Raw genomic sequence first — 60,756 nt, forward strand, 5'->3', positions numbered from 1 at the left:
CCTCAGTCACAGGTAGTCTGATGTATGTTATGGTATGTACTAGACCTAATATTGCTCATTCAGTTGGAGTTGTTAGTCGGTTTGTCTCAAATCCAAGAAAGAAACACTGGGAAGCAGTTAAATGGATTTTGAGATACCTTCGTGGGACTAGCAGTTTTTCACTTTGTTTTGGGGCAGAAAAATCTATTCTTATTGGCTATACAGATTCAGACATGGCAGAAGACATTGACGGGAGAAGATCTATATTTGGTTTTTTATTGACATATGCAGGTGGTGCAGTTTCTTGGCAATCCAGACTTCAGAAATGTGTAGCATTATCTACTACTGAAGCAGAGTTTATTGCAGCTGCAAAGGCGAGCAAGGAGCTTCTATGAATGAAGAGGTTCATGCAGGAACTTCAGTTCAGTCAAGACGAGTATGTGCTTTACTGTGACAGTCAGAGTGCTATTCACCTTAAAAAGAATTCTACTTTTCAAGCAAGGTCAAAGCATATAGACGTAAGGTATCATTGGATATGTGATGTTCTAGAATTGAAGCAGTTTGTTCTTGATAAGATCCATACATATGATAATCCTACAGATATGATGACGAAGTCTCTACCTAAAGAGAAACATGATATGTGTAGAGACTTAGTTGGGATGACTGCCTTTAAGGCAGTATATTAATTTTGTTCATTTTGCAGGTTTATTTCCTTTCTTGAAGCTGGAGGGGGAGTTTGTTGGGTCGGGTCCAGCCTCAAGAGAGGACCCGACCCGGCCCGTCACTTAAGTGATGGGCGGGAGAAAAAGGGGGGCACCCGATGATGCCCCCAATCTTTCGTATGTCTCTCTCTCTTTCTCTCTCTCTCTCTCTCTAGGGTTCCATTTTGGGGGAAAAGAGAGGTGTGGTCTCTCGTGTGCTCTCTCTTGGTAGCTGCACAGCAAGAGGAGAAAAGGAGAAGAGGAAAGGAAAGAAGGAGAAGAGGAAGAGAAGGTTGCGAGCATTTGGCTAGAGCAAGATTCGATTCCAAGGAGGAAGCCAGGCGCATTTCCTCTCAATCCACGGTTTTCGCATTCAATCGATGATATTTCTCTTGTTTTTCTCATATAGCTTTGGTGAGATATTATTGTTGGAGGGTTGGCTTTGTGTAGCTCCTCATGGGACAACTTATATCATTGATTATAGTGGATTGAGTTTGGGTCGTAGTACCCCGTGATTTTTACCCTCATTGTTTTGAGAGGTTTTCCACATAAAAATCTTCTCGTGCATTTGTGATTGCTTGGTCGTTGTTTTGTTGCTTCTTGCATAATCGGATTGGGCTATAGTTTTGTTGCTAAATTCATTCAGTAGATTTGTGTCCTATCCTCGTTTTATCCAAACAATTCGTATATATTCTACTTTTGCAGATGAGTTGGATACAGTTTGTTGTTCCTTTGTCTTCCAAGAGATCGGAACTGACCCAAGATATACACAATAGTCAATAATCGATCTCCAAGTCTTTTGACACGCTGCGCAGTTTGAATCACAGAATGCACATATGTGCATATTGTTTTGTTTGCTCATCATGATGCCTTGTCCCAGGTTCGATTTGAGATGCCGCTTGAAGATGAGGCAGATGAGGTGGTCGCATAAGTCGCTTAGGACATGTATTGTGAATTGTATATCCAAGCATTACGCTGAGATAAACCAATCTTCCTACTAGTCGATGATAGTGAGTAGGGTTTTTGACGGGTTCTCCTTGATCAATATCAAGTCCATGTTTTGTCCCATTGAGAACTCCACCGGTTTGGCTCTTAGAAGCCTGCTTCTTGAATAATATCCAATGCATGTTTCTGTTGCGATAGATAAATTCCTTCACGAGTGAGTAATTTCCATACCCAAAAAATACTTGCTTCCCCAAGTCTTTAATGTGAAATTTTTTACATAGGAATGACTTGAACTTTGTAATATTATAAGCTTCTGCATTTCCTGCAACTAATAAATCGTCAACATACATTAAGACAACAATGGGGAATGGTTCGCCTTAGATTGAGCGAAATCAAATTCTTCAAGAGTTGTTGATAGTTTGTGGAGCCAATTTTATGGAGACTGTTTGAAGCAGTAATGTAACTTAAAGAGTTTGCATATATACTTCTTTGCCATAGAAAAAAGAATTTTTTACATCTTTGGCACAAAATCTAGTATTAATTAGTGTGAAGTATCAACAGAGTTCGAACAGTTACCATTTCTGTGACTAGTGCAAATGTCTCATTGTAGTCGGGGCCTTTCTATTGAGAATAACCCTTGGAAGATAGTCTGTCCTTGTAGCGTCCTATGGATCCATCTAACCTGTACTTTATTTTGTATACCGATTTACACCCAATTGGTTTGGTTCCTTCATGAAGATATGTCAAAATCCAAGTCTTGTTTTCTAGTAGTGCACGTACTTCAGCATCCATTACTTTTGACCATTCTTTACGTTTGATGGCTTCGTAACAAATTTCTGGTTCAGTTTTGTCAATCAAAGATGTGAGAAAAGCCTTGTGTTTAGTACGAAAACGTTGAAAAGATACTGCCTTCGCTAATGGATACAGTACCTTGTTTACATCCTGGTGTGAAACAGTTATTGGATGAGGTTGATGCAATTGAGGAGCAGTTGAACTCCGGTAGTGGGTTTTCTAGTACGTGTGGATCTTCTAATGGACTCAGTTGCCGTTGGGGGTTTGATTTTCCTATTGGAATGCTATCAAGTACTTTAGGTAAATTTTGTGACGAAGTAGGAGCATCAGTAGGTGGAGCGCTAGACTCGGATGGTGTCTCACTCAAATGAGTGTGTTGTAGTCAATTTTGACATGATTCTATAGAGGTGTTTGGATCAGATCTAGGTTTGGTCAATTGGACAAGACCATAGTCTCCTTCCTCATGAGTGCATGGCATATATAGGCAACACACTTTTGTTTTCATCTTCTTTTTTACTTTGAAAAGCAATGTTTATAAAAATGACGTCTCTGGTAGAAAAGGTTTTATGTGTTTCTAAATCATAGACTTTGTAAGGGTTTTGACTATTGGATAGCCAATAAAAACACATTTGCAAGGTCGAGATTGAAATTTATGTTTATATTGATTTGTATTAGTAGCGTAGCACAAACAACCAACAAACCGGACATGTTTAACAAATGTTTTTTTTTTTTTGGGAAAAGACTTTCAAATAGAGTTTCATTTTCGTAAAGTAAGAGGCAACAAACATAGTTTCTTGTTGGAGTCTAGATATAGAACTTTGAAATTATATCATTCCCTTAAATCTTCCCAAGTTCCTCAAGCACAGTGGCGGAGCCAGCGTTGGGCTGGCGTGGGCGCCTGCCCATGCCAGCCCATGATAGCTCCATGTGAAATGGAGCCTCACGACGGTGTTATGCCCATGTTGATGCTGGGTTGCCCATGCCAGAAATGGATCGGGTCCCAGCAGCGATGAGCGATCCAGCTCCACCAAAAACTCAAAACAATCGGCCCGTCCTTTATGCCCAAATTCACCGAAACTCAGAAAGGAAGGCCGAAGGGGAGAAGCGCCGAAGCCACGAAACGGCGAAGGGCAAGGCCGCAAGGGCCACCGGCCAATGCCCAAGGGCGGCAGCAGCCAGCAGCAGGCAGGGCGGCGGCGCCAGGTGTTTCTTCTTCTTTCTTCTTCTTCTTGAATGATTGAATCATTTGTTCTTCAAATGTGTTGGGTTTTTTTCATTTTCCCCCTTTTTTCAAGTTTCAACGTTTTTGCCTCATGCCTCTTGATCTGATTTTTGTACTAAAGAACAGAAGAAGCTCTTGGAAGAATCTGATTTTTGTGCTTTTTCCTCTTCTTCTTGAATCGTTTCTTCTTGGGTTTTCATTTCCCCTCCTCCCCCCCCCCCCTTTTTAAACGCGTTTGCCTCATTGCCTCATATTCTGGTGGATGGAGGAGTTTGACTTCTGTAATCTGTTTGTTCATGGTTGAATCTTGTGGGGTTTGAGGTCTTCTGGCTGCATCTTCATGTTATTGTTATATAACTTATATTCTGTCACGTTGTTGGAAAATATTGGCCATTCTTTTAGTTTTCCCTTCATGTTGAAAAATTTTGACCCACGTTGGGGTCTTTTTCCAAAAAATTAATCCTCGTGAGTCTCCTTTTTCCTGCTGATTTTCTGGTTGAAAGCTTTGTAAAATCTTTTGTTCTATGTCTAACACATAGGTGCTCCATCCTATCTTGTCAAAAAATCTTTTGAAGTTTCACTTTGGTAAAAATACTGTAATTTTAGCTTTTTCTTATAGAATGTGAGATTCATGAGCTACCAGAATCTGCAATTATTGTTCCTCATGTAGCATGCTTGTTAGAGGATAATTTTGGGGTATGCCTTAAGCACAATACAAACAGTTTCATATGCATCTCCATTTCAAACAGTTTGGTATGATTTGTTTGTCTTTTTAAAATAACATATATATATTTTAGTTTGAAATTTTTTTCACATACTACTGTCCCATAGCCAAAAAATTCTGGCTCCGCCACTGCTCAAGCAGTAGTTGCATAAGCAACACTGCTCACAATTTCCTTACTAATTGAATTCATAATCCATGAGGAGAATCATATTAGAACCTAAAGAGGGTGATCTAGATCGTCCTTCTTTGGTTCGGTGATAGAACCATCAATAAAGCCTAATTTATTTTTAGCCGAGAGAGCCATAATCATGGCCCTATTCCAAGTACCATAATTTTCTTCGTTGAGAAGTTGAGACACATGAACATTCTCAGGATTATCATAATGATGACGAATGTAGATGGGATTGAACATCACCAGCGAAATATTTGTTCCACCTCGAGCACGCGCAATAAAACTGACACTACAAGATCAAACGATATTCAGTGACGTTCAAAATGTGCCACTGAACATCTTTTGTGGGGCATAACAAATGCCACAAAAAACACCAATGAATGTCATGACACTATTCTTATTTTATGGCATGGTAACGAAACACCATACATGGACGCATTCTGTGGCGTTTCATTTGTGCCACTGAAGAATTTTCAGTGACGATGGATTTATGCCATAGTAGGCGTTTTTATATAAAGGGAAAGTCATAGGTATTGAACTACTATGGCATACTAAAAACTCCATAGAAAGACATTCAATGGCTATTAAAAAAATGTCAATGTTAACTTTTTGTGGCTAATTTCTTGCATCACTGATGATTCTTTAGTGCCCTTGAGAAAAATTGCTACTAAACATGTTTAATGGTGCATATATGTATGCCATTAATGACATTTTATGACAATTTGCAAACGCCACTAAAGGCTTACTAAAAGCAATATTAAAGATATTTAGTTCATAGTGCATAGAAAATCAAAATAAATACATTAAAAGTGGATATTTTTCCTGGCGATATAAAAATCAATGTCATTAAAATGAGATTTTGACAGATATAAATGTGTAAATACAATAAGAACAACAACATAGTGCATGTTTTTTTTTTTTCAATAACCGAAGGCTGAAGGCATACACGTTTACAACATTGGGCTAACTTGAAACTGGACAAACATTCATATGACAAAAAGATGGAAAATAAGAATAAATAGAAAAGCTTCTTGGCAAGATTTCCACGCACTTCTTGCCATGATCTTTGACAACGACCAGGCTTCATCATCATGGACAGTTTTGCTCCTCCCCCACCACAGTCGCCAACACACTACATGAAAGGATATGAGTCAACATTTTGAAAGCCATTTGTCCCTGATGCTCTTAAACTAGAATTCCGTAGCAACGAGTGAGCCACAATTCAATATAAATAAGAATAGAATTTAGCAAACTGAGAGGATGGGCTGCATTTGAAGACTCGAGAACCATGGCGGGTTTGCAAATTTGCTGGTTTTCTAAAGCAAGCGAGCTTTCCAGCTGTTTTGACTCAATTTGGTGGCACATACCTTGACCATTATTAGTGGACCCGGCTGGAGCTCATGATAGATCTGCCTGTGTACCAGGGAGCATGTTTGCATCGCTGTTCCGGCAGACTGAATGGACTGACGCGTTCCATTTAGTTTAAACGAATGCAAACGCCGGACAAGGAACTGGCAGAACAGAGACAGGGACTTGGGTATAAATTCTTTCTATGCTCTGCAAGTGCAAAGCTGTTGCACGCACACACACACACACCGTGAGGAAACTGCTTTCTACTATAACACAGTACACACACCCCCACCCCACATGGAATAATGAAAGGTTCTCGACTTAATGGCAATTGAATTCGAATTAGTACATCATCTTTCCATGTTACTGGATCAGAAGTTATAAGTTGCAACTACCTACCTCAGAGAGAGAGAGAGAGAGAGAAAGAGAGAGAGAGAGCGAACACAATTTTGACCCAGTTAGGAATCTGGATTCTGAAATTTTGCATTGGCAGATAAGCTTTGGAACTTTTTCGTGACATTTTGGTTTCCACACCACCTGACGAAACCAGTGCAATGATATCTTCTGGATTGTTTTATTTCCTCGCGACAAAACCTTTCTCAAATCCACACACACACTCACATACCATTTGCTCAAAGACTGATCAGTTGATCAGAATGAAAGTCCAACACTCTGCACTCTGCACACCAACTTCAGAAAGTTTCAGGGAGCGGTCTTCCTTGCAGGAATGCCTTGAAAAGCACGAGGGCCCTCTGTGGCTGTGAGAAAGGAGCTTCATGAGAAGCTCCTCTAATGGTGGCAAATGACAGCATATCCCCATAGATTTGTGTCCACCCACCAACCTGCCAAAAGAAGGAAAACGCCAGCTAGAGATATCAAGAATCCCACATTTGGAGCAGAAGACCACAACCCACTATAATTCTTTGTGCTTTTCCATTTTTTCCAGCATTATGCAGCAAACATATTGAGATCAGGAGAAACAGAACAAAAAATTTGCCAACTGGTTTTGGCGGTTCTGAGCTGAAGAGAAGTGGAAAGAACGCTATCCTCACGGAAAATCAACAGAGATGAGGAAGAAAAACAAAACAAAGATTTGCCAACTTGTCAATGCTGTAAATCAAAGAGACGCTTGTTACCTGTTTCCCTTCAAACCAGACTCTGTAAGGAACAGTTGTATTGAGTCCTAAACGAGCAGCTAATCTATGAACCAGAGTTCGGCTTCCCGTCAGAGGAATCACTGAATCCTGGTCTCCACTGCATCAAAATGAAGAAAGATAACAAGGTAAACAGTATGAGACAGCTGCCCGTCATTTTTTTCTTTTTTTTTTTAATCATTTTCTCAGAATCTTGTATGCCTAACACATATCTGGAAAATGACCATACCCACTGTGGTCCCTTGTTAGATACAGGGTTCCAGGCAGATAGTAAAGGTCCTAACCTTCTGCCTTTGTTGGAATAGTTACCCTCCCCAGAAGATGAAACCCGTGATTTGTCAACTGGTAGCGCCAGTACTTGACCATTGCACCAAGTAATGGCCCTTGCCCATTTACACTTATCTGAAGTAGAGCAACAGAATGTCAACAGAGAAAGATATTGTAAATGGAGGATAACCTGTAAACCAGGACTGGGATGCCAGACTTCACGATGGATCCAAGATGTGAGATAGTGGGGATCTCCAAATTAAGCCTGTTGTAATCCAGGACGCTGAAAGAAGTGCAAATTTTTAAAATTTAAAGCTAATTATGAAACAATAAAATAACTATATGTGTTTACCCGTTTCCAGAATCAAACTTCGTCTCGTCATCCCCGCAGGTATATAGCAAATTCATACTTGTTATGATGTTATCACTAGCACTTTTGGTCCTAGGCTTTTAGGGATACTGAAGCAGAAAAGAAATTTTCAATATTTTACATCCTCCCAAGCAAATGGCACTCACTGGGTACAAAACTTTTTACAAGACTTGAAGGATCATAAAAAGGAGTTTTTTTCGTCTGTTACTCTCATTTTGGTCTTTTCATGCTGAAAGAAGCAACAGTCTGGTCACTATTTTTGTGAAATTATGAAAAGAATCTCCCTTGCAGCTTTTGATGTGAAAATCAGGATGTTTACGATTACACTGGAAAGATCAATATCCAGTGCCCTGAATTAGAGGGGAAAATTAATGCAAAGATAAGAGAAAGAATCCCAACCTGCTGCACACTTCCCATTTGGAGACTCCTGCAAGTCGAGCATGTAGAGCACTCTGAACATCCTTCCTATTGAGATAGTTGACAGTTTCATCTTCAACACACACGTCTATCTTCTCTGTAATTTGCTGCAATGGTGAACGGCATCAATCACGATGAATACCAAAGTGAAGGGAAATCAAGGGTGGACAACTCAGTATCTCTGGCTCACCGTGGGCTTCAGAACTAGAGATTGCATCTGAAGAGATGAAATGCAGACGTCAAGAGTGACATCATACTTGTCCACAAATTTGCTCGTCTCCCTCCCCACTATGCTCATAACTCGCGAACAGATTGATGACACATTTCCCCTGTAATACTCGCTAACGTACCGGGAATAACTGCAGCTCTGTGAGAAAATTCTGTATGTAGGATCTGATATCAGTCCGTGAGACCAAAAGAACTCCGCCCTGGAGTTAAAGTCAGTATAGAACTCCAAAAGTGGATTGCCCAACTGCCAACAGAACCAAAAGAAGAAAGACCGACGCAGAAAATTCAGTATTAACCAAGTCCATTCGGCGTGTTACAGTACAGTATAAATGGAAGCTCTTTTCAAGTTTCTTTTTAGAGAAGGGAGAGTCCCTGTTTTGGCAACGGGCTAACAAGTGATTAGGAAGTCAATTATGACAAAAGCAAGCTCCACATTATCAAACTAAAGAATGCCTTCAGAATTTGAAACTCACAGCAATGCCTTTAAGGTTGAACACTTTCTGCTGCTTGTTCGTTCGAATCAGGAGCTTAGCTAGCTGAGGAATATAGTGGCCTGGCAAGAAATACCGAGCAAAGGGTAAGGACAGAAGGAAGAAAATTCACATCTTGAAGGCATTATTCCAATGTGGAGAGATGGCCTACCTGCATAGCTCTCTCCCGTAATAAAGAGTTCTCTGTTCTTGTACTCGGGGAACTTGATGAACCATCGTCGCAGAAATGCTAGATTGTCTCTTGCTGAAACCGAAAAAAAAAACACAATAATTTAGTCAAATGCACGAAATTTTAAATGATAAGATGAATCACTGGCCCAATTTCAGAGACTATCAAACCAACCAATTTCTACATCTATGCGTAAATATGCCTTCTGGTTTCATATTTTCTCATCCTCAGAAATAAAGATTCATATAATTTCCTCCTCCCCACGTATTTGAAAAAGCAAATGTTCTTGAAAATGGAGGTTGCTGTAGATAAGTGACATAGTTCTTGCCTGTTCTCTCATCATCCATGCCGTCATAGTCAGACATATTTCTTGAATATGAAAACCCAACTCCTGCTGGCATCTCCACATACAAGATGTTCGCCTCTGCAAAACGTAAACCAACCATATGCTAATCGAACGAAGAAATATCAAGAGAAGGTAAAAAAGAAATACCAAGCAATACCTGTGTTCCAACTGTACTCGTTTCTCACCAGAATGTTACCACTAGGCCTAAATGGACCATTCTCCGAGAAAGCTCCCACTCCCACAGACGAACACCCAGGCCCTGACCAGCACATAAAAGGGAAGGACAGCCACAAAAGAAATTCAGACCCAAATTGTGAAATCTAACAAGAATTCCAAGGCAAATGATGAAGATCAGACCTCCATTGAACCAGATGACAAGAGGCTTAGAGGAAGGGTCAGTTTCCGCCTCAACAAAGTAGTAAAACAGAGCTCTTTCGCTCTTCCTATCCACTGTAATATATCCAGCGAACTGCTGAAAATTTACTGGCGGTTGTCCCGGCAGTCGTGTCATTCTATCAGAGATTGCAGAAGAATAAACCTCTGCTGCAAAGCTCAGGTGCAACAGAAGAGTCGCAATGGCCATAGTTCTCCATGGTGTAGAACTCATTATTGGCATTGCGACTTGAGGAAGATGGCAGTCCTGTGTGTGTGTGTGTGTGTGTGTGTGAGAGAGAGAGGGGGTGAGGGGAGCGGAGAGAGTGGCAGCCGAAAACTGAAGTCGGACAGCTATTAAATAGGGGAAGTAGTTGAAGTCATTGTTCTTCTTTTTGAGAGAGAGGGGTGGCTGGAAAGTGAAATCTGTAGAGAGAAAAATGAAAGCTATAATAACCCGATAGGCAACTATTCTTGGTGATCTACTGTATTGCAATTTCTTGTGAGCGAGAGAAAGAAAGAGAGATGCATATGGGGGCAGTTAAAGAAGCAAAGACATTCCCTTTCTTCATATATTTAACTTCCATATAAGGATAATTATTTGGCAGCAAGATTTGTCACCTTCGGGACTGAGAAAGAGCCGTTAGAGAGAGAGAGAGAGAGAAAGAGAGGGAGAGCGAGATGGAAAACGACTCAGAATCAAGGATTTTGCAGGTTTGAAAAAGGGGAGGAGATGTCAAGAAAGTGGAGGCTTGAACTGTTCCCCCTCTCGCCTTTTGCTTAGTTTACCTCCCATCTCCCCATTTTTCAATCTCTCTTTTTCTGATTCACACTCTTCCTTCAAAAAATAAACAACAAGTCTCTGACGCATCACACATGATCCGGTGCCTTTTCCGAAGAAGTGCACTCTCCGTCTTTTCCCTAAATCACCTGCACGGTTGCAGCCAGCAAACACTTGCTATTGTTAATTAGGAAAAGGTAGAACAAAAAGTTGGTGGTGGTTCGGAAGCAAACCCTCTCCAATAATTCATTGTCCCAAACTTGTTGACTTCCTGATGACATTGGCTATAAGATTTACTGCTTAAGAAAGTTTGTATTTAAAAATTATTGAGATTAATGGCGTTGGTATCATGCCCTCACTACCTCAAACGCACTAAAAATAGATGGTGAGTAAGGAATTGTAAGGGCAGTCAAGTTTAATGAATTCTGATTGTCTTTTTTCGAACTTTACACACCAAAATCTTGGATGAATTGAAATGCCGCTTGCCCAAGTGTATAAAATTAGGCAGCCTGTTCTTAAAATTTCAAAATTGTGAGTTTGGTCCCTGCATAACTTTTGAAAAATAGGTATTGGCTCCGTGAAAAAGTTTCAAAAATTAATATTCTGTGTGACGTTACAATTTGGCCCTCCGCAGGCAAAATCCTGGCTTCGCCCTTCATTGAGCGCGACCCCGGCCCTGCATGAGATGGTCGTCGCAAAAAAATGCTGGTCTTCTTTGATCTTGGTTCAATAGTTGGTGTGAAATTTTTGGTAAATCGATTATCCATATTAATGTCATCACTTGTTAGCTAGACCAACAGCTGTGTGAATTACCACCGTATACATAACATTATCTCTTTTAATTAGTCCTTATTGCATGCATGGTTCTATACTTCATTTTCTTACCCTGCTTGATGTATCCTTTGGTTGTTGATCTTTCTCAAAGCAGCTTCGTTCTATACCGAGTTTCCAAATCTTCCTGAAAATCTATAATTCGATCCAAACAGCGATTTTCACAAAATTTTGCTTCTAAAACCATTTCCCGTTGTCTTTGGAATCATTAATTTAATTTGTGTCGGTGCATCTGCGATAAATTCAAGCAAAGTACCTAAATATGAAAGCAGAATCAGATCCTGTACTGTTTTCCTTGAAAACTTCACGTCTTTGCTAAAAATTCGATCAAGCGGAGTATATAGACGTTGCAGTCTCCACTTATTCCGTCTTCAGCTCCAAATCGTTCAGTTGGTGATCTGCAGACTGTTAGGTCACTGTTCGCTCCATCAAAAAAACGGTACATTTCACTGCCAACTTCAAGGTAATGATGCAGGAACCAGAGATCATGAACACCATCTTCAGAATCCGATGAAGATGCTCTGCTCTTGGTGATGATATATTGGTCTGCTTAAGACACTCAGCCTTTCAGTGAGTACCCATGTAACCAAATGCATCATTTGTGTGAAAATTGTACGTGTGGAAGGCAAACTGAGACGCTTGCGGCCATTGTCAATGATTAGGTATCGAAAGTAAGTTCAAAACTTGCAACCCTGAAGACGCCATGAAAATGGTACTGACGCTGCCGCTGCTAGAGTATTGCCTGCAAGCACCACCCGAGTCAGAACACGATATAGCTTTTGCTTTTGTGAAAAATGTGTAGAAATGAGTTTTCAGTCATCTTCTGATGCTACCAAGTTGTGAATCTTTTGAGAAAACAGCTAATGGAAGATTTTGGTAGTCAAAGAATCAACTGCTGACAGATTACACTGAAAAAAAAAAAAAAAGCCTCTTGTTTTCTCAGATCAATGAATTGACTCATCATCACACGAGGTTTCACGGAATGGAATTTTATGGTCTTCAGGATTCTGATTCCACACAGAGAGACAGTCCACTAACAATTTTATGCGAATTGTTTTCTTCTTATCCATATTGTCATTCTATTTTTTTCATGTTTTATAATATTGTTGTTTATGAACGATTTGCTTTTTTTTTTCAATAAGAGAAAACAATAAACAAGTTCAGAGAGGAAAGCAAGCTTGTTGAAAATTCTTGTACCTGTATCTAAATTGAAGTTAAATGTATAGAGCGTGAACATGAGAATCGGATTACTCACCGAGAAAACATTATATATATATTCTCTAAAAAACCCGAATCACCATTCAATTTTTTTATATCTGAAGATTGAAAATAAGTGAATAACCTTATATATTCAACGAGTTTATAATGGTGAGTTCCAAAATACTCACTCCGAAAGAGAAAGATCTTCGTTGAATCAAATGGGCTGTTAAAAAAAAAGAAGAACCCTCCATCCTTTCATCATTCACTAGTTTGTAGTTACAATGTTGGTCAGTTCCTCAGAAAGCATGCTCTGCAGACTGCAAAGTTGAGGAAAACAAAAAGAATGGGTTGGGCTGCAGAAGGCATTTCAGAGAAAAGTTCACTACTCCTTTCCCTTTTCTTTTTCTTTTTTTTTTTTCCACCCTCCATTATTTCTGAATTCCGTGGCCCTTCTTCGTTGGGAACCTGACACCAACATGTAGACGTTGTGAATAAAATTGAACGCGACACCAAGTGATAATATAATGTATTCAGCATATATATAATATATTCAATACGAAAAGCCATGGCGAAAACGACCGTTACCCTCTGAAATATTAAAAGCCATGCATGGAAGGTTTGGTATATACTCTACCACTTGTAGGAATTTCTATCTGAATCCAATCTCAATCTGACTTTTAAATTCTGAATCGGACTTCTAAACATACAAACTAATCTGGACAAGATTATGATATCTTAACAACAAGACTTCAAAGTTTATGGATATTGGATATGTAATATTTATTTGAACCTAAATTTTAATTTGTTCAGATGCTAACACTGAACGATTGGATGTTATTTTTGAATTCTGAAATATGATCTGATTCCTAATTTGATGTTCAAATTTTCTCATATCTGGCTTTTTCGCAAAAATTCGGTCATATAAAGTATTTGAATCCAATCCATTGAGTGCAAGCTTTGGCTGGGGCTCAATTGTCACCAAGTAGCTCGCTTGTTTTTGCAAAATCATTTGATGTGGATCCGTATCCATCGGTTGTGGACCAAGACATGCTGGTGTGTTGGCATATCTTCTTTTTTAAAGATGATACGAGATCATTGAGAATCTCAGATCCACAAATTGACCATCCATCCATCTCATGAAACCTCAAATATGATGCTTTGGGCATAAACTGAGGATCTCAAATTCTCTTTGTTACTTAGTGGTAAAATCAGGTATTTGTTTACATTGTGGGCCCTACGAAAAAGAGATCTTAGATCAGATTCAGATTTCAAACACACCCTAATTTGATATGGATGTTATGATATGATTGATATATATATATATATATATCAGTAGTGGAGCTTGGTGTGGGCTACTGCCCACCCTAGTCAACACCAATCCTTGAAAACCTTTATTACGAAGGAGTTGGATTTAGGTCCAGCCAAATGTCACACCCACACCAAACTCATGTTGATGCCCTATAAGTATGAAACCCAACTTAGAGTTGTGCCCCTTTGATAAAATTTTCTGGCTCTGCCGCTGATATATATTGTGAAACTCACTTCCAATATTATATATTATTGATAATGTTAGCCACTGGGTTAGCAATGGGGAGTTTGGTTAAGATCAATAATTAAATGGGTTGGTTAGGGCTGTATCAAAATTTAAGTTTAATTTTGACATATATATATATATATATGTGTGATGGAATATAGAAATTGAAGCAACGTGAACTACTATGAGTGATTACCTGATCAACTCAATTAATTTTTCAAAAAGCATCTCCATTTTGGATGTAAAATCCGGGTCTAGAGCACCATGAACTCAATCGTTTTTCGAATTTTTTTTAATCAATTTCAACTTTTTTTTTATATTTTATCATTTAAGGCATTTTCATTGTTGAATTACCCCAAGAAATGGAACGCCGTTTATAAATTTTAAAATAACGAAAAGACATGTCGATACCCACGCTAATGATCGAACGCACGGAAAAAATCATCTCTCGTCAATCAAATCGCCCAAGCTGCCACACCGAATGGGTCGTATATTTTTAATAAATTATTTACTAAAATAACAAATCAAAATGCGTACATAAAAGTTAATTAAAAATATAATAATATTTTTAATATAATTAGAATCTGACGCACGCCACTTTTTAATACAAAATTCTTAAGGTAAGGAGGTAAAAATATTTTGAGTGAGATAAGTCTCGTCACTTTCTTATCAAGGAAGTTAAATACTACACGAGAAACGTTCCCTAGGAAAGTGATGCAACAAGAGAGAGTACTTTCCCGCGACTGTAGGGAGTCACGTCCAAAAGCCACCGAAAATCTCCCAAGAAATTCCCAACTTTGGTGATTGATTGCCATCCTCTTTTCATGGGACATCACGTAAGAGAATGTGATTCCCATAGATGAGGACAATCTTTAGAAATTGCTCAATTAAAATTAGTTGGGGTCTTTCCGTGGGAATTAAAATGACAACACAAAACAAATTTTTTTCCCACTAATGATCAGGCGTGAAATGATGGCACTGTTTATGACTATCCTTCACCCTTGGATAAGCCTGGGTACAGAGTTGAGTGGCCCTAGAGTACCTACTACTTAGCTTGACTTGAGCTCGAGCTTAGAGAAAAGAAACCTAGACTGGCTTGATAATTTATCGGGCCGACCCGGGTCGGTCTGATAAACTCAGGTGGGCTCGATAATGAGTTTTTAAAATTTTTTTTATTAATTGAAAATACATTTTTATTATTTTCACCAACACCATTTTTGGTGTTATTAGGGATTTCTCATGAGTACTTTTTATCATTTTAATCTCCTAACACATGATCTCTTGTTATGACTTATGAGCCATAACATGCTCCGCCAATGCTATGACCACTTAGGAAGTGAGGCATCACAGGTTGAAATTTTTTGCAACATGAAACAATGCAAGGAGAATTAAATCTTTGTTTTTAACCGAATACATAAACCCAATGGGAGGAATTAACCGGCAAAAAATTTAATCCCAATTGGCCGATTGGAACAAAACATTGCGCATTACTGTTTAGAATAAAGACAAAAATATTAAAATATCATGAAAATATATAGTATGCTAAATCTCAAATTCACTATGTAGTAGCACCAATGGAGCTTCTATTAACCATATGACAATCTTCATAAAAAATTCTCGTGACAATATTCACTTCTATCAATCCAAACAATTCTACCAGTTGATTTTTTTTTTTCCAATTCAATGCTCCACTCTTTTGTGGAAGCTGGTTTAAATATTAGGGAGGGAAGATGGGGTGAAACCTGAGTAAAAACCTTTCTTCAAAATTTCACTTTTGCCATGATTTGAACTAAATTTTTGAAATTTCAAGACAAAATGTTCTCAAACCTATTTTTTTTATTTTCTACCTCTATATAAGTTTCGAAGCTCAATCTAAAACTTTAAATTTACATGATGAACTTGAATGAACTTATGTCCAGTTAGATGTGGCAGCTCCACAAAATCTGGGATATTGCTTCCAAGATCAATTGAAATTTGTTAACTATGTATTAAGTGCTTATAAAAAAAAAACTTTTTTGGTTCTAGTGGTGGAGTCAAGGAAGGGCTTGGACTCTGGCCTCACCTCAATTTTTTTTCAAAAAAAAAATTATAGTGAAATTTTAGAAAATTTCACTTGTTTTATATAAAAATTTTTGGAAAATGATATTTGACTCTAATTAAAAACTTTAATTTGTTCTTTCTGGTGAAGAAGTTACGGTTCCACCCCTACTCCGGCATGGGATCAAACCAATGTGAACAGAAAAAAGGTCAAAAAAAAAAAAAAAGACGGACAGTAATTTTCAGGTGGAAAAAAGAGGAAGCCAGAGAGGTGCGAGGGGAAATGATGATAGAAAGAAAAGGACCATCTCTGCGCCAAATCTTTTCCAGGGAAGACTGAGAAAACGCCAAACGCGGCTCTGAGAAACCTAACGACAAAATCGGCGGTCCTTTTTGTCTCTGCTCTTGCAGCCGCGCCTCGAGATTCTTCAAAGCCCCCCAAGCCAAATTACGGTTCTGTCTCTACAGCTGGACCCGGCAGGCAGTTCACGGGTCCACGCCTCGTCGCCCGTGCGACTTCCACCCGCCAGCAATACGGCGTGGTCAGAGCTCAAAAGGAACCCCGCCAGGCTTCCGATCCGAGTCGGAAAATGTGAAACGGATCGTGGGTCGACAAAAAAAACTGACCAAAGTTATTAATAAAATTTACTCCCCAATAAGTAAGCCAAATAACCTAAGGGAACCGGATTTTTCAGTATATGAGCAACCGTTTAGCAAGGCTTCTATGGATCGGTTTTATATCTGATTCGTATCGTGATTTCCGATACGTTAAGAGTGGGCGAGACTGACAGGGGAAGGGCACGAGAGAGAGAAGACTGTCCGACATTCTCTGTTTGAATCTGTACCTAAGCTGGCCCACTTGCACGCGCGGGCCCCACCGCGACCGAACCACGTTATCATTACCCTTTAAATATATATTTATATAGTTTGGCTGCCAGATAGAATCGTACGCCTTCTCTTCCTTTTCCCCATCTTTATTTTCATTTTTCTTATTCCTTAAATTTAAGAGGGCACGTAGGCGTGCTGGTTCGGGCCGTTGCGCCGACCCCCGTGCGCTTCTCCACTCGCCTGAATAATGATAAAAATAAATAATCGAAATAACAAGGGCTAGCTAGCGTGATAAAAGTAATAGGAAAATTGATATAATTGTTGACGCTGTTGTATTATTATAGACACGCAGTTGTAAGGAAAAGATCTCTTAATGTGATCCAGCAATGTTGTTAATATGTTGAATATATTATACCCTTACTGTTATTTTAAATTTTAAATGGCACTTACATATAAAAAAAGTCAAAGAAAATGAAGTATAAATTTTATGAACTAGTGCAGACACAGTTGCCCAATAGCTACAACGTCTCTACACGAGGCTCATCATCGAATCAACTTAAGAGAACATGTGTAGAACAGTGTCATAAATAACATGTCTTTGTGAAAAAAAAATGTAATAAATTAAATTACCACTTAAAACTCAAAAAATACATTTTTTTAAAAGAACGTTAAAAACGAATGAACATGTTTTTAACACATTTTTTTGTGTTTTTTTTAATTTTTTTAATTTTTATTTGTTGTAAATCTTCTTATCTATTGATGTTTGTACTATTAGTTTCTTACTTTTTTTTTTTTTTTTACTTTTTTGAAATTTTAAAAACTTATTGTATTTTTTAAGATCGTCATATTATACTCGACAAAAAACATCATCTTTTAAAACTCTAAAACTTTATTTGTGACCATGGTTTATAAGAAGTTGTAACAACTCTTTTAAAAATGATCGAAGAGTTGCGCTTATTACAAAAGGTTGAAATCTAACAGTTCTCATTTCGGTGTAAGCTCTAAGGTAAAAAGCCCCTTACCTTAACCCATTTATTTTATTGATAAAAAAAATAAAGGAACCTTTAAAAAAAACACACACACACACACAAAACAAACAAAATTGGGTCATCAGCAAGGGCCAATGGGGCAAGAGCACCGCAATCTTTGCAAAAAAGGTGGTAATCCTGACATAAGTTCCATTGATCTCATTCAAAGTCAATTAGAACATAAGTTTGGATGACCAAAACTTGCATCTCCAATCAGGCATAGTGTTTAACAATTATATGTGATTAAGAGCCAAGAAATTTTTATGATGAGAGTTGAATTATAGTTTTAAATTTTTCACACAAATTAAAATATCGTTTTTTAATTTTTTATATACAATACAAGAAATTTCATAAAATTTTCTTTCAAATTATAAAGTTTTTTTTTTTTAAGAGGAATCAAAACCCCTTCTAACTCTACCTCACCTCTGCGTGCCTGCATGCAACTGCCCACATCTAGCTCACAAATTGTTCAAATAAAATCAATAGGTCGCCGGTCGTCATAACCAGATAAAATTATAAAATTATATGTGATTAGAGTCAAGAATTTTTTTTATGAGAGGGTTGGATCACAACTTTAAATTTTGGACATGAACCAAAATATCATTTTTAAATTTTTTTATATATAAAAAATTTTAAAATTTTATCTATAAAATTAATAAAAGTTTTCTTTTTGAGATGCTACAACCTCTATTGACTCTGCCTCTACGTGCGCGCATGCAGCTGCCCGCATCCAGCTCACAAATTGTTCAAATAAAATCAATGGGTCGCCGGTTGTCACAACTAGATAAAATTATATGTCATTAGACTCAAGAATAATTTTCATATGAAAGGGTCGAACTATACTTTTAAATTTTGGACATAAAGTTTATCTATGAAATTAATAAAAGTTTTCTTTTTGAGAAGGAGCCAGAACAGAAACCTTGTTGACTCTCTGCATAATTGTCCAAATAAGATGAATGGGTCGCCGGTTTTCACACCGCGTGTTGACAAAAAAGGAGTGCCCCACTTTTTCCTGCACAAGGCGTGGGAGGAGGGGTGAGGTTCGGCCGTATAGGCCACTGCTCCACGATCCATCCAAGCACCCGGGTTTGGATCCACACCCGAATATGGATCGGGTTACATATTGGGACGCGCGGAGGAGGTTCGGGTCGTACAGTCGACTGGTCCACGATCCATCCTAGAACCGGGGTTTGGATCCACACAGGAACATGGATCGGGTTGTATTGTGGGACGCGCGGATGAGGTTCGGGCCGTACAGTTGACTGCTCCACGACCCATCCAAGCACCGGAGTTTGGATCCACACAGGAATGCGGATCGGGTCGTATCCTACCCGTTGTTTGTCGCGTCGGGCTTTGTCCAAACCCGGGGAGGAATATCTTATATCAAGGAGAAACCACACGTCTTCTGGGGCGGGGCGTCCTGCTCCCTCGGTGGGGCCCACTGTTACCGTCTTTCCTTTTCCATCCTTTAAGTTGAACCAGCGGTGGACCCCACGGGTGCGGTGGTAATCCCTGTCAAGCAGATTTTGGGTCCGTGAGCCGCAGATACGGAGACATTTCGACAAAGATTTTCTTTTGTTTTTATGAAGAAAAAAAACACCTTAAAAATACTTACAACCATTTGATGTTGCTGAGAGGCCTAAGTTTTGTGCCATTAATCAAAATAATAGTTGGCCGTTAGATCAGGTTTGTTGCTAACTTGAACTCACATTAATATGATAAGAAGATCAAAATAACTTTAATAACGACAAACTATAAGTTCATTAGTTTGTATTAGCGTTCTTAAATAACCCAGTTTCTATGTTAGTATTTAACATGTTGTGTGATATATTTTACTAATGTTAGAAACTTCTTCAAGGAACACCCAATTATGAACCATTTTACAACCTCTCTAGAAAACCGTAGAAAAACTTGAGTGCCTTTATACATGTGAAAATTTTAGGTGGGTTTTTTATTATTGCCAGTTCTTTTCAGAAAAGTATGAAGAAGGCAAGATAAAAATAGGTTCGTATGGTAGATCAAAGTTGCTTGTATCCTCATTCTCTGTGATAAAACGCAATTTATTTGCAGTTTTGCTTTCAATGCAACCAGCGCTCACTGTCGATTTCATGTCCAATAACCTCTGAATCGATATAAAAATTACGTTTAATTAAATTTTCATTGTATAAACAATATTGTTTCAGAACTAATAAGCGTTAAGGGCGGACTAGGTCACCTGATACTTTGTTCTTTCAGATGTAAAAATGAAGAACATGATCGTTTCTTGTTCCTCCTTTCCAAATTCACACACTCGAGATCATGTTGAACAAATATTTCTGTTAGTGATAGCTTGTCAGATCAATCTTTAGAAAATAATAATCTTCCTCAATCACGGTTTTCTGCTGGTATATCATAAAGCACCAATATTTTACAGACTTTGTAGCATTTTTTCCATGGGTATTGCAATGACATGGTATAATTTCTTCTTTTTGGTTCACGTACAAAAGAAAATGATGCACACTAAACGCCCACAGCCTCTGAATCCTATATATATATATATATATATATATATCTGCTGTATCCTTTTTCCCTCAGCTTGGTCCCGGAATGATGTCATTTTGTTGTCTTCTCTGTAGGGGCAGTGATGATATGTTCAGATTCTGTTCACATTTCCAAATGTTGCCCATTCTTCTTTTCACCAGCGTTCTTCTCCTTCGGGTATTCGTTTTGCTGCTTGCTAGCAACTATGGCTTCTGCAGTGAACGCCAACCATCTTAAATTCAATTCCATGTGCCTTCTGGAATCCTACTACACCATTAAAAGCTGCAATAATGGAGACGACACGGCCTGAGAGATGAAAGAACCAAGCGGCCAGGGTGACTATCTATGTGAAGCAAATCTCCATTCTTCATCATCCCAATACATTCATACTCATCTTTGTCAAACGATCGCTCTCTCTTAGGGATCTTTACGTACATACAGTAAACTCTTAGCGCATGCACACTGTGAAATTTGACTTGGGCATCTAGTCCATGTCTTTTTAAGCGCAAAACGGTAGGTTTTTACTAACAAAGTTAATTATAATATAAGCTTAAAGATCTTTTCTATTATCACCAGGTCTTAACTTAGGTGTTATTTGAAAATTTTCCTTGTGATATTATTGTTATTGTCGTTTAAATTTAATTATTATGGATCACTTGATTTCATTTGAACTTTCACATGTAAAATTGAACTCTAGGAGTTTAGAAACAAGCCAGTTTGGACAGAGGGGTTGACGACCAAGAGAAAATAAGGTGCTAAAAGTTGATGGCGATGCTTCGTTGAGCCCATACTTTCTGGTCCTGAAATGAATACGCTTGAGCAAACACAAAAGCTAGCCAAACACAAACTTCTTTGAGCATAGAAACAAAAGGAAAAGAAAAGCTTAAAGAAGTTAAAAGAGGCCAGGAGGAAGCAGAAGCAAGAAGTCAAGCACCACCTCTCTTACTCTGTCTCTCTCTCTCTCTCGTTCTGTGCAGCAGAAAAAGGAAGAAATAGAAAGAAGAAGGAGCCAAAAAGCTCATGCATGTCATTATTAACCCCATTTGGTGGAAGCCCATGCATCCACATCTGTTTGGTGCTTTGCAGCAATAAAATTTCAGTAGATTCACGGGCGGTTGTCTTAGTGCTTACCCACGCTTCAGTGCCAAATGCCCCTAAAGTAATGGACAATTGCTGTGCTTCCTACCCCAATTCTGCCACCTATCTTTGCCGCCGAGTCAAAGATAGGTGGCGGGGCCGGCCGCCAGAAATCCGGCCCTCAGAAAAAGAAACGTTGCTTTCCTTCTCCTTTTTGTTTAAACATATTTGGAACCATATGAAAGTGCGGGTAGGCGTTTTCTAACCAGTTCGAAGAAAATTTAAGGCCTCAACAGTGTTGCAGAAACCAGGATCTGTAGACTTAAATCGAGGCAGTGGCAAATTGATTCGATTCATCAGCAGATACAAGAGAAGCATGTTTCGTAATACACTTTTTTTTAAGTTAATTTAACTATTTTTAATTTTTCTCATTTCCTATATATATATATAGATCAAGTATACTAATACTTTTTGTTGATTCATAACTAATTCAGCTGAATTGTTGAAGCCAGTTGATGAACAACAGTGTAGCCGGTTTGATTCAATTTGAAATCATCTTTTTTTGCAACACTGACACAACTTTTTGAAACAGTTTCGCAACTAGTCGTTCAGAGGTAGTTTAACAGCATAACAACTTTTGAGTATCCCATGAATATACTTTAAAGATTATGGTAAATTTATTTGACACTAATCTATTATTTCATGAACTTGCTTCAATTTTTGGGGGTCAGGGACACTCACAAATGTCTTGTTGTCAAACTACCCTTTAAGTTTACATGAGGTGTTAATGGCCCTTTATTTTCATTGTTGGAGGGAAAGGAGGGATAAATACAACTACCAACAAAGATATTTTCTTTTCCTTTCTTTCAAAATTCATGGCACCTCTTGCCATCCAAAGAATGTTTCCTAAAAAGTTACCTGAAAGCAAATAATAAGGGGGAAAGAGTTCCACCAGGGAGTGAGCCTATTTTAATCGATCGAGTTACTATCTAAATAGACTCTTTGGGGGCTGTTTGGCAATGAGAATAGTTTGTACTCTAACTAGAAACTGAATCATGAAACATTTTTTTAAGGTGATCTATGAATTTACTTAAAAAAAATTAAGGCAAATTCATTAAATATCACAGTATTTTATGAACCTCTTTTAATTTTTGGAATAGATTCATGAAAACTGTTATTATTACAAAGAAGATCCATTAAAGGTCGGGATGAGTCCTCTAGTCCCACTCCCACCTTTACCAAAAGATTCATTAAAGGTCGGTATGGGATAATGGAGTAGGCCTATGGTGCCACTGGGGATTCATGGTTCTAAGTTTCATGAGTGTCACTCATACTAAATATATGCTCCCCATAATTTTTTTGGGGCTCACCACTGCTGGATGGCCGGTTGTTCCGCCGCCCCTAGTGCTGGTTTCACATTCAGCCCAATTTCAGGCAGTTATTTGATGAAAGACTCTCCTGACCAAATGGCTCAAACTTCAACCCTGCTTAGTACTTTGTACTACTTGAGCCAACTTAAGTTGAGGCCCTTGTGAACGAAGCTGCTGTGCCAGCGTGGTCTCGGCCAATCTCAGTTAGGTACCTGACTTCTCGGCGAGTATCCGGCCGGCCCGATGTTTACCGGCAAGGATGAGGCAAACAAAGCCATGACAAACAAGCAATAACAAAGAGGAAGAAAAGTAACAGGAATGTGCACCTAAAGATGGACTGCCGGGGGTGAGGACAAAAGGGCAAAAGGGAAGATAAGTGGAAGACGATATGATCGGACATAATTTCTTAATGCCATGAGAATATTCTATAGGGATACAAAAGCTGCATCACATCATGAGAAAGAATATTATATTATGTCGCATAATTTTCACAAATACATATACTTCCATATTATCTTTTTTCTGCATTTTACAACCACAGTGGGAGTTCTAGATCGCACTTGTTCCCTAAGGATAAGCTTATACACAGGGAAAATATATGACATTTAAGGGACAAGTCAGATCATGAACACATGATCCTGTTTGGAGGTCACGTCAAATCATGAAATTTACCTAATTAAATCTCTGGAGATACGGATCCAAGAATTTAAATTGTTGGCAGCAGGAGTGTGTGGACCTACAGACCCAGCAGTAGGGCCAAGAAGAAAGAACAACAGTGTCTCTCGAGTGCATTGAGGCGACTGCCATTATTCATGGTCCCTCTGGCACCCATCCATCCTCCTGCCTATCAAACTCAGCTCCGCCATGGATTTGCAGAACTGTGAGGACAATAGTACGGTTCTGCAGCGTGCACATGCCTGAGAGACCAATGAACTTGACGAAATTAAGATCTTTCAACAAGTACCAGGAGAAAGATGTGTCTGCATTCTGAAGAACCAGCTGCCATTCTTTCCCAGATTTACATTTTTACAATATTTATTGAGTTGGTCGTAGTTAAAATAGTTTAAGACATTGTCAAGAACGATTCAAGAGAGTGTGGATCTAATTGTTGGTTAGTTATTAGTTCTCTGCAGTGATTAATTGCACTTCTCGTTTGTACAAGTCGTAGCAGTCTGTGAAAGGACTGTGGCATGATTATGTTGTCAAGGGAAGGAATCGAAAAGGAACTCATTCAAGTTCTTCTGCAGCACATTCAATCTGAGCTTCCATTTTCACCATGATACCTATGTCCAGGTTCAAGGCCAATAGTCTCATCAATAAATATCAGCCCCAAGGTGCTTAACATACCTGATCAGGTTGATGGGCCAGTGAAAGTCTGGATTTCGATTCCCATGGGAGGTACTTGTCTAGACTGCAAATATATACTTTAGCTAATAAGTATTCTATTTCCCGCCCGCGTGTAGAAGCAGATGGGCTTTTCTAATGGTAAACAAGTTTTCTACCCAAAGAAAAAAAACTTTATACTTCACAGAATAGCTGCAGAAGTACTTCAAGAAGGGCGACCTGATCTTCTTTCTTTGTGAGGGGTTTGTTCCTCTCTTTCTTTCGTTTTTGGCTGGTTGAGGCCAATAAGATTGGTTAATTTAGCAGCATACCAACCATGATGAAGCTTTTAACAAGCCAAATATGATCTTACAAAATAAAGTGTTATATGATAACCGCATTGGATGTAAAACAGTTTCATGAATTCTAGTGCACCTTGCTCTCACTTTATATCAGTAACCTAGACGACCAGGCTGGTCATGATCAGCTTTCTAGGGTGTCCAATCTTCAGAAAGTACCGGCGTGTAACCTTCTTTTCATTTAAGTACCAACTTGGCACAGGACAAACAGGCAGTCGTTGGGGACAGAGTCAATTGCTAATAACTCCTGCTGGACTGTTCATTCCAGGTAAGCCAATTGATCCACAATAAATTCATGATCATTGCTGCTTAGTGGAGTCCATATCAAGAGTGATGTTGAAATGCGCAGAAGAATGTAGAATGATGCATCCTTCGTACCAATGTTCACAGAAAAAGAATAATTGCAGAGAAACTGGACCGCCATTTTTTTTCTCTTCGCCATGACACAGTGACCAACTTATCTTAAAGCAAGATGGCAACGAAAACGAGCTATTATGCAATGTCCTAACTCGTATAATATTCGCCTGCTGCCAAGAGGTACAGGCTCTGACTCTGCTTCTGCACAAGATTGGAGAGATTTTTGGGGAGAGGACTTTCCCTTGCCTTTAGACACAAGGCAGCAGGTTCTTCCTTTCCTTTCTATATTCAAAGTGGCATGAAGTTTTTTGAAAAGTTAATGGCTGTCAGGAGATCTTACAAAGAGAATTTAAGTCTTACAACCAGTAATCTTCCCGTACCAAAGTTTTCCTTCAAGTGGGAGAGAATTAGATTTTGTTTACTGAACACGTTGTATTGGTTGTAATACAAGCAGCCAACAAGCTGAAAGGTAATGGAAGAAGAAAATTGGACAAAATGTTCAATGCTTTTCGTAGACTACTTGATGTTTGGTTGAAATGTAAGCAACCGTCATAAGAACAAAGGGGAAAAGGCTAAAAAGCAAAAGTGTCCCCTGGTTTTCAGCTTCTGACAATGCACACACGGCTAGTTTAAAAAATGGCCTACTTTAGGACTTAAATGGGCTGAGAGGCACGGTCAGGGACAGGGTCCATTTGATAGAGTGGGTCTGAGCGGGTCCCGGAACCAAAAGGTTGCATTGATGTAAAGGGGAACCAATTGATAATTAACTCCAACTGGGACCAGCTCATAGGTATGAATCGGTCACTAAAAGATCTTTGAACCGCGGTCTCGTGGGTCAAAGTGCAACATTAATGATGTGGGCCTTGGGCTGGGCTCAATCAAACGCCTCCTGGAATGGAGCCCAGCAACTCTAAGCAGGGATAAGGGGGTGGTCCACGTGGGCTGGAATTGGTCTCATAATTGGGATGCTTGGATCCTTAAGCTCTTGAATGCAACGGGAAGAACAAGCCGAGTAAGGGGAATGGTGACTCGGTTATCAAAAGACATTTAGTTCTTTGCTCTTTGATGAAGGTTGTCCATTTTATTATGATGAACTAATACTAGATGACTAGAATGTCTATTATTTTTTTCTTCTTATGACTCGAATGTCTATTATTTTTTTCCTCTTATTTTTTTATCAATCGTCCATCAGATTGGCTGGGAGCTGAGTGATTCTAGATAGTCAAATTTACAATTCAATTTTACTATATATATATATATATATATATATATATATATATATATATATATATATATATATATATGGGAGCTGAGTGATTCTAGATAGTCAAATTTACAATTCAAATTTTACTATATATATATATATATACACGGCGTAGCCACATTGTAGGTGGTGTGGGAAACACATTGTGCCTGGTGTGGGCAGTTGCCCTTCTTAAAAGTTTTTTATTTTTAAATAGAGAAATCTTAAATATTTATTTTTACTATTATTATTATTATTATTATATATATATATATAATATATATATATAAGTGTCAAACTAGATTTGAGTTTGTTTAAACAAGTGTCCCTCCAGCTAATTTTTCTGGCTCTGCCACTATACACACACAATTGACTTATCGTCTTCAACAAGTTGGTGATGTTATCTGCGGGTCCCTTGAATGCTGTTTCTTTGCTTCATGAATGCCTGGTGACTTAAAAACATGAATATTGCCTTGTATTATTCTGGTAATTTAAAATGTTTTCATTAAATTTACATGTATATTATATATATATATATATATATATATATATATACATAAAATGTGCTGATGGTAATAGTTGGCAACGTCTGCCAAAATATTTCCAAAAAACCGAAGCCCAGCGAAGCAACATGATATTTTAAATGTATTCTAGAAATTCTTTAATTGTGACATTAACTGTTCTAACAAAATCAAGTTTATACATGCATGTTATGTCCTCTTCAATTGGTCAACTTTTGTGTTACATCTGTTGGTGAATCCATAACTAAAAGAATGCAGTAAGTTGTAGGGCTTAATAGGATAATAAGAGAGTAGATATATTACAAAAACAGCTTTGCATATGTGTGGGCACTTAGGCCTCCGATGCCCTTTGGCCACATAATGTGGGGCTATTATAACACTTAGGTCCCACCCAGCATAGTAAAAAACAAGAGAGACGCTCCAAAATAGCTTTTTTCTTACTTTCCATGGGCATATTACAAGCAACTCATGCACCCACATTACAAGAAATGGAACGTTCATATTTATAACCCATTTGTAAACTCTTCTATAATGGTGAGCCCCTTGTCTTATGTTTACCTCAGCCCTACTCTAAAACAAAGGCACACTTTTGAGTGAGCGGGAAGAGACACCACTGCTCGAAAGAGAGATCGAAACCCCCTTCATTCTCCTTGCCTATAGGGTCTAGAGCTGTGTCGGGACCAGATAAACTTACGGTTACTCCCTTTAACTTGGAAGTAGCACCTGCAACCCTTAATAATCCAAAGAATAGCACCCACAGAAATTAAACTGATGAACAAGCTCTCACCGCCCCCCCAGCTGGACCAGCTATGCTACGCCCTTCGAGCAACAAAAGGACACTTTCAACATTCGCATGCACAATGAACTATGACAATGACCTTTTGGTTACCCCACTAAATACTTATACATCATTTCACAATGTTGAGCTCCCTCCTAATCCTCTACTTTCGAAAAAGGTGACTGGTAATAATGCTATAATAATCACCCCAATAAGTAAAGAGAGTAACCAATGAAGTATTACCACATACACATGCACACTTCTATTCTTTTGTAGGTAGTAGGATGAAATATTCCTCTTGCTCACCAGAAACTAAAAAACCAAAAACGTATAAAGAGTTAGTGTCGAACAAACGACGAGTACCAGCAGCCACTAGACCATGATTCCCAAAGTCCTATTGTCGAGAATACAATCGTTGAAAGCAAATCAATTTCACACTTCAAGGTCTTGCAGAACGAATGCACATTCGGTGGTGCAGAGGGAGGTGGCGACGGTTCTACTTCCACCACTTTTACATCCCAGCATCCCAAAAACAAGGAAATCAAACCTACTTTGCCCCGATATATAAATTACTGCTTAAAAGTTACAAATGTGGATATTTTGACAGGACAATACAAGAAAAAGTATCCCAAATCAAAAATTGAATCAACACATCTATAAACTTTTCTAAGAAATGAAAAACCGACTCAGGTGTCGGTGCAGGGAATATCGCAGATATTTCTTTGTTAAGGGTTCATAGCATTGAACTTTGTATTGCAAATTAATTCTGAACGAGTGCTAATTCGTATAAAAGCTATCATAGAAGCCCAGTGAACATAACCTTGGCGTTGCTTTAAAAGGTTTTGCTCTGAATGATTATGCAAACATTTACTACTCTCATGCTATGCCTACTTACATAGTCCAAAATACTACTACAAAATGTTACAAATTGCAGTAAAAAAATTGTATAAATAGGGAGATATGGCAGAATATCTTTACACTCTTGCCATTGTTTTGAAGCCGTCTTCCTATTGTAAATAACAATCGATTTGGATTGGATATCCAACTGAACCGTTCCAAAAAATAGGATATAGAAAATAATAATAATAATATCCGATTAAGGAATCAGATTTAAGAAACGATCTGATCGGATTTGGAATTGGATAAATGTCTGATCACATTCCGATTCAGATCGAATTTAGTTTTAAACAAATATCCTATGTCACCGCGGTACGTGAGGGTCGCGTATCCGTACCAGTATGCCGGTATGGCAAAACGGGTAGGGTGGTACGTGATGGTACATTGGATCTGGATTCAGGTCGAAATCAGATCTGAACCACGAACCTTTGACGCCCGACCCTCATCTCCTTCCTCCCTCTCGACTTTGTCTTCCGCCTGGTGTTTGGGCAGATAGAGATGGTCGGCGGCGGCGACGAATGGTGAATCCCTAACATCAGAGCAGTGTCCCTTGTTAATAGGCCGAAATTCCCTGCCGTTCTTTCATTTTCCTCTTTTTGGTTGCTATTTCATTTTCCTCTTTTTCTGCAAATGGTGGTTGTTGTGAGGAATTATGCTTATCGTCTTTTTTCTTTGCCGTTTGACCATTATATTGATTGTTTCAGTCTATATTGGTGAATATGAAGAACCATTTGTCCTCAAAGCAAAGTCAAATTTGCGGATGCTATTTCCATTTCTCTTGCATCTAAATAATGTGATGACATCATTTGTTTTTCTTAAAATTTACAAATTTTTTAATTAAAAAATTAATATTATCACATGAAAAAAATAACGTACCCGTATCATGATTTGCAAAATCACCGTACTCGTACTCGTTTTTTCGTACCCGTACCAGTATTCGTACCTGAACCGCGGTGACATAGCAAATATCCTTTACCCAATTCTCTTACAATTTAAAAATCGGCCAGATTCGGTTCAAAATTCATATTGGTATAGATGTGGATTGTAAAATTGGATTTAGATGACTTTTTTTCCTTCATGTTCGAATCCAAATTTGAATCTGAACATATGAATAAGTGTGTATGATGAAGAATATATCCTATTTGAATCCAATAGGTTGACATCCCAACACCAGACCATGGTGATTTGATTCAAAATCTAATTGGTTGAGGGGTCGTCACTCGACTATTTATCGCTTTCATTCAGCAATAACTGCACTTGATGTGAAGAAGCCGGCCGTATGTTGCAGCAGAGTCCAGATTTCGTTGCCAACTAGTACCTGTAAGTAGGGCAGGTAAAGAAACATACCACAATGCTGTTCCCTTCGTTCGTTCGTCAAAAGGCCAGAAATCAGGCAGGCACGCTCTCGTTCATAGCAGGCAAGGCCTAGCGGTCAGACGTGGTGGCCATGAAAATAGTCACAGAAGGAGTAACCTTTCAACCTCCTTTTACCTTCCTTTTTGGAAGCTAAAATGGAGAATTGGACTACTTGACGACTTTATCTTGAATGACTTACCTTGAGAACTCAGCATTTTTGTACCATGATCTTTTTTTAACAATTCAGTTGGTGTTGCTTAGGTGGTCTTCCTTATGTATATGAAATTAAAGTGCAAGAAGAAAATGTTTTAAAGGTAATCGTAATTTCTTATACGATGTATAGCTCGTGAATGAGACCAAATCCAATCCTTCTAAGCCTAACATATATGGTAGAACAGAAGACGAAGCTGGTTTGTGTAAAACGAGCCAAGCCAAAATGACCTGCTCGACTCAGTTGCTTCAGACATGCCTATAAAATAAATGTTTCAAAAAAATTTAAGAAGCACCGGTCAAATCCTAAAGAGATAGAGAGTACATTCATGTTTAAATTTGTTGCATTTAGTATACAATTGTAGGGATGTCAACGGATTAGATTGAGATCACACACATCTTTAACCATATCTGCATTTTTATATTTGATTCAAATTAAAATTCGAATATGAACAAAGAAGTGTCACAACCAAATCCAAAAATCTAATTTCATAATCTAAATCTGATTTTTACATTCATGTCCGAACTCAAATCATAATTTTGAATAGAATTTTGCAGATTTTTAATATGTAAGAGACTTAAATATATTATATTTATTTAAAAATAAATCTGATCTGAATTTGTATCTTCATCCTACCAAATATTTATATATAGCAAAAAATTAAATTTGATTAGATGTCATTTTTTAAATCCGAGTCCGATCCAATTTCTTAATCAGATATTCAATTTTTTTTTCCGTCAGAATTTTTCCAAACGGTTAGATATCCGAGCCAAATCGGATATATTGTTATTGCATAAAAAGATGCATTAAATGAAATAAAAACAAACTTCAGCTTAAGTTAATTATACCATAAAATTGGAGTGCCTTCTGCGAATATTTTGTAAAAGTTTTCACAGTTTAGTTGGGTGGAGAGAGAGAGAGAGAGCCTTTCTTTTAGTATCTCATTTTACTTTTTCTAGCATCTGATTTTGGAAATAATGTGGAAGAGGCTGTGATAGACCGGTAGGGGGAAGCCGCGCCGACTACTCCCAGCAATCCAGCGTTCTCATCCGGCGGTAAAAAGGTGTTGTATTGGAGTGGACCTGCCAACAAATATGAAGTGCGTTCGTTCCACCTTGGTTTTGAGGTTTTCCTCGTCATCGATTACAACAAACCTGATTTCAAAGCGGAAATGCAAGAAGACTTCACGGAAACATAATTGAAGACCTTTTGGAGGCAATGCGTTACAAAACTTAGAAGCCGCTCTTGAAAAGTACGAAGAACTGTTGGTACATGCTCTTACTATAACCTGGAATTGAAGCACACTAGAAACAACACATACTGATATGAATGGAACAGATGAACAAGTAGATCACTGATATGGTCATGTAAATGAATGGAAGAGAGAGAGAGTTCTGTATATTGGATTGATCAAACCATCAAGCAGCAACTTCTGCATCGGCACCAACTTGAGCACCAGAGGATAGATCAGATTCCTTGGGAGATGCCTCCCACAGCAGTGTTTCAATGCCCAGCTCCCGCAATTCCATCAGACCGCGCTCCACTGAGCATAATATCAAACATGTGAATGGATCATTCTTTGTTCTTTATGCCTTTTGCTACATTGACAGGCTTCGTTAGGCGGCTTTTGATGGTTTGAAATTTTAATTCAAGAATAAAAATTTCAGAAACATAATTCCTCCTCAAACTAGAATGGAATCAAAATTCCATGTTTCAGTTTCCTAATTTAAGAAACAAAATACCTTATTTGTTTAATAATTCCAATTTCTTAAAATTGAGCATTTTAATTCTCAAATTCTATGATTCTAGGTATATCAAATGCCCTGTTAAAGAAAATGATGGATACATATGTTATGTGTGCATGTGTGTGTGTGAGAGAGAAAGAGGGCTTACTAATATGGATGATTTGGATGACTCGATGGAAATTTTAATCTTGGTGGATAAATTGGATCACTCGATCAAGCTAAAAATGAAAAATGAAATTCCAATGACAAAAACCGGAACAAGTTAAACGGACTGAAGAAGTGTTGTTTGGGCTCGTTCAATGAGAATGAAGGCCTAATAGCGAACATGCTACATGGACTAAGAATACGGAATCTCACTCCCTTACCAGCCAAACAGGAACTAGTTCATTTTCTGAAGAAAAAATTCTGAAGAACTCGTTGTAAAATTTTCATAATATAATGTGCAATAACACAAAATATACCAAATGACCACATTCACAATATCTCAACTGGCAACCAAAGTTTACTGGATGGGAGTAATTGGAAAAAAGCTATAGAATATCTCAAAGTAAAGCATGATTTGTTATCATATTGCATATTGCAGTCCACATAGATGACAAACGTTCATGTATGAAATTACCATCCACAGCATCATGCAAGGTTGGCGACTGTCCGCTTCGACTAATCCAGAGCTGCAGCCTGTCATCAGCAATATCTGCCTCAACACCATGTGTCTTTGCCCTCCTCCACATGTACGTTAACCAGGCCTGAAAGCAAGCATTACAGCCACAGATAACTCAATGGGAATAAATTTTGTCGTTCCAGGTGGATTTAACAACCTAACATGAAATGAGGTGGTACGTGGTCATGACATGGAAAGGACATGACCATGACGGAAGGGTTATCCTTTCTGAATCTGGGAGAAAGGAAACTATTCATGTATGTTGGTTGCTGCACGGTCTTTTCTCAAATAAATATAAGAAGATGAGCAACAGGACCACAAACAAAAAATGTGCTGAAATTTTCGAACTCAGACTATCAGGATCTCAACCCAATACTGCTGGTGCCAGTAACGTTTCAGTTCTACCTAAATGTTCTATGGTAGAGTTTTTTTATTAGAATCTTTTCGAAGGAGTCTTGTAATGGATTATTAAATCCTAATCATGTAGAGAGTCAATGACCCATTTCAAGTTTTAAATGCTTTTGCCGTAGAAACAAAATATGCAAAAAGTCCATATTTCTGCTTCAATGGTGCTTTAGAAAGACAAAGGGAGGGAAGAAGAAGAGGAAACGGGATATTTTCATGGATGATTATTCAAGGTCAGAAACTTTGAGATCTGAGAAGAGAAAAAGAAAACACACACACATGATGAATGTGCATTCAACTTTTCCTGACTACAAAGTTACAAACCAAGAGCATGGCCCAAGAATGATGCAGCATGAAAACAGGACGCTATGTCATCAGTTGATCTGACAGAAACACAGACAAGACAAAGAAGTTGGATCATGTCTGGCCGGTGTCAGGCTACTCAAACCCATGGTCGCATGGAGCTTCTCCATAATGATCAGACATGCAACGAAGATAGAAGAGGACCCTAAAAACAAAAGCATTTCTAGATGTGCTTATGTAATGGTCTAAGCCATAGTAATAAAACTAAAGAATAATCAGAAAAAAAAAATTTCCAGAGTATATAACCAACTGAAAGGAGATAGAAAGAAACCTGTTTGAAAAGCACATCCTCAGTCTCATCTTGGCTGAGCTCTGCAAGAATAGGACAGGACTATTCCTACATTAGATAGATACTCATTCATCATCAGACAAAATTCAGATAGGAAAGTAGCAGCAAACCAACCCTTCCAAAAGCCACATAAATCATAACCAGTATCCTCTAATAGGCTGGATGCAATAGACTGCCTTTTAGTTTGATATTGTATCGGGATGTTTAGTGATGCATTTATGATAATTGAATGGCTAAATTTGTGGCTCCTTAATGAGAAAACTGGTCTACATATTACTTATTAACCCCCATTCATCCAGCGCACAGTGTGCACTAAAAACCATATCAATCAAAAGAAAATAAGAAGTTAAGAACATGAGAAACAATTTGTGCCATTAACTGTAAAAGTTAACGAAACTATCTTAGAGCTACATGTACAAGTTTGATAGATCAGAGATTCAGAAGACAATATTGAATAAAGGCTGTTTACAGAAAATCAGAAGCAGACTACAAAAGGGACATTTGCTAGCATGGGCAGGAGAGAGTCATCACTGTGTTTTTTGCAGATAATTTTCAAAAATCACATAAATAAGCTCCTGATTAAGCCTTCAAGAAAAAGAAGGGCTGCCTGTGTATCTGAAGATCCAAGAAAAGGGTTGACACTTGACAGTAAGAGTGCAAAAGAAAATCCAGAATGACCAACAAGCCAAATGTCCAGAACATGAATTAAATGCTGTACCCAAGGTTCATCCCATTATCATTCAGATAAGCAAAACTAGCGAAACTGGTTTACAGCTAGCATGGTAAGTTCATGAAACAACCTTTTAACATCTAAGCACATAAATAAATGTAACTTAAGAAGCAAGCATGCAATTCACAAGCAAATTTTATCTTACTTCGTGAATGCAAATAAGATTACATGTCCAGGGACTAGAATGACAAGAGTTTGATGCCTGTCAACAGCCAAAAGAAAACCACCAGGTATCCCAACCCGCCCCCTAACAGTTTCGGTTCCAACCCAAAAATGTTAGGAACCAGGACTATCATCTCATTAATGGCTTCCATTTATAAGCCCTTGAAGATCCCTCACAATCTTCGATACAGGACTAAACTTGACGTGTGTTACACAACCAACATAAAACGACTATTATATACACTTCCAAGACACAAAATTAACAGTCAAAATGGAAACCATAGAACATTATAAAAAGGAAAGGGTACCATCCTGCCAAAACTTTTAGACTTCTGGAAGTTCAAGCAAAAGAAATGGATAGTCTAAAAGAGTGAAGAGGAAATGAGTAAAAAAAACTCAGAGAAGCAGGACATATAATCTCAAAGAAAAAAAAAGTGCCATTTATCCAAAAGCAGGAAAAGCCAAATAATAAGAATCAAAGAACTGCTTATGAAATTTTCCCAAGCTACTATAAAAATACGTTTCTTTTGGTTTTAAAGTTTTAACAGACTGAGATCGTGGTATTTTGCATTAATAGGAGACATAGCGAAACATCCCAATCTTAGTTATTATTTTCTCAACTTTTTGAACATATACCACATGTTAAATTGACAACAATTTTGTTGCATGAAAAAATTTAAGTGGAATTTAGATATTTTAAGACTCATTTTTATACATGGCTACCTGAGATCCCCTTTTATATAAAAGGCATGTTCTTCAGATGACAAGCAGGTCCCTAGGACACATAAGCATTAGTGTGTCAGGGACATGGAACCAACTTGAAGTTTAATGATATCTCAGGATACCATAGAGGCGGACTTGGGTTCAAAAGAATCTAGGTGAAGGTAAAGATGAATTTTCTTGTCTTCCTTTTCAAACATGAAAATGAAAATCACATACAGATTAACATAAAGATCGGAACATTCTGAGGATTCAAGAAAGAGCATTTAGAAGCTTCAATTCAAAATAAGGGAGGAAAACCTGAAAGTGCGTGAATGCCCATCTTAGTCAAGCTTGGCCTCCTATGCTGAGCCAGTTCAAGTGCAACAGCATCCTCTACCTTGAACCAAAACAATTAAAGATAAAACATGAGATCCATGACAAACATAGCACATGGAGTCTCAACGATTATGGATTAGTAGTTTAAGAATGCAACAAGCCATATAAGTATGGAATCTAAGGATTTTTGTACATGAAGTAAATAGAATTAGTCAAGCTGCTTGTGACTTCCTGCCTAATATGGCAGTGTCCCTCCTTATACAGCAGCCATCTAGTTCCAAAAGTTACCAAGCATTCAACCTTAAAATCAGGATGCCACCTCATTATACAATCATGATTTAATATTGATCGACTACAGAAGTTAAAATATGAGCTTAAAAATTAAAATTAGTTTACTCCTTCACCAAACAACCTAATAATATTTGCTTTCCTCATGTTTCTCAAGTTCTGCATCAACAAAATATGGTCCACAAAGATAAGTGAGAAATAAATAAAACACTCTGTCTACATGGTCAAAATTACTAGTTGGTGCCTAAGCAGACAGCACCCTAAGAGGCCTGGTTAGTACCTAAGCTGGACATTCAGAGAATACTCAAGACGCAGATGGTTAAAATGCAAAATGAACTTGAGATTTATAAAAGTAACTCCCAGAATTATTTAATAAATACATCAACAAAAATAAAACCCCACAATGTTGCATTCACATGAAAAACCAAAATTTGCTGCTTGTGTGCCTTGGCACTAGAAATGGGCTCAGGAAGACTAGGTGGCTTACGTGCAGGCTTTGACTACATAGCCATCACAAAGTACCATCTCTACCAAGAATATAAAAGTCAGGCTATGCCATATGGGTGCAATGTGCAGGTGCAGCACTTCTTAGAAAAACTTGAGTGCAAGTGCCTGGATAAATATTATAATAAGCCTCTTATTGTATAAAAGAGAATTTGAAAAGATGGTAAAAATTAAAAAAAAACGTGACAATTTTCGAAAGGATAGTAAAAATATTTTAAAACAAAAAGAAAATTATCAAAACCCTAATCCAGCTGCGCATGGATCTCTAAATTCCTACATGTGGTTGCTTGTAGCCTCCTGCAGCGAGGTATGTTCTCTTTCCCTCCTTCCTCCGTCCTCCTTCCTCCTTTCCCTTCTTCCCTTTTTTTTACTGAAGACCACATATCCAGGCTACAATGTGGGAGTGGCATCCAAAATGCAGTGTCCACATATCATAGAAATCAAGTATTACTATTACACCAAAATGAAAGGGTTCAAGAAGCAAACATCGACAGATAACAGTGATTCACTACCAAAGATAAGGAAATATAAACAAGTAGCAATTATTCTATAATGAAAAACAAGACTTGTTCCTCAGAATAGTCAGTCCCTCAGAAGGATCTGCTGTCATGAGATTTAGAAGATTTTTCAAATTTATTGTGGTTTTGATCTGCTATGTTTATATTTTCTTCAGGTCTAAGTGAAAAGAACAAAGAAATAATAAGTAGATTCTCCTTTTTCATCCAAACATTACTTACTGAAGAAAAAAAGGTTGAGAACTTCAGAGAATGGATTTGCAACTTAGCTTGTTGCACTGTTCTCTTCTCTATTTGAGACTAAAGTTGTGTATGTATATTCATTCAAATTTTTTTCTTCAGAAAGCCAGTTCATAATGCATGTAAGCCAAAATAAACAATGTAAGAAAAGAAACGCAAAAAAGAAATGGCATTTGACTTGTGAATGGAAACCTAATGCAAAAACTAGTTAGTACCTTCAAAGAAGCTAGTTCCTGCAATGCCTTGTCGACATAGAGCATGCTCTCTATGTTGCCTTCTCCAGTAAGATCATTCAAATCTCGCACCCGCTTGGCTCTCTTCTCTGGGTCATCATTACCTGCATGGCAAGCAAGTGTTACAAACTTCCTACATTGGAAAAACAAGAAAAGAGAGATATAACAGAAAGAGAATGGTAAATTTTATATCCAAACATTGCAAATCAATTTTTTACTACTAGCCTTGACTCCAAGAATCTTCTTTGGCCTTTTGACCAGCGGAAAGGACAACCTCAAAAGGAAGAGGAGCTAGTGAAGACCAATGCTCATGCTTTCGACCTGCAACCTCTGCATGGATACCTGCAAGTATAGTTGGAAATTCAGGAGGTTAAAAGAATTTACAGAAAACATAAAAACAAAGCAAAACCAGTTATGATATGATTGTGTTTGCACTATGTTTTCAACCCAAAGCCAACTGTTTTGTGTCGGGACCTGGCCTATGATCAATAGCTCTCTCTAGAAAACATTACCCACGTTATTAAGGGTAGGAAAAGCATGCCCTACGTTTAGAGTTGAGACAGTGGGTCGTGTCTCGTAGGTTGGCAATGTATGCATGTGTTTGTGCTTATTATGTGCATTTTTATCAGTCAAGTTTGACTACTTAGGAAGGATATCATAATTGCCCAGTTAGGCACATCTGAGTTCATATTCGATTTGGTTTGGCACTGAAGACTAGTAAAGAAAGAACCTTACTGTTTTTCAGCCTCGTCCAAGCATCACACTCATCCATGGGACCATCCAAATTGTGATGGTAATGATAGAATGGATATAGTCCAACTAAAAAGTTAATATTGAGTTAATTGTTTCACGAAAACCATAACAGGTAAAACAGTTGCTAGTTAGAATTTCATGTCTAAACAAGATGTTCATCAGACTTTTGACATCAGAAGCAGCAAATTACCATATTTGACAGCTAAACTCCAATAACGAGAAAGCCAGCATCTCTTAAGAACAATCTCTTCCTGAAACCAAGGCGAGCCAGACAATCACTTAACAAATATCAGGGAAATCACAGGCTAAGGATGGCATAAATTCTCAAAACTTTTGTGGTAGTTATACCATCTCTTCCTGAGTCAAAACCATCCTCCTTGTCATCATCCGGAGAGACTTCACCTCTGCTTCTGCTGCTGGAAGTTGTCCTTCAGCTATTGCTGCATCTTTTTTTGCAGCCTGTCTCCAATGACAAGAACAGTACAGGTGTACAACAATGTGCAATCAGAACCTAGTCGTCAAGATGGAGGAAGCTATCTGCAATCCTATAATCCTCATTCAGGTTAATAATAAAAGAGATAAGTATACCTTGACATCTGACCGAAGAGCCATGATCTCCTCATCTTTTGCATCCTTAGTGTGCTTTGTAGCTTTCAGAGCAGCCTGAAAATGTTAGGAAATTCATATCACAGTTCATAAAATAAAAACCAAAATAGCATTACCATCCAAACTGAAATTCTGTAAGCTTTTTGTTCTAGACCTCCTTTAAAAGACTTGGAATTTAATAGACATCTGAGCATGAATACATTTTCTTGAATGACTCAGAGAACTTACTCCAACATGTCACAACTGATTCTTAGGACTGATTAGACAATGTCTTTCTGTTAGTGTCCAGGTTTTGGCTCTGGAATCGGGTCTGGATCAGTCTCCTGGACTGACCCAAAAGATGGTTATAAATAAGGGATTTGGGGATGCAATTTGGGATATTGAATGTAATGCAATCCTTCCTCTGGTGAGGGTTTTGCTCTAACTGCTTTAAGCAGAGCGTGTGAGTGAGTCTTGGGTAGTGTTTTCATTGTAAGAGGCAGCAGTTAGCAGGTGGCTGCTAACACTTGCACAAAAGGACAAATTGGGAGTTGTAAAGGCCTCCTATTATTCGAGTGAGACACCAGAACCTTATGTAAGACAAGTTTTTAAGATGATATCTCATTACCTCTCTTTCTCGCAGTGCAGCCTCTTTTCTGCAATTGAATTAAATAAGGTATCAATAGATTGAGATGGAATCAAATGGGAGACATATTCCTTATGCAGCATAATCTATATACCTGCTCAGTAATCGAGCCTCTAATGATACACCTTCTCCCAAGGCAGCAACCTAGTGAAGCAAGGAAACAGTCAATGGACAACTTGGTGAACTTGGTATAGCAGAAACAATACAGTGACAGGCTGACAGCCCTCTACAAGCTCAAGGACCTTCTTATACGAACTAAGAGAAAACATGAAGATTGAAAAAGGAAGTCAAAGCACCAAGAAATATGACAGGAACAACAGTACCTGTTTCTCCAACTCCCTGGCTCTGGCTTCTGCTTCTTGACATCTCTCTTCAGCATGCCGGAGCTGAATACATGACAAAGCATGAGTACAATGCATGCAGCAAACAAAATATTCACAGATGTTAAAGTGTTTCCCTGAAACAGGCATACCTTATCCAGAATATTTTCATTCTCTTCTTGAAGCATATCAAGCTGCATTTGCAATATTATATTATCACTACAAAATGCCAGTATTTGAATTTCATAGACATGCTGGACCATTCATACATACAGCCAATGAAATAAATCTAGACTCTTTAAGGAAAACTATACAGCCAAAGATCTATGCCGGCGATTAAATAAACTTGATAGAAAGAAGGCAGTAATATGTGACTATAGAAAGCAAAACCTCATCCCGAAGAGCAGAAGCACCAGGTTGATTTGCTTCAACCCTTGAGTTTGATTGTCCTGCATCTGCTGTAAATCTGGAACATGAGCAAAATGCATGAACTAGCACCCCAAAGGACAGATAGTCCTAGCGTGCAAATATAGGAGAAGCAATGGCAGTCATCAGCATGTATTAATCCAATGGAGTAACTAGGGAATGAAGAAGGAAAAGGAAAGGAACAGTAAGGCAGAAACCCATACTAGCATTACCTTTTATCATTTCTCCTGTCAACAGGAGGTTCTAATGGTGGAACTGCAGTTGGCGTCTTAAGCATGGGCCTAGCAGGTGGCACCATTGTTGTTGGGCGAGAGGATATTGAAGGCCGGCCAGCAGATGTAGAACGAACAGATGGAGTCTGTTCTATAATGTTCCGACCTAACTAATTAAAAAACCACAGACCCTATCATAAGCCAGAGACAATGGAATGACATAAAACAGATCAAGTGCCTCATTTAAATTACTTTTCCCCAACTGATTACTGTACAGATTTCATAACAACGAGATGGTTTTCTAACTAATGATATAACGTATATACATAAACACAAAGTAATAAAGCAATATCTGAAAAAGCTCCCTCGTATGCATACAGATGTGGAGGTAAAATCAAGGTACATATCACATTGAAAAACAAATCGCAACTATGGACAGAATGTGCTTCAATTTAGATACTAAGTCGTTTGATGCTGAAAGAAAATGAGAAGATCCAATGTTATTTATAGATATTTGTTTGCTGCCTTCACCTATTGCTTTTTGGAAGTACATTTTCACAGAGAGTAACGTCTAAATGGTAGGGATGCAGAGATTCAAAAGATCGCCTAGAACTCTAAACTGTAAAAGCCAACTGTTAAGTACTTAAAATCGAACTGCTTAAAGAAGAATCAAGCACTGTTGAAAGATATCCTTGGAGAGCTGTTAATAACTATATTAATAATTAAGCACTTCGCCCTTCATGAGTACATTAAAACTGGTTTCTATTTAACTATGAACTAATTAAATTGACTTGAGTGTGCGTTCCACAAAACCTTAAACCAATTCCCACCTACATACATGCACACTGATAGTTTTCTATAATGGATGCGGAAAAATAGGCTGCCGTTACCCTTGTGCATGAGTACACGTAAACACGCACTCTTATGTGCTAAATGTCGCTCCATCTTTTCGGGGACAAACGAAAACACGGTAAGGAAAATAAACTGACGTAGTTTGAACGAACTCCTTTAATGTTTGCTTCTTAAAATAAGCCGGAAAAGTAGTTCGTCTTAGCATCTGAATTCAGGAAAACAATTTGAAATGAGATGAAACAATACTAGGGAAATGGATCCAAAGGAAGGAAGAGAAAAGGAAGATCCAAATAAAAAGCTGTCGAAAAGCTAATTTGAACGAGAACAGCAGAATCGCCCTCAACTTCGCAAAACAAAAACAAAAAAAAAAAGGCCAAAACAGCATGGATACAAAAAGCTCAAGAATGAACCTCCAAATAAGAAGCAATTTCTTCAGTTCAAGAAGCACTAGAAGCTTTATCGCATAGCTTACCGCGGGAGACGGAAATCTAGCAGTCAGTTTTCTGGCCGCGCCATTACTTCCGACGGCGGAGGCAGCGAACGATGTCGCATTGTACCGGAAAGTTAGATCCTCCTCCTCTTCATCATCATCATCATCTCCGGTTGTCTGCGACGCCATCACCTGCGCCAGCCGCTGCGCTGCAGCCCTCGCCGCGACGTTCTGGGTCTTCTTGATGTTGGATAACCCGATCGATCCGGTTCTAGTCTGGTAATGCGCCGGCGACATGGACGGCGACGACGACCCCGTGCTGCTCGACCCACCGCTCCGCTGCCTGGTGTGCATCGGACTCCCGCTCCTCAGCCGATCCATCCCCCTGCCTTCACACTCAAGAAGTACGATCTCTGGCTTTCTCTACGAAGAAGATGAGAGTGACGCGGAAAAACAACTCCCGCGTCTTCCAGTGGCACTCCGGAGAGAAAAAAGAAAACTGCAGGGCGGTCGCTAGTTCGGCGGCTTCGCTCAGACACAGAACCGTCCAATCCCAGATCGGACGGCGGATGGAAGCCCCGGGAAGAGGCAGATAGCGGTTGGGAGGGAAAGGAGACTTCAAACTAGCGTTGCCGCGGCGAGATCGCCGGAAGCTCTTCTTTCCGAGTTTATATTACCGCTTTACTCTCCGCGCTGTACCATTTTGGTGAAATGTTGTTGACTCGGAGGCCGTCTGTGTCTTCACCAAGACAATCCGCGCCTGTCTCGGTGTCCGTCCCTGGGAAAATATCGGCCGACCACTAAAATATCTGCGTTAAGAAAGTATATAACGTTATAAGATAATAGACTAAATATATTCATTATAATTAGATTAATAAGCAAAGAGGACATTTTTTAGTGTAATCCGATCAGGGTAATTGCGGAAATCGAGTATTTTGATTTGATTTAGTGACAATATTTTGCAAGTAAAGTTTCTGTCTTGAGTTGTTTTCATTTCCTTTGAAACGAGGGAGCTGCTTTTTCACTTCAAAATAAAGACAATTTATCGCTATGCCAGCCATTTGATCAGCAACTGCTCCTGCAGAATTAGGCAATTTAATATCAGTATAATTTTCAGTGACAGGGTGGTGGAAACAGGAATGTTAAATTACTAAAGTACCCGGCGTCAACGATTGCATAGATTTAGCTGGACTCCCTCGAATCCGAGGTTGTCAACGGGTCAAAGATAATTAGATAAAGAATACCTAAATTGCACGTATCCAGGACCCGATTCTATTGGAGAAAATTTCATTTCGAGCATTCTTTTTTTTTATAATTTCGGAAAATGACCATATCTTTTGTGAATTTTTTAACGAAAGCATAGCCCACACATATCCATGTGGGATCGCATGCAGTACTCCTACAAATTGATTGGTTGGCTTTTAAGGGGCTGTTTGGTAGTAGAGATTCCTGGTTTGTGTCTTAAAAATTGAGTTTGATGAACTTGTTTCATTTTTTAGGATAGATTCATAGCACATTTACATGATTTTTTCTTAATCTTTGAAATGGAATTATGGTGCATTCATAAAGTGTCTTTACTACCAAGAAAACTAAACATATAATGACCCAATTTTTTATCATACACCAATAATGCCTACAAGAGGCCTGAAGCCCTCCCAATTCAATTTTTCTTGTCTCTGGGGTTCTGAGCTGCGTCGGGGCTTTGATGGACAGTGAAGCGCCGTGAACCGCCTTCAACTAGAAGGAGTGCCTCCGTATTTTGTGGCCAAGGGAAGTAGTACTCATGAGAGTGAGGCACTGTATTGTATGCATGTTTCCTGCCCCGACCTCCTTTAAGGAGAATGGTATTGCTTTCTAGCAAAGACAAATGAAAAAGAACTTTGATAATAATAGCTTGTCCTTTTTCCTTTTGGATGTGGTTGGCTAGCTCACCCATTGAATGCTTCTGGCCCAACTCAACCAACATTCATGAGCCACTACAAGAAGAAAAATAGATGCCCTAAAAGGTTCCCACAATAACCAGGAACCAGAATCAAGAGACATCCGCTCCAAGGTTCTTCACCACCAGAACAAGAGCCAATGTCATCAGGGATGTTAGTTTATTCTGCATCGGAAATCCAATTGGTGCATTTGTAACAGCATTGCAAATTCCAGTTTAAATCGGCCTGCAACCATTTGAAAAGAAAAAAAGGAAAGCATCACCTTCGTCTATGGGACTTTTAAGAGCAAAAGAGGTGTGCTTTTCTTTTCATTTTGTTGGGCTTGCAACTTGAAAGTCGCAGCAATAATAAACACCAAATATAAAATTAGATAATAGAAAATCCCATTTCAACGTCATAGAAAGAGGATTTGTGTTGGAAGCTCTTTCTTGTTCCTTTGGTGTCTCTAAAACACCAATCAAGGATGAAGCAAGGGGCAAAAATTCAAGTTGTAAGGAGTAGAAAGGACATGAAAAATCAAAGGTACATGATGCATCAAATTTTGATTGGTTAAAATATCATGACTTTATTTTCAGAAAACACAATCATAAGCATGATTTACAACAAAAGTTTATGTCAGATCAAAACTTGTTACATTGATCTTTGCTTCTTTAAGGGCTATTTGGCAATAGTGGCTCATTGTTACTATCCAATGATTCTGCACCAAAAAATGGAATGCATTCGTGGAATAATGTGTTACAAGGTGCCATGAATCTGCTCCAAATTTTGGAGCAAATTCATAAGACAGCAACAAAGTTTTACTTTTGTCAAACAGCCCCTTAGATCCCTTATCAAGATGTCTAATTCTCTGTCGCCTCAGAATTCATAATCTCCAGCCAGTAAATGCCCTTGCATTGATACTTCTTTGTTTTATATTCATGTTTTATTCTTGGATGCTTCAAATTAGCATCAAGTCATCGTTTTAATGGATTCCTGGCCTTAGAATCATTAGATTAGAGAACCCACACTAAATTGGGGATCAAAGGTTTTGTAGCTTAGACTCAGATCTACTGTTTGAAAGAAAAAAGGGAAACGGCATTGGCCCTTAACCCTGATCCACCATGGCAGAGATCCTTGGGGATCAAAGGTTTTGTAGCTTAGACTCAGATATACTGTTTGAAAGAAAAAAGGGAAACAACATTGGCCCTTAACCCTGATCCACCATGGCAGAGATTCTTGCGGAGTAGCTAGCTAGCACAACGCATCCATAATAAACTTAAGACTTCTACCTCAATGGGTTGCAATGTTTCTTTTTTCTTTTTTATTTTTAACGGATGAGTGGTTCATTCCACCGCCCTTAAGAGAGGCCACTCGCCCCCCCCCCCCTTCCCCCCTGAGTTTTCACAGAACATGCTTCGAACCCTTTTACGAGCTAAAGATAAAGTGCAATGAGACGTGACAGTAACCACTCCAAGACTAAAACTTGAGTTTTTAAAAGAATCGAACTACCTTGCCGCCCAGTACACCCCTCGGAGTCACTACGCTGGTCATCCAGCTACACATTTTTTTCTCCTCGCTAGCCTGTAGCTTTCATAAATACAGAATCGAACTAGCATGGAACCTAAGAAGTTGGTAGAATCGCTTGCTGGCATCAGTGGTACGGGCAACTGAAGCAATGAAAAACAACCTCTGGACTCTTTAGTCAATTTCGAGGACTGCATTTGTACAGCTCCCATTGGATCGTATATAAGTTTTATCAACAACCACAAACAATAATGAATAATACCCAATAACATAAACAATGAAACAGCATGTTACAAGATCGGCATGCCCATATAACATGCCCAACAAAAGAAATCACAAAACAGGGAGAGAGAGAATGAAAGAAAGCAGCAGAAGCTGGGCCGTGTTTCCAGACTAGAGAAGCCTGAGATGAGAAGTGTCGTTCCACCTTCTTATCTGCCAACCGGTTCTCAATGAATGCTCCAAAACTGTCATGGAAGAATCATCTATACAAATTTTTTGAGCCATTAGTGGACTGCACCCAAGAAGACCCGTGAGCAGACACCTTATTGGCAACGCATGGGTGAAAACACCGACACAGAAGGGAGACTTTGCATCCACATCATGAACTTGCCTGATGCTGACTTCTCGAGGTGAATCGTCGTCCGCTTCCATGTCACTCATTGTCACAAACTGCAGCCTGCTCTTACCAGAAGACTTCTTTCGCAAACTTTGCCTGTTCCTGTGGAATAATTCCCATTGAAGGGAGGAGTTCCCATCCCTTTCATGATGGTGGTGGCCTTGCATATGCAAATTCTGACTGGAATCTGATCTAGCCTTCTGGAATGTTTTAACAACCATGCTATTAAGAAATTCAATCATACGGAACTCTACATGTCTAAGGGATTCTCCAAATGGTGGAGAGAAATCAGGCTGCAATCTTTCGATCAGATTGACCATGTCAGGAGTATATATTTCTGAACGGGGGCAACCTTCCCACTGGCCCTGACTCATCTCAGTTAAGGCATCAGAGGGTTGAATTTGTTCCTCCACAAAGTGAAGTTCCTGCAAAATTTAAAAATACTTCAGTTGATCGCCTTGAGAATGAGGAGCAGAATAAACTGAAGACCACAGATGAAACAAATCTGGAGAAATGAATGCAGATGGTAAGTGTTAAAGTGAAGCAATAAAATAGATTTAAACAGTCACAATTCGTTCCCGTGTTTTAAACGATGAGGTTTTTCTCCAGTATTAAACGGATGGCAAGCTTGAAAAAGAGGGGAAAAAATATGGCAATTTTAAAAATTTTATAAGGAAAAATAAAATAAATGAGAAACTAATAAGACACCATAAAAAAATCAATAGATAAGCAATAAATAAAAATTAGAAAATGGAAGCAAGCAGAAAAACACATAAAATAAAAAAAGTGGGAAAGAATGTGAAAAAATGTGCCCTTTTCGTGTTTTTCGGCTGACTTATTTGTCGAATGTTTGACATGTGTTTTTTTTTAGAAAAACGTGTTTTTGTGACTATGATTTAAAATACGTGGCAGATAGCTGATTAAACAAATCTTTGAGCTGATTTTTGCTAATGTTTGAGACACGCTCTAAAGCATGTGGAACTTATCCATGATAAGGGAGAAAAGAGCATTTAAACTTGTATTAAAAGGTGGTCATGCCTAGTAACACCGATGACATCGGGGGCAAGTTACTTCAGCAATAGAAAGAAAACTATTGTTAAATTTTATTACAATCACATCTCATATAGGCATCTAAATAAGATATAAATGTGTTCTTGAACAGTTTATTACATCCTTAGTCCGAAAGGCTCAAATGCCAGTTCCGTATCCAATACAGTAGCTTGAAACTATTCCTTGTCAATGCATGCAACCATTTAGTTCATATGCCCTAAAATAATGACCAAACTTAGATTAAGCTGGCAATTACTACAATAAAATTGCTAGTTGCATGACAGAATGCCTGCTACATGGCTATGAAAACTGGAGTCAGTTTCATAAGCATGAGCCTATCATATGTAATATTTGTCTGCAAAACATGGGATTGGAACTGTTTTGGGCATCCTGGACCCACCCACCATAAGGAAATGCTGAGGGGCTAAGTTGAAAGTTTGGAACTGTTCTGGACAACCTCGAAAGAAGAATGTACATGGGAACTGGGGACCATGAACGTACTGCATCAGAGGACATGCTAACATATGAAAGGAAGTTATCTGATGTATTAAATTATTAATGACCTTGCTGTGCCAAACTGGACAGCCATGTATATAGCATGCATAGCGATCTGCATGTGTATGCATGACTATAGTCCAAATAGTGCACTCTCACTGGGATATTGGAAATAAGTGAAAGAGAATTAGATAATCCACTTAAAATCCTAAAGTTCTGTACAAGGAAAAAGTTCATGCATGATCACCAATATGCTGCTCATATTTTCTATTTCCAGATTCTTAGGAGCACAGAATGGCAATTGGCCATATGACCACATCAGGAACAAAAACCTGCAGATTCTTCTTTCCTTCCTGAACAGGCCAAAGTAACTAAGCAATTGGTTCAGATTCACTGAACAGGTTATTTAGGAGATGCCTTGTCATGCAGAGTAAGAATATGAAATTACATGTCTAAGGACAACTAAGTTATTAGCATTGAATTGATAAATTGAGCTACAGCGAATATCCAAATTCCAAAGCACACAGAGTCACCCTCTTCCGACACCCGGAACATAATTACATTTGATAGAAGCATATTTGCCTGAAGGTGCAATAGCTATACGCTTCTTCAGAAGATGGCATATAAAGCATGTGGTTCTTGAAAGAGGATATCAGCCAAGAGACAAGAAGCACACTTGCTGAAGTTATGTTAAAAAAACAAATGAATGAAAAAAAATGAAAGGTACATACTTTTTCATGAAAAAGTAGAAACCAACCTAGTCCAGGGATGAATTAACACATAAGGAATCCGAAAAAGAAACAACAAAATGGCAGACAGAATATCTATGTCATGTGGATACGTGCATTAAAAGAGGCAACAAAAAAAGTGGAATTCGTTACGGAAAGGAAGAGGAAAAAACTAATGAAGGCATGGATAGCATATTAGAATTCCAGTACTCCAAGGAACAGAAATCCAGAGCTTTATGATAAATGTTTAAGAATAAATACATTAATATGATCTGATATAAGGAATTCAATAGCAAGGTATTGGCAAAAGCTGAAACAAAATAACATTCTGAAAGGAACACGTATTCAGATATTAAACAGGTGTCACAGAGGGGGAATTTTCTTTCTTAGCGGTAACATACCTATGACTAACAGCTAACCACAAGCACCTGCTGACATTGTCCCCCCAACAAATACAAGGTTAACAATGCAAAGGAGTAAGGACAAGCTTCGATACCTTTAGGTATATCGTATTCTCTAACAAGGAGTAGGCTCTTCAGAACTCCAGATTCCTATAGCCATTTCCACAACCAATTTGCTTACATGAAAGAGCATGTTGGTGAGTAATTGCAGTAGGTCTATTACATTTTGATTACTGGCCTTTATTGCAGCCATCATGCATATATTTTATTAGGAAAAGGAAAATTATAAACTTTATTTATGATTTACAGTCCAGATTCTACATTAAATATAATCCTGAAAAAAGAAACAGAAGATTGCTAGGCCTAAATTCCAGGATTTATTTAACAAGATGAACACAAAAATTACTAGTCTTTGTGTACCTTGCCAAAAGTATAGTCTACCCAGTTACGAGATGTTGCCGTAAAAAAATCCACATAGTTGACAATACCTAATAACAGATCAATATTCATTGTTAACAAGCCCCTAAACTGGAAAGATAAGCCATCTAGCACCCTCGCAGTATAACCTCAAGCTACCATTTCTATATGGATGGTGTAATAATCAGGAATCGAGCAAATTAATGACCAAATATCTCTCCCAACATTGATTTTGTATTCAATGCCAATTGGTTCATCCTAAACATAGTCACAAAACCCGTGTTTTCGAAAAAGGCTGGATAAAAACTTCAAAAATAATGAAAATGAAAAAAACCCGCCTTTTTACCTTTTTTAAACATGAAAATGATGATTCCACATTTTTTCAAGCGTTTACTATGCTTTTTCTCATTATTTTACATCATTGTTGTTTGAAAGTTTAAAACTTAAGTTAAATACTCAAATTGTTTATCTTCCTAATTTTTGGGATTTTCCCTTTTCTTAAAAAAGTGCCGAATGTTTTTTTGATATTTTACCAAGATTTTCAAAGCATACCTGAAAAAAGCCTCGCTTTAAAATCTGTTAACGACATTTGTAACTATGAACATAACCAATCTGTGAGTGTTATTCATCTCACCAATCCAAGATTGGTCAAAAGCCCATAATTTTAAATTGAGAACAAGAGGTTATACAAAGAGAATCAGGATCAGCTATGAAAAATCAAGCGCATTCCAACTCAATGCACTTGGTTATCTAACACTACCCCAACTAGTAAAAGTTCAGAATTAGATCCAATTATTAAATCATGAGGCGGCATAAACAATTGAAATTGTATAATGTAAATACCTTAATATAACTCTAAGGAATTTGGTGCAGCTAAAAAATGTAAAATTCCAACATTACATATTCCAACATCACATCCTAACAGTTAAATCCTTCCACGAAACCAAATTCTTTAAAAGCAGGGAATTGTCAATCAAAAGATATCACTTGAGAGAACTCTAAATCTTCTACAACAAACTTCCTACATGTGGAGCAGAAGTAGATCGAAGATCACATAACATCATTCAATCACAACAGAATTTAATAAATATGCTAATGCATCAAAGTACAGGTTGAAACAAAATCACTAAAATTTGCAACTGAACGTCATAAAGTTTGTAGATCAGGTGAAAAATTAAAAGACACAATTCATAAAGATACTGAATGCTAAACGGGAGGTGGATAGAGCAAACCTGACAAACAGAAGCCGCAGTCTGCCGGGCACGTTCGAGGGGCGAGCAGTACACGACATTGAACCTCACGCCCTGGGAGTTGAGGAACACAGCGAGGGCCCTGGCTTGCCGTTTCCCGTCAGCAGTAAGACCCGCTGTCGGCCACCGCCCCCCGACCAAATCTGGCCTGACGCTAACGCCGCATTCTCCGTGGCTGATCAGGTACACTTCCATTCGGGAATCTTCGCTGAACCCAGACGCCGGCGCAGCGTCGTCGAAGGAATCGTAGCGGCGAAACGCCGGTAACGATTGACCGTCCGACGGTCGCGTCGGGTAGAGGACGTGGCACGGATCCCAGACCTTGATGGAGGGCCCGAGGTAGGGTGTCCCAAGGGACGACAATTGTGGGGAGAGCGGAGAGGCCGAAGGGTGGCAGGGAAGAACCTCGGGCTCCTGTTCCAGAAGCTTCTTCTCCGATGCGTCGATGCTGTTCGGACGGGATTCTCTCCGCATAAGCCCTTCCTCTTCTCCTTCTTCTTCATCTTCCTCGTCCTCGTCGTCGTCGGGTTTGGGATTGGATTGCACCGAGCCCATTGCTGACCGGAACCCTAGTAAATCACCGCTCGGCGAGCGGGATTTGTTCTGGCAGTGCCTCTAGCTTCCTGGATCTCCTCTGATAGCGATCTTGCACAGCGTTTGAGTGCTGCCTGCCGGCTCATGTTTCCGGCATCTCAGATCCCTTCATACTGAGGATATCAAGAAAGGGTTCCGCGCTTTCTAACCGAATTCTTTGGTCGGAGATTTCGCCGGTCCGTTCCTTTCTTCCTTTTCTCTCTCCCCCACTCTCCTCTGAAATGCGAGATCACGTACTATGGAGAGATATACAGAATTTAATTACTTTTGTGTCCTTATCGCTTGAAATTTGATCCATTTTATCCTTCTACGAATCTGCGGAATCTTTCGGTTCCTGTCACCAATTCAGGGACATGGTTCTAGCTGATAGCTTGATACTATGCCTAACGTGACTAACAATTCCGATTTGGATTCGGATTTAGAAAATGGCGAATATTGGATTTGGATTCAGTTTTACATAAATATTTGATTAGGTTCGGGTTTCAATTTACATTAAGTTTTAAATAAATATCATATATTCAACATCCATATGGTTTAAAAATTGATTTTTTAATATAGGGTAGCATGGTATTGATTAGTTGTGTATTTAAAAATTAGAAGTCGGACTCGGATTCAGTTGTAAATTTAAAAATCAGATTCAAACATTGTATAGACTTTTTTTCAATCACATTTGACTTTAAATCTGTAAACATCCGATAAATTGAGTAAGGAAAACAACATATATGATTCGAATTCAATTCATTGATATTCTTAAGTATGTTTCGGTTGATTAGAATGACACGAGATTGTGAACATATTGGCAAGAAGAATATTGCGTTTTAATGATTACGTATAACACTTAAATCTAGAAAAAAACCTTACGTTTCTAGATTCAAAAAATCAGTATGAATATGAATTAGCAATATGTTTAACTTCTTTTAAACTTGTGTTAGAACGAAGTAAAGAATAAAATGCAATTAGTTGCAGTTGAATGTACAATTGAATTTTGGAATTCTCAGTTAGATTTAAGGAAATCCAACAAATCCTTTGTTATGTAAAGATTATGAATAGTATGTCTTATGAGAACTTGAACTAAGAATTTGATTCGAAATATGAATTTGGAACTTAGCTATTTGCCTTTCAGTTTAATAATTTGAATATTCATATAAATCTTATAAAAATTCCGCTTCCCTTTTTTGTTTTCACTAAATGTCCCTTTCTAGTGTTTCTTCAATTTTTTTACCTTGGAAAGCGGGCAGTTAAGTCTTGTTAGTTTTTTAAAACACTAAGGGCTTGTTTGGATGGAGGGAAATGGAGGGATTGAACAATCAATCCTTTGTTTTTGTTTGATTAAGTAAAAAGAAATGAAACAAAAAAAAAAAGTAAAAATTCTGTTTAGTTATAAAAGAAATGAAAGGAAATGAAGAGGATGCTTTAAAGTAAATTTAATCTCTTAAAAATTGAAGGGATTTAAGGAGGAAATGAAAAGTCTATCTCTTTCTACCGTGTATACACTTGACCTGGCATGGCTCTCTCTCCCTCCCCGCCACTAGTCAAGACTCTAATGGGCGTCAGGTCTGTCTCTCTCTCCCTTCTACTGCTCGAGACTTGAACAATAATCTTCTCCGTTCAGACCATACCGACCGTCGACAGAGTCATCATCACTGCCGTTGGACAGTGCGTTGTGGTTGTTTATTATATTTCTTATACACTTATAGAATTGAATGTTAGGGGTATTATTATAAAGTAATATAAAAGAAATAATTTTCAGTTCAAAAACGAGACATCACTCTTCTTCCCTTTTCCTTTCCACATAAAGTGTAGAAATGATATATCATTCAACTGGAATGTTGTACATGCGACTATGAAGAATAACATTTAGTCAATATATATACTTTGATTGGTCTCTACTCTTTTTTCCATAAATATACCTTGATTGGTAGCGCAAGACTTATGTTGTCCGCTTTTTGCTTTTTTCCATCTTTAAATTGTTTCATTATTTTTCTCTATCACTTCACTTCTCCCTTGCGTCTTCCAGGTTTCCGCTTTCACTTTCCAAGCAAAGCAGAGCATCCCAGTGGACATTTAACATTACTTGGACCCAATCTCATCGACTTTTCACGTGTTCAACTTTCGATTTATTAATTTGTTTCAGATCTATTCAAGTAGTGGAGTCATCTTGTTTGTTTATTTTTAACCTTCCTTGATTTATTTCAAGTTAATTCTTATGGCTTTTTGAGCTAAATTTCTCATAGTTTATTGCTCAACTTTAATATTTTGAGGCCTTGTTGGATTGTCTCAGAATCCTTCATTGGTCTGATCTCAAATTCATGGCGAACTTAAAAACCATGGACATGAAATCTTCAATGACCGATAGAGGCAAATCAGCAGGGGCAAAGCTAATTATAAAATTTATAATTTTTAAGGGGCACTAATATGTAAATGAATAACATTTTCTTGAAATATCAATATGAAAGTAAAAAAAACAAAAAATAAATTGTGGGTCGGTCTGGCCTTCCATGCGCGTAGCTGTTCAAGTCAGACCCTCTTTGCGCCTCTTGGCCCCAACTGAGCTGCAGTCATCCAGCACCAGGAGGCTAGCTAGGTCGACCTCATGGCACAGATGCAATTATCGAGCTTGGCAGGGGCAGTTTTGGCCCATCGGCTGCTTCTAGTGTAAAAGCAGACAGCTCAGTGCTGAAAAGTTTTTTTGGTTCCTTCTTATCCTCACGCTGATGTTATTGCAAGCATCAATTTTTTGCCAGTTGGAGATTTTGACTTTAGAAACGCCCACAATTCTGGCTACCTCAAGCTCACCATTTCCGGTAAGCCGGGTAAGGTCGAGATGTCGGTAGCTCTTTATTGGAGTTGACCCTCAAGGAATAGAAGTGAAGACCGGCAGCCTGCTAGCCCAATGCAATCCCATTAGACCAACCTCATTGACTATATCCCAATCGAAGTGAACGGTGTTTTACAGTGTTTCATTTATAGAATAATAACAAAGTGCTTCTGTTGCCATGCAGACCCTAAAGAGTCTCTTTGATTTCCAAACAACTTTATCCCCTAGTTAATTAAAATGAAATCAAAATGAGACTGTTCACTATGAGGTCGCAAGACAAATACTTTTGGATATGAAATGTTAAGAGCAAATAAGTCCAATATATGTTGCTAGGGATGTCAATTGTTCTAAATAAGTCCAATATATGCCTTGATATGATATTGTATCATGCATTTTACATGATAGAAGTGTTTTAACGACAGAAGTGCTAGTAATTACCATATGGTGCAAAGGTTAGCCACGAGTTATACATTCCTATGAATTGACACACTTTTAACACTATCTTGAGCAGCAGGGTTTTTAGTTTACTTGGTTTTAAGAAGCTTACATCGTCGTTTCTTAGTGTGAAACCCTCAATCCTCAAGTAACAGATTTGCTTCAGCTTCAAAAAAACTATAAACCAATACAACTAACCACTTTAACAACTCTTTTTATAAATTATTAAAGATATCTCACACCTTTAATATGGGACTAAAATTTTCAAAGCAGGACATTGCAATTTGCCTCTCTTAAGACACATGCATTTGTACATAGGGGACGCTAGGTCCAAGTGTTGAACTCTGGTCCGATACGATTGCAATGACATAGCCTACTGACCCACCAAGCTTATGAGGCCCGTGGTTCGACCGATCACAACCTGCCCCATAACAGCTTTGGTTTTAGCATAAAAAAAAACTATAAATCGGAACAACTAACTACTAACACTCCTTTTATAAGTTCTTGTCTTCTAATCTCCATTACATAACTAAATTTCTCAAAGCAGGGATTATTGATAGAGATCAACCTGCAGAATGGCCTCTTGATTTTGCAAAGATCTGTCTAATTAATGGCAGATCTGATATGTATACCCACATGACTTGATACGTAGGCTTCTTGAGGCGTTGTTTTCTTTTTTCTTGTTTCTTTTTTTCCTTTTTTTTTTTTGGTTAATATGTACACCCACCTGACCTGATAAGCCTTGTTCTGTTCTTTATTTGTTGACTCTTTCATTCGTTGCACTTGTGTGGAACTCAAACCGAATCGGCAGTCTCAAGAATCTCTCTCTCTCTCTCTCTCTCTCTCTCTCTCTCTCTCTCTCTGTGTGTGTGTGTGTGTGTGTGTGTGTCTCTACTTGTCTCTTCTTGTTGTCAACGGTGTCCATTTGTTAGGTTAATCATTACAAGAAAATGTGGCAATAAGCACAATTGAAGAACCATTGGTATTGCTTAATCACCAAAGAATGACTTAAGTTATTGAGCGTTAAAAAGCTCCCAAGGCTTCGTTATAGATGAAAAGGCAAGTTTGAAACTCACAGACCACAAAGAAATTAATAGCCTTATTTGCAAAAAAATTTTAATAACTATGAATTTTATAGACCATTTTAGAGAAAAAATGCATCATAATCAATTCATAATTCATCATGTATGAAATCATAAGCTAACAAAATTGGTAATCAAGCTTTAGGAAGCCCGCACTTCTGTTGGTATAACCTGCTGGGCTGGTGTTCCATGCTCGCTTACAGGGAAAGACCTGAAAGTATCCAATGAAGACGGTAACCCTAGTGTTTGATGATACAGATCATACTTCTTAGACCTGTTTTTTGGTAAACAATCAACCAAACCAGGGAATATTTAGGAAAGAGAAGAAAAAAAGATCACAATTTTTCTGTATTTATAGAGGAACCTTTATATACATACTTCTTTACAGTCCCAAAAAGGCAGAACCAAATCCTAGAGTTCATCTATGACCATGCCTAAGACTTGGAGCACAGGTGGTCCATCTCCAACCCATAAACCCTAAACCCTAAACACCAAACCCATAACCCATCAGCCGCCTGATGGGTTATAGGTTTGGGGTTTAGGGTTTATGGGTTGGAGACGGACCACCTGTGCTCCAAGTCCTCGTCATGGTCATAGACGAACTCAACCATCTTTAATCTCGCTCTTCCTCATTCTGTTTTTCCTTTTTGGTACTCTAAAGAAGCACAGATATTATGTACATATAGAAAGGTTTTTCAAGAAGTATAGAAAAATTTTGATCTTTTTCTTCTTCTCTTTCCGAAAATTTCCTTGGTTTGATTCATTTTTTACCCAAATAATGGTTCAAGAAAGACCTGAAAGCATCCAATGGAGTCGGTAACCCTAGTGTTTAATGGTACAAATCATACTTCTTAGACCTTTTTTTTGGTGAACAATCAACCAAACCAGGGAATTTTTTGGAAAGAGAAGAAGAAAAGATCACAATTTTTCTGTATTTCTGGAGGAACCTTTGTATACATATTATCTGTGCTTCTTTACAGTACCAAAAAGGCAGAATCAGATCCCAGAGTTCATCCCAAAGTCCCCGTCTGGTCATAGACGAACTCAATGATTTCATCTGCTCCCTAGTGCAGAACCTATTCTCTCTGTTTTGCCTTTTTGGTACCGTAAAGAAGCGCAAATATGTACGTATAGAAAGGTTTTTCAAGAAGTGCAGAAAAATTGTGATATTTTCTTCTTCTCTTTCCGAAAAATTCCTTGGTTTGATTCATTTTTTACCCAAATAATGGTTCAAGAATTATGATTGTGTACCATAGTGCTGCACACGAGTCGAATCGAGCCCGAGCTTGGCCAGCTCGAGCTCGAATCAGCTAAAAAAACTCGAGCTCAAGCTCTGCTCAAACTCGGGTCAAGCTCCTTATAACAAGCTCAAGCTCAACTCGACTATACAAAATCAAGCTCGAACTCTACTCATTTAACCCATTGAACTCGTTTAGACATTAACTCGTGTAAACATTAACTTGTATAACTCGTATAAGTGTTAACTCATGTAACTTGTTTAAGTTGTGTAACTTGTGAAAATTTGTTTTTAACCCTAAAAGTTAAAACCAGTGAACCAATTTTGGTAGTATTATATAGAATACCGGTTTGTGAGCCAAGTCGAGTTACTAAACTCAAACTCGACTTGTTTGTCATTTTGAATATCTTTGCAAGCATGAACTCGGCTCGTTTATAAACAAGTCGAGTAAGAACAGAGTTTTTCGAGCGATTTCAAGTCGATCCCGAGCTGGCTTGACTCGTTGTGCAGCCTTAAATGCTGGAGTTGTCGTCTTCATTGCCGCTGTCAACTCAGCCCCAATTTTTCAGGTGCGGGCTGGCCCGAGCCTTTTTTAATGGCCCCGGTCTGGCCCGTGCCTTAATTTCATGCACTAGTGTTATGCACTTGACCAAAAGAAGAAAATGGCAGTTTTATTTTTGAAAAGTGGGTATACCTATTAATTACAAATTTAATGCAATTTTTAAGAGCCAAAAAAGTCAAAACGTATGACATAACCATTTACGAAAAAACAAGTGTAGAAGAACACAGTTGTGTACTTCAAGATTTTTATAATTCTCGCAAGGGCCATAGTGCAATTAGGATGGTAAGGTAACTCATGCTCAAGAGGTCAGAGGTTCGGATCTCGTGGTCACTGTTATGCTTTGATGTGTTATTTCTTTAGATTGTAAAAAATGACAAACATGATACTCAAGTTGAAGGATGTACTATAGGCTCACTCAGACCCCTAAAAAGTGTAGAACCTTGAAAACATAAGGATATGACATTGGGGTTTTATGCTGAATGCAGTTGCCCTAAGTAAACACTAAAAAGATATTTTTATATTCAAGAGGCATACATGAGTTGGAATTTGATTTTTTATTAAAATTTATTGGATCAAATTTATAGTGTTTACATAATAGCTGATCTAAGATGCAACCAGCTACTTGCATCTAAGTATGTGTTCTACTAGTTACTACTTGTGACCAAGGGTGAAACCGTGGAGGGAAGGGGGAGCGGCAAGGGCCCCCAACCCACCACTAGGAAAAAAAAAAACTGCTTATATTTTTAAAAAAATTTAACTTGGCATATGTAAAACTTTTGAAAAATATTTTTCAGCCTTATACAAATTTCAAAAATACTATTTGGTCTCTTTAAAAAAAATTCTGGCTCTATACGAGATTGTGAGGACCATGACGACTTATTGCTGCTGCTGCTGCTACTGTTGCTTAGAACGGGGATAACATGAGGTAAGCTTGTTGCTCTCGCTCTCACAAACCACTGGACTGGTTGAAGTTATAAAAAAATGTTTATATATCCTAATTGTGACCTCTTCACTATAGATTTGGGTGAAGATGTCTTTCTTTTTCAAGACATATTTTTCAATAAAATTATATAATTATTGAGTTATTATTTCTGAGCAAATTTGAGATTTTAAAAGTTTGTTTTATCTATAAGGGCCCGTTTGATGCAAGGAAAAAATCGTCTGGCGAGCACTCTTTTTCACCTGACAATGAAACAAACGTCTTAAAATTTCACTCGAAATACCCTAAATTTCACACGAAAAAAAGTCGGCCCTGCAAAAGCCGACTTTTTTTCGGGTGAAATTTCACCTATCGACGCCCTTACCCCTCTCCTCTCTTGTTGCCTCACCTCTCTCTCGCAACCGGGTTCCTCTTCTCCCTTGCTGCATCACACTCACTCTCTCCTTCACGCCCTGCAAGGCAGGAAGCAGAGCACCTGCGCCTTAGAGCAGCTTCCCTACGCAGCACCGACAACCAGGTCCTCCTCCCGTCTCTCTCTTTCTTCTCTGTTGTTCCATTCTCAAGCTCCCTGACCCTTGCTTTCCTTTTTTGTTTGTTTCTGCCGTAGGGAGTGAACATACTGTACCGTCAACGTTTCATTAAGCGGATAACCTCAAAGCTACAATGGCTTGTGATTATGTGAAGGACTACGAATTTGTTGCAATATTTGATGCAGACTTCCAGCCAAATCCTGATTTTCTGAAGCAGACGATACCATATTTCAAGGTATGCGCCCTCAGCCATGTCAGGTTGTAAATGTTGGGATTTCTCCCCTCATGCATATACAAAACCAAACGTATATACCCTAAAACAGGATCATGCTCATGCTAAATCATTGAAATAAACAAAACCTTAAACTGAAGCGGAAGCGTACCTGAATCCATCTGAATTGCACAGACAGTAGATCGCGGTAGGATCTTCGAGGGTACGTGCGGTGCGCATGAGGACTCTCTCAAATGGGAAAGAGAAAACCCTAGAAACCAAAAGCAACTGTTCGCACGACTCCAGGGACCACTACCATTATATAATGAGAACAATTATGGATTCGACTCATCAAAGAGTCTATAATTACGTACTGGTATCTATACATTTCAAAATTACCCCATACCATCTAAAATGATGTAATATCCCAAAATGCAATCACTTAAGCGGATATTTACGTTAAGACAACCATAATGTCTGAAATTCCTCATAGACATATGTTGGCCCACCAAATGATCTTACAATCTCCCACTTGAGCCAAATATGTCTTTATACATTCAGACATTACATAAAACCTTAAGAGCTCATAACTGCTATCTTATTAAACGTCATTTTCACCAATCTCGTCCATGATCATATCAACACAGAACCAAAGCGGTTTTCACTATATCAAAATTAGCTAAACCTTCAATGATCACAAATGTTAACATAATCAATGACATAGATCTGATATGGATGTATAGCATGAGAATTACATGTAATGTGATTACAACATGTCTATTCTCAACTGGTCCAACTTTAAAACCTTATGGAGATCAAAAACACAAACACATAAACACAGAATGGAACCAAAGAACTTTAAATTTTATTCTACAGAAAACTGAATATGTGTCCATACATAAGAGCAAACAAAATATAAACTCCCACTAAACCAGCACATCATCCAAGGATAACACCCCCATACGAACAACATGTTCGGGAAAGACCTAAAGTGTTAAACCCTTAGTAAGCGGATCCGCAATCATTGAGTTTGTCCCAATATGCTCTAGACATCTGACCATTATGTATCCTCTCTTTAACAGCCCAAAAACTTAATGTCGATGTGCTTCGACCTTGACAAACTGTGGCTGTTATTAGAGTACATGACTGCTGAATTATTGTCACACAATAACCTTAGTGGTCTTTCTACACCATACATAATGCGCAGCCCCGTGACAAAATTCCGCAATCATAAAACATGATTGGATGCCTCATAACATGCTATGCTACTGTCTTGGCACCCAGCAAAGTCAGAATCTGAATACCCAATGATCTCCTACTGGTCTGACTTCCTGTATGTGAGCATAAAACCTTTTGTTCTTTGTAAGTCCCTCAATACCCTTTTGGTTGCTTTCTAACGATCCATACCAGGATCACTTAAGTATCTGCATAACATTCTAACGATAAATGCAATATCCAGATGAGTACAAACCTGAGCATAAGGCTTCCCACAACAGACGAATAGGGAATCTTTTCCATTTCCTTAGATTCGATTTCACTTTTAGGGCACTGTTTGAGATAAAACTTGTCTCCTTTAGCAACTGGAGTATTTTCTGGTTTATAATCATTCATGCCATATCGCTGAAGCACCTTATCAATGTAGGCCTTTTGTGATAATCCAAGAATACCTCGAGAATGATCTCGAAATATTTGGATCCCTAATACAAAAGATGCACAATCAAGATCCTTCATGTCAAACTTTGTTGACAAGAAATTCTTAGTTTCATGCAATATGTCTACATCATTACTTGCTAGCAATATATCAACGACATATAAAACCAGAAAGATAAATTTGCCCCCACTGAACTTTTGGTATACACATTGATCAACCATATTAGTTTCGAAACCAAATGAAACTATAACTTGATGAAGTTTGTAATACCATTGACTGAAAAACTTGCTTTAGTCCATATATGGATTTCCTTAGTGACACCTCTACTTAATTTTCTTGAAGTTGTTGAGTTTGTTCTTCAGTATGGAGATCGACATCATTGCCTTCTTCTGAATAGAGTGGACTCAGGTCCCTTTTCAAAAGCAATGTTGATAACCTGATCACCTCTCAAACTCAATATCCTCAAAGAAATGGGTGTTTCTCGTTTAAAAGAAAGACTTACTGGATGGATTATAAAAACTTATAACCCCATAATGTTTGTTCATTTTCTCTTTATGCATTCAATGCAAACATTAAAGTCTGCAAAATCAAGGGACTCAAGAATTCCTTTTAACATAAGCCTTTATATTCTCTTTTCAGAGATATGTCCTAAACGTCAATGCCATAACATAGCAGAATTCTCTTTGGTTAATTTTCTTTTAGTACCATTAAACGTAACATGCAAGGTTTCATTATATGAAGCAACCGTATCAAGCAAATAAAGGTTATCGCTACTAGACAAAGAACCAGTGGCAATCAAATTTGAGTGCAGAAACAACTTAAATTTACTTCCTCCAAATGAACAATAATAACCAAATTTGTTTAGTAATGAAATAACAACCAAATTCCGTCTAAAAGACGGCATTACATAAGTTTCTATCAAATTCAAATAACAACCAGTCTTTAA

General features: G+C 38.3%; 3 protein-coding genes across 5 annotated transcripts; all 3 read right to left on the reverse strand.

Moving 5' to 3' along the window:
• Nucleotides 1-6,185: 6,185 nt before the first annotated feature.
• LOC116249220 (serine carboxypeptidase-like 45) lies at nt 6,186-10,486 on the reverse strand. The gene is made up of 10 exons (XM_031622426.2): nt 9,685-10,486; nt 9,485-9,586; nt 9,310-9,405; nt 8,964-9,056; nt 8,795-8,874; nt 8,284-8,565; nt 8,076-8,200; nt 7,497-7,589; nt 7,022-7,139; nt 6,186-6,727 (listed from the first exon to the last, which is right to left on the reverse strand). Exons 1-10 carry the CDS (start codon nt 9,941-9,943, stop codon nt 6,578-6,580), a joined length of 1,398 nt encoding a protein of 465 aa, XP_031478286.1. The 5' UTR covers nt 9,944-10,486; the 3' UTR covers nt 6,186-6,577.
• Nucleotides 10,487-31,139: 20,653 nt separating this feature from the next.
• On the reverse strand, nt 31,140-42,033 carry LOC116249100 (coiled-coil domain-containing protein SCD2-like). Of its 3 annotated transcripts, none has more exons than XM_031622234.2 (16): nt 41,390-42,033; nt 40,066-40,235; nt 39,818-39,893; nt 39,580-39,621; nt 39,431-39,493; nt 39,202-39,251; nt 39,090-39,117; nt 38,465-38,539; nt 38,225-38,335; nt 38,067-38,127; nt 37,349-37,465; nt 37,106-37,227; nt 35,326-35,404; nt 33,396-33,436; nt 32,315-32,441; nt 31,140-31,493 (listed from the first exon to the last, which is right to left on the reverse strand). In XM_031622234.2, the coding sequence occupies exons 1-16, from the start codon at nt 41,726-41,728 to the stop codon at nt 31,369-31,371; spliced, it is 1,626 nt and encodes a 541-aa protein (XP_031478094.1). In that variant the 5' UTR covers nt 41,729-42,033; the 3' UTR covers nt 31,140-31,368. The 3 variants fall into 3 exon arrangements, with proteins under 3 accessions (XP_031478094.1, XP_031478096.1, XP_031478095.1); XM_031622236.2 differs by having other exon boundaries at nt 40,066-40,231; nt 41,390-41,529; XM_031622235.2 differs by lacking the exon at nt 31,140-31,493 and having other exon boundaries at nt 33,396-33,455.
• A 3,009-nt stretch (nt 42,034-45,042) lies between these two features.
• LOC116248723 (uncharacterized) lies at nt 45,043-50,572 on the reverse strand. Its single transcript, XM_031621672.2, has 2 exons — nt 49,733-50,572; nt 45,043-45,834 (listed from the first exon to the last, which is right to left on the reverse strand). The coding sequence occupies exons 1-2, from the start codon at nt 50,303-50,305 to the stop codon at nt 45,184-45,186; spliced, it is 1,224 nt and encodes a 407-aa protein (XP_031477532.1). The 5' UTR covers nt 50,306-50,572; the 3' UTR covers nt 45,043-45,183.
• Between the last annotated feature and the right edge of the window lie 10,184 nt (nt 50,573-60,756).

Source organism: Nymphaea colorata, chromosome 2 (assembly GCF_008831285.2).
Source record: "Nymphaea colorata isolate Beijing-Zhang1983 chromosome 2, ASM883128v2, whole genome shotgun sequence".
Taxonomy (NCBI): Eukaryota; Viridiplantae; Streptophyta; class Magnoliopsida; order Nymphaeales; family Nymphaeaceae; genus Nymphaea; species Nymphaea colorata.

What these genes read in the sequence shown, in the direction of transcription:
- LOC116249220 (XM_031622426.2), bottom strand. Translation starts at nt 9,943, where the DNA reads ATGCCAATAATGAGTTCTACACCATGGAGAACTATGGCCATTGCGACT. An exon ending in TACGGGAGAGAGCTATGCAG is followed by an intron (nt 8,875 to 8,963) that starts GTAGGCCATCTC and finishes ATTTCTTGCCAG; the next exon opens with GCCACTATATTCCTCAGCTA. An exon ending in TCAACCTTAAAGGCATTGCT is followed by an intron (nt 8,566 to 8,794) that starts GTGAGTTTCAAA and finishes TTCTGTTGGCAG; the next exon opens with TTGGGCAATCCACTTTTGGA.
- LOC116248723 (XM_031621672.2), bottom strand. Translation starts at nt 50,305, where the DNA reads ATGGGCTCGGTGCAATCCAATCCCAAACCCGACGACGACGAGGACGAG. An exon ending in CTGCGGCTTCTGTTTGTCAG is followed by an intron (nt 45,835 to 49,732) that starts GTTTGCTCTATC and finishes TAAATTTTGCAG; the next exon opens with GAACTTCACTTTGTGGAGGA.
- LOC116249100 (XM_031622234.2), bottom strand. Translation starts at nt 41,728, where the DNA reads ATGGATCGGCTGAGGAGCGGGAGTCCGATGCACACCAGGCAGCGGAGC. An exon ending in CTTCTGCTCTTCGGGATGAG is followed by an intron (nt 39,622 to 39,817) that starts GTTTTGCTTTCT and finishes TTGCAAATGCAG; the next exon opens with CTTGATATGCTTCAAGAAGA. An exon ending in ATGAAAATATTCTGGATAAG is followed by an intron (nt 39,494 to 39,579) that starts GTATGCCTGTTT and finishes TCATGTATTCAG; the next exon opens with CTCCGGCATGCTGAAGAGAG.